At 38.2% G+C, this 72,089-nt stretch overlaps 1 long non-coding RNA gene across 1 annotated transcript; it reads left to right on the plus strand.

The window, feature by feature from the left end:
* The first annotated feature begins 5,974 nt into the window (after nucleotides 1–5,974).
* On the plus strand, nucleotides 5,975–53,320 carry LOC130158973 (uncharacterized). Its single transcript, XR_008825572.1, has 6 exons — nucleotides 5,975–6,121; nucleotides 19,144–19,306; nucleotides 36,063–36,175; nucleotides 42,531–42,612; nucleotides 44,464–44,525; nucleotides 53,196–53,320. It is a non-coding gene; the product is annotated as an uncharacterized LOC130158973 (long non-coding RNA).
* The last annotated feature ends 18,769 nt before the right edge of the window (nucleotides 53,321–72,089 follow it).

A 72,089-nucleotide genomic window follows, 5' to 3' on the forward strand; every position in this document is an offset into this window, starting at 1 on the left:
AGCATTGCCTTTGATATTGGTGGATGAAGCCTTGTTTATGTAGTGAATAACTGTTACGAGTGTCTCACTCTGCAATACCAGTTTAATCGTGTTTTCATAGGTGGAATGAGTCTGCTGTATACATTTTTTTTTCTTAGTTCCTGATGAAACTATATATTCACTGGTAATCATCATGTGCCGTTATGGGATCAGGTATATTTTCAGTACCAGAAATGATAGCCTTGGCAGGAAGCCTACAAATTAAGAAAGATCAGAGTTGCAATTGTTCAAGAGGGAATTGGTAGTGTGCCAATATACCACTGCTTTTTCTTGTAACTTTTTTCCCAAGATTGACAACGTACCACAAAGTGTTTGCGCTTCCTTGCTATGCCAGATTTTTGGTGAGGTGATACTTGTTGCTGAACTCTCTGGGAAGAGGCTTTGTAATCGCATATTTGTTCTGGTCACATGAGAAGTAATTGCATATGCCTTTGCCTAGCATAACTGTGTCTCTTGGTAAAAGAATCACAGAAATAGATTCAGTGATTTATTATTTAATAGAGATTATCAGCTACTTTAAGTCACTTAGGTCCACAAGTATTAATTCAAGTTCTGCTTAAGACTTATGATATTTTCCATTCCGTCTGTATCCATATGAGGACTGACCACTGAGGTTGGGGAGTTAAATATGGCACGTCTTATCACTACTCACACGCAGCACTTGTATATAGCTGGCTATAGAAACCGAGGCAGCTTTATCATACTGTCCTGGTGAGCTACCAGGGTCCATTGAGCTTTTTCTCATTTCTTTATTGATTCCCAACTGTCACATTTCCTTGGCCTTTAAAAACAGTCTTTCCTTCCCCTCCTTTCTAGCTTCTGAAACTAAATAAATCATTAGTAATTTCCTCAATTAGAACAGGAAGAGTAGATTAATTGTTTAATGATCCAGAAATTTTATGTAATAAAACTCACATACCAGAGAAACACAGCAAGGTTCACAGATTCCCTTTAATTGTCAATTTTTCCTGTTAAACCTGTAGAACCTTGCAAGCACTGCACCATATTGATGCTGAGATTCCATGGTACTTCATAACAAACCTAAGTAATAGGAGAAAAAAAATATTTTAAAAAAAGGAATTGTTTTTTACCAGCTAATGAAAAAAAATTTGCTGTCTAAATAGGCAATCTTTACTTATGTAAACTGTATAAAATAATAGTACTTAAGACTTGTAAGCAGTTGTGGGTAAGACCTGCATTCTTACCCAGTATTTCTGTCCCAGAAAATTTTGGGACCAACTTAGGGAACACTTTTCCTGTCAAGCTTTCAAAACATGTTTCAAAGAGGGGGGGGGGGGCGCGGAGTGGGGGTAAACTCTATGTAAATAGTGCCCATGATTGATGAAATGGCAAACTACTAACTTCAGGTCAGACCTAGCCCTGACTTCAACCTACTATTGAAATTCTTGCTATATCTAGTTTTCTGTCGTAGTCCCACTCTGTGATTATATGAAAACATCAGCTTTTTCTTTGAAGGTCCTAGCCCATATGCTTCTTGGAAGAATGTTGAAGGAATTCAGCTTTAGAGGGTAATGAAAGTAGCCTGCTTGATACTGTTTGTTAAAAATATGGGCGGATTAATTAATGATTATTTTTTTAATACAGTTATAATGTTGGGGTTTACTACATCACATAGTAACTTTATAAGTTACTTTCTTTTCCCACAAAAGTGACAGCAGATTTTATTTTTTTTTATCAGAGGAGGAAGGCAATGGGCAGAGAAAAAATGCAAGCATTTTGATTTCATTTGTGAATATTTAAGTTCCTGCAGAAATAGACCTAATTGTATTAATTTCCAAGGAACAGTAATTCACCCATCAATCTGGAAATGATCCATTTCTAGAAAGGAACATTCATCTTTATATATAAATGCGTGGCTATTCTCAAGAAAGTGGTGATCAATTTTGCAGCAACATGCTAGAGTGCATTTAATTACTTTATTTCAAGTTAGATGGAATTGCCACACAGTAATATACGAGTGCCCCTGAAATACTTGTAGTCACCTATACTGTGCTTTACAGAGGAAAACTGTTAAATCAGTATATGTGGAACACAGAATGAAATTCTTCTTAATGGCATCTGTGTAAATTTGAACAGCTCTGTAGATACCAGTTTAGTTACTTTGGATTTAAACTGTTACAACTGGTAACAAACTTTTTCCAAGAATCTGTCTGAAAGTGTACAGACTCCTAACTTTCACTGAAAATAATAGGCAGTAATGCCTGCCTGTCTCTTTAAGAGCTGCTTTACCGGATCTGAGAGGAATGGAGAATGAATCATCAGGTAATTTTCTTTACAGTATTCAGATGTTCATTACTGGTGTGTTTCACATATATACCCTGCATATACATTTTAATGTATCTTGATAAGAATTGGAAACATGCTGTTTCCTTACTATTTTATGCTTTGAAGACCATATATTGTTGAGCTTGCTGCTAGGGGAAGTGGGGGGGGGGGGGGGGGGGGAGGAGGAAGGGGGAATGGGGGAGCAGAGTTCTGCACCCTTGAAGTTAGAAGACTGTCCTAGAAGAATATACACTTGCATAGATTCGGTTTGTGATGCCATCTTTCTTCAAATGGTTTTAGCTGCCAGAGCACAGTATAGGAAGAGATGTTAACCAACTGTCAAGTCAGCATCTCAGCCTGGAATAACACATGCCCATACTGTCATTTACTACTTCTCCTCCCTTTAGGACTTGGACAATTTTGATAGTAAGATAATGGAGTTGTGCATCTCTAGTTATGTATAAATATAGCATCTGTAACAGTGAGGACTGATTTAAGTTGGGTTTTCCAGGTACTAATATAATTCAGACTGATAACATGAACAAACCCAATTTTCTAAAAAAAAAGCTTCCCTGTCTTGCAGTGAAAATTTTGTTTCAAGTTTTGACAAAGGGTTCGTTGATCCCAAAAGTGCCACAAATGTCAGTCATGAAAGTCTCCATATTGGACCCAAATCTAACATTTTTCTTTTCATAAAGCTATGTTGTAAAGAATCTGTTCAACCTTGACTGACATGCTGCTGCTCACGTAGAATAATTTTTATATCACTTGCAAGAATATTTATTTATACTTTCACTTAATGTGAGAATTATGTTCTCCAGGGTCCTTAATAAAACATAGTGTACTTCCTTTACAGTGAGATTGATCATATCTGGAATTAAAGTATACAATCACATGCCTATAAATAAAAAGAACATCTTGTGTTGCTGATGCACTGAACTTTGAGATATTCCTTGGTAATGGCGTAGAATATATAGAAAACTTTTCTTGAAGTATGATCTTTGCAAAGCAAATACCCTGTCACCTGTTGCTCTTGTAGACAGATACTTTTCTTACAGGAGGGAGCAGATATAACCTATATTTGAAATCCTGTAAAGGTCATTCATTGCATACTAATAATTCTTCAGTAATGCACCTCAAGAGTCTGTGGCCACTAAAGCACTGAATTTTTTATTTGAAATCATGACATGAAAATTTATTGGTGAAAAAGGAGAAATGCTAAAAGGACATGTGTATGAGAAGTCAAACGTGACTTGCTGTACCTTGCTATGCTTACTTCCCTAAAATATCACACATCAACAAAAGTTCATACACAAAACTAAACATACTGTTCAAGTCCTGAAGAAAAAGTTGATGGAGTTGTGCTTGTCAGTTCCAGTGAATAAGGATCATAACTGAAGGGTTTTGACCTACAGCTGTTTTGCAGTTAGCCTGTTTTCTTTCTCATTTGTCTTCAAGTTCAGGATGTTGATGGATCCGGTATGGTTGGGCTACATCAGAGCATGTAGCAGTAGCAGGTAATAACCTGGAAATCTGAAAGGGTGAACAAGAGTTTTCAGAAAGTTCAGGAGAAAAAAAAAAACATTTCTTCTTTTTCAAGGTTTGGAAATATACCTCATGTTTTTGCCAAAAGATTTCTACAGTCCTGCATACAGGTACTAAAACTGAAGTGTTTCCACAAAATCAAACAATAAAGTTAAGTGCTGTGGCTCTGGTGGCAGAGCTCCTCTTTCCAGCATAGGACAGTATACATCATACAACTGCATGCTGCAGAGTATCCATCATCAAGCCATATGTTCAAGCGCACTGGTGGTACAGTATATATTTTATTTTGCCAGAAAGATAAATGGAGAGGCAGACAGACATAGAATGTGCTGTGAGTTACAATTGTGTGTTAGTCCAAGGCTAATACTGTTGTGGCTAGTTTGGCTTTGCTACCTGGAAACTCGGATGAGAATTACCCAGATGAATTCTTTAAAGGGAAACTTGCTACATCTCCATGTTAAGATGGGAAGCAGATTATGCCTGTGTTATAGGAGCAACAAAAGACAAAATATTTGCTTAGAAGTCCTCAAAGGAAAACATTGCCTCAAAAAGAATACCAGTATTTAAATATACAACGATGTTTTTCCTTGAGAGAGAGAGAGAGAGGTTTCACATCATACCCCATCAAAAATGTTAACAATTCAATATTTTATGCTTCTGTTTTTCAGCCAAGAAAGCATCCTGACCATAATTTGAAATGTTAGACTTCTGCTTAAGGCAGAATGGTCATGATGAGCGCACTACTAAAGCATTTTTTTGATACTCTTCTCCTGGAGGAGAAAAGAATGCATAAGAGGGAAATTTCCTTTATCAGTAAGTAACTTATGAAATGTTTAGTTTATGCTCAAATGTGCATTATTGATTCAAAATTGTTTAGTGGGAAAGAACCATCCTGTAGTCGACTTCCTGAATTTTGAACACTAGCAAGTATTTAGAGTGTTCTGGTAAAATGGAATTCCTTAATAGAAATGTCAACGCTGCAACAAACTAGAAGTGGTCATAACAGTGTGCTCTTTGGTTTTGGAAGGGATAGCTGGTCAATCTTGCCTAAGTATTTCAGGATTTCTGCAGTATTGATGAAAAATTCTTCATGTTATAAACTTGTTTTTATGGAGACAGTTTATAAGCCATGCTATATGCAGTCTTTTGTGGAAACCGACATTATTTTCTTCCTAATAATGTCTGTACTAATTATTAGGTGCTTTTAATGAATAAACTCCTGTTCTGGAGGAAAACTTGCTACCACTGGGATCAAATGTTGATAGAGCTTTTAGTTAATAGTAATATATTGCTAAAAGAAAGCAGTAAGAAAGCTAAATCTTGACCAATTTTTGTCTTCATAATAGCTGATCATTTAAAAATGTATGCTTCATAGTACATAATATGCAACAGAAGAGCCTGAGCAAAATGAGTAAGACTTTATCATCTGCAAATGCCTCCCATTAGTACCAGGGTTTGAGTAGGAACCCCACAACATACGCATCCACATACCCAGGCCTTGTGCCATGAGATGTTGTAAAGCCATATTTTTCTCCTGTTTAGGGAATCAACATCGAATTTACTGCTTGCTATCGTAGTGCTAACCTACAGTAATTACATATGTGAAATCAGAAAACCAGATGAGTGTGGTAATGTATGTCTCCTCCTCCCTGGGCTGCTGTGTGATCTTGGGACTCCCTGTTAGGCGTTGGCCTCTGTGTAAGGAGTTGGGCAGATAAGTGTCCCTTGACTGTACGAGCAACTCTTGCAGAGCTGAGGTGGGAAAGTGCACTAGCTGTACCAGAAACATCCCTTATCTGAACACCATCACCACCTGCTAGCCTTGGAGTGTTCCTTCTGGACCGTAACATCCCTTAACAAGCCTGGGAACACTTTACTAGGACTCCGAGTGGTACAATAGCACAGTCATATTTGAAAAAAAAAAAAATAATCCACTAATTACTGACTCGGATTGCAGCCAGGATGGAAAATTACTGATGACTAAAGCCAATCATCTCTGAACCTGTAAGCAGCAGTCCTATGTGAGGCCCTCCGAGCTCTTCTGGACCGCAGAGCAGCATCTCCCTGACTGGGATGCCCCTCGGAGCCCGGGAACTCCCCAGTTTGTGATACTAGTGGGATTGTTGCTGAGAGCTGACAGTGGAGCCTGGGCTGATTTTCCTGCTTCTCTAGGCGCAACCTTTTGCCTGTTGAAAAATGCAAAAGCATTTGACATGAGTATTTCACTGAGCTCGAGTGGAACTTTTAGCAGGTATATATCTTTATACATATGTATCTCTATATTTCTGTTTCTATGTGTCTGTGTGCATGTGTGTGTGAATTAATTTAGTAACTTTCTAATAAGTATAGTATTACCATTTTGAATCCATAGTTAAACCACTTTAATAATTTAAGTAATTCTTATTTGATTCACTTTGTAAATGATAAATTGGTCAATGATTAAGTGCTGTTAAAATCCTATGATCAGCCTTAAACTGTGAATATTCCTTATATTCCTTTACATATAAACAGTTGACCAAGTCTGAGATTAAGATTGGATCTAGCTGCACCTAAGATCTATTAAAAGTTTAGAAAAGAAAATATTTTTTTTTTTATAAAAACTACTTCCTTTGACCAAACCTAATGAGAATTTAGAGCATCAGTTCTTCCACAGTAGTGTGGGTTTGGTTTTTTTGAGGTAATGAATTGTGGAATTTATGATAATTCCTTCTTTTGCTTTGGTTTAAACAGCCCTGCACCTATGGATTTCTTTATATAGGATGGCTTTTGACCAGTGCAGTAGTGTAATGAGAAGACTGCACATACTGGGTAAGAAACACTTATGCAAGTGAAAGGCAATGGCAATAAACATTCACTTTCTGGTGAAATGTGAGATATGAGTTTGCAGGCTACATGCCAGCTTATGAAGAAATGGAATAGTTATTTTTAAACAAGGTAAAAGCAAGCTGGAGTTGTCATCTTTTTGCAAGATAACTTTAATCCTGGAGTATTGTCACATGAAAATGCAAAAGAGGAAACACATCAATGAACTGGTGAACATTATCCAATTCAGATAGCTTTTTAACTCCCTAAAATGTTCACTGTTATGTGTTTATATGCATCTCACTGCTCTCTAGGAATTTTCTTTATTGAAGTGCAAGATTCTCGTATAGTTTGATTTTTATCTTTCAGGAAGGAGCAGTAAGGTTACTTGATGCTACAGCACCTCAACATGTTAATCTCAAAGTCTCACCTGTGAGGCTTAATTATCTATTTATAAACTCCCATACCTGGCTGGCAGAGAGGAACAAATTGATGCTAACCAGTGACTCAGCAGCAGTAATGGGCATGGGATTGCACTGTGACAGCAAGTCACTCTCTGGCTCCTCAGTTGGCCATGCCAGTAATACAGGACCTGTAACGAGTCTGTACAGAGAACAGAAAAACTTCACTTCTGACAGGCGTAAATCTACAGTTTGGCTAACATAATCGCCCAGTTTCTGCTAGTACGTGTAGAAGGGTGTGTGGTGTCTGTGGCTGCTAGTTTCCTTTTCCATCACCTACAGATAATCGTTTGTATAATGACACCCTAAGAGATTCTTCACATACAGAGATCCCTTTGCTAAGCACTTTATAAACCCAGAGTTGATCCTTGCACATCTGAATTTACAGTCAAGTTTTGTACTCCTCTGCACCATTGTACTGGGCACAATGTGCTTTGTGATTCTGATTCTCTCACTATATTGAGTAGCTCCTTCAAAACTAAATTTCACTTTTTTTCTTTCATTCTAATAATTTAATGTGAATGAACATCCACATCCATCACCATTAACAGTTCTTTTCTCAATTAAATTTAAACGTGTTCTACAACATTCCTCAGCTCTTGGGATAGAAGATATTATTGTTCTCACAGTATAATTTGTCACATCTGTTGTCTTAATTTTTGTGACAAGTGTTGGTGCAAGTAATTACACAATGCTTAACAATAGATACAAATATCGGAAAAAGGATACATTTGTTTTCCCATTTTCCCAAAAAGGTGGCTTTACTAATGGCCTGATACAGAACATACTGACATCTGTGGCAGTCTTTCCATTTGTCTTAAGTAGCCTTTGTTCTGGGTGCCAAAACAAGAGAACAATGCATCTTGTGAGGGAGAACTACAATGGCGTAATTAAGAAAAGACACTCATAGCCAGGTATATTACATTTCCATGAGCTAGTATAAATAGATCCTGTTAATTAAGCAAGGAAGTGAAAGAATGGGCTATCATGAGGAATAAGGCTAGATAATAAGGCTCTGTTGCTGTGTTCTAGATCTTTTTACAGTTTGCTGCATTTACACATTTGTCCTATTGTTATCTGAGTTCAGTATTTAGAGCGCTCATTGACTCTGACTAAGAACTAACTACTTTCAGCAAGGATTAATTCTGCCCGGTAGCAGGAAGTCAGGCAGGCCAGCTAAGGCTGCTTTATGCGCTTTTGCTTTGCCAGATTACCTATGGCAGAGCCAGTAACCTGTAATGGAGATATCAGTCCCCTGTGTCATGGTGATTACAGACTGGAACTCTTCAAAAGAACTTTAGGAATACATCGCATAAAATATGTATCAGAAACTTTACCATGAAGGATAAAACCAGCAAAATAATTACATTAAGTTTTTATTAGGTTATCTTCAATACTCTGTTAAATAATAAAATCCAGGTATGCTTTGAAGGAACAAAGGAGAATGTGAAAAAGTCTATCTCTGCAGCTTTACTTTGGGGAAGTCTAATTCAGGTTTGCTTAGGTTTACTATTAGAAAAAAGCTTGAAAATGAGGCAATCTTTGTTCCAGTAGTCCTGTTTAATCCATAAATGACTGGATTGAGATAAATCTTGTAGCTCATTGATTCTCTCTACCTCTCTGTACAGAGGATATGTAGCTGGATAATAAGTGCAAACTTGAAAAGTCACACTGAACTGGGGGGCCTCTTACATGTCACTGTCAGGAAGATTTTCAGTTTCATTCCATAAACTGCCTTCTATTTTCCACAAGGTTTGGGTAGGCGATGTTCACTGGGAAGTGGCACAATCACAGTCTTTATGCAAGTTGAGGGTGTGATAAATGTTGCCCACTATCTTGTTGTAATTTATTTATATCACATAATATTTACATTTTTATATCTCATTGCTTTGTATACAGCTTTCACGTACTGGATTTGCATGAGAAAAGTTACAGAGATCTCATTTCAATAACATCCCTGGGCCACCACTAGGATTCCAAGACTGACTTTAGAGAAGAGGGTAGGGATGGTTGTATTCCTGTTATTTTCCATTCCCAGCAGAAGAACTGGGTTTCTGTATTGCAGGGGTGAGAAAGATCCTCGGAGCCTCAAAGGGCAGGGTGGATGCCAAATCTGTCTTCATCCCTGCTGAGCACAGCAGGGGACTGGACCTACCAGGAGGTCACATATATAATGTGAAACCTTCTACCAGCAGTTCAGTGGTGAGTCAGGAGCAGAGACAGCGAGATTAGTACAGTAGTCAGGATTTTTTTTTCCTTCCTTTCTGTACCCTGGGTTTTCTCATCAGACACTTGTTTGGAAGCTGACCTTTTTAAGACCTTCAATATACAATCAAACTGTCTTGTTGGGAAGCAACTTTTGTGAGGAAAAAATCTTCCCACAGATGGAAATCAGGAATGCTTTGCTGGGCCAGCTTTCACTAGATCTGATATGAGAGACCTAACAGCTCTTTTAACAGAAGAATTAACAAATGTGGGCTTCCTTCTCATTTTACAAAAGGACAGGAGGGCTATTGTCACCTAATTTATTTTAGTCATTAATGTAAGAACAACCAAAAGTAAATGTCTCGGAAGTAAGCATGTATTTTTCTACCCTGATACTTACCTATACACATGACATAAAGCAGGAGGAGAGCTATATTTCTTTATTTTTGTGTGTCTGTTATTGTAACTTAGCCAAATTAAGGTGAAATCAGTAAATCAGGGTAGAAATTCTGACTCAACTTGCTTAGCAATATCTTTTCTGAAATAGCAAAAAGGAATAATATGTCTTTCTGCATAGTCTTTCACTAATTTAATTCTATCCACTGTTCCTGATTATTTTAAGCTCATAATGGACTTGGAAAACATGATAGAGAACTCTTGTTTTTTGACAGTGGTTACATTTATAGGGTGAAATGGTTTTGCTGAGCTCCCGTTTACCTTTACCATTTGCTCTGCTACTGCTTATCCTTTGTCTGGGCTTTCCTGATGCCCTCAGAATAAGCCTTTCCACTTCAGAAGTGGATAGATTCAGAGATTGTTCTTTATTAACTACATTCAGTTTCTTTTTGCTGCATTCACTTAGATTACTAGTAGTCATTAATTCCAATATATGTTTCTGTATATCATGGTCTAACCCCAGCTGGCAGCTAAACCCCACGCTCGCTTGCTCCCCCCGCAGTGGGATGGGGGAGAGAATTGGAAGGGTAAAAGTGAGAAAACTTGTGGGTTGAGATAAAGACAGTTTAACAGGTAAAGCAAAAGCCGTGCATGCAAAGAAAGCAAGACAAGGAATTCATTCACCACCTCCCATGGGCAGGCAGGTGTTTAGCTGTCCCCAGGAGAGCAGGGCTCCATCACACATAATGGTGACTCGAGAATAACTCTGAATGTGTTGCGTGTGTCCCCACCCCCCACCCCCCCTTCCTCCTTCTTCCCCCAGCTTCATATATTGAGCATAATCTCATATGGTATGGAATATGCCTTGGGTCAGCTGATGTTAACTGACCCAGCAGTGTCCCCTCCCAACTTCTTGTGCACCCCCAGCTTACCCACTGGTGGGGTAGTGTGAGGAGCCAGAAATGCCTTGGCTCTGTGCAAGCCCTGCTCAGCAATAACAAAAAAATAATAATCTCTGTATTATCAACCCTGTTTCCAGCACAAATCCAAACCATAGCACCATATGAGCTACTATGAAGAAAATTAACTCTATCCCAGCCAAGACCAGCACAGTGTAAGAAACGGGAAGCTCTTAGATGTCATTCTAGGAAATTCTTAAGAAACAAATCTTCTTTTTTACAACTTTTTTTTTTTTTTAATTAGATAGGCTTTGTCGAGGAAATCAGTATCTTAGATGTAGCTTTGAAAGTGGAGAGTATGACATGCAGGGAATTAGAGAAACACATGAAGAGTCAGCCTTCTCTTACCATTTTTCAAGCAGTAGCAGAATAAGAATTAAGATACATCCAGAGGGACCTTGACTGTTTTGAGAGGTGGACCTGTGCAAACGTCATGAAGCTCAACAAGGCCAAGTGCAAGGTCCTGCACATGGTTCAGGGCAACCTCTAGTATCGATACAGGCTGGGTGGAGAATGGATTGAGAGCAGCCCTGAGGAAAAGGACTTGGTGGTGGTGGATGAGAAGCTCAACATGGCCCAGCAATGTGCACTTGTAGCCCAGAAAGTTGACCAAATCTTGGGCTGCATGAAAAGAAGCATGGCCAGCTGGCTTTGCCTACTCCATTCTTGTGAGAACCGACCTGGAGTATGCAGTGTTCAGCTCTGGAGTTCCCAGCATAAAAAGGACACAGACCTGTTAAAGCAGGTCCAGAGGAGGGTCACAAAGATGACCAGAGGGCTGGAGCACCTCTCCTATGAACACAGTCTGAGAGACTTGGGCTGGTTCAGCCTGGAGAAGAGAAGGCTCCAGGAAGACCTTATAGCAGCCTTCCAGCACCTAAAGGGGCCAACAAGAAAGCTAGAGAGAGACTTTTTAGAAGGGCCTGTAGTGATAGGACAAGGGGGAATGGCTGCAAACTGAAAGGGTAAATTTGGGTGAGATATTAGGAAGAAATTCTTCACTGTGTTGGTAGTGAGGCACTGGAACAGGTTGCCCAGAGGAGCTGTGGATGCCTCATCCCTGGAAGTGCTCAAGGCCAGGTTGGATGGGCTTTGGACAGCCTGGTCTAGTAGAAGGCGTCCCTGCCCATGGCAGGTGGGTGGAACTAGGTGATGTTAAGGTCCCTTCCAACACAAACCATTTCATGATGTGGATATCCTTATTCTCAGTTCCTATTGAACTAGCCTCAAAATATTTCTACCTCAAAATTGAAGTAAACTCACCTTTATATCTCTTATTTTAAATACTGATCTATTTCTCCATAATTATTTTGGTTGCTTTGGCCTCTGTGGATACATGAAGGAATGTTAGATCTAAGTAAATTTTCTATCTGCCAGCGTTGGTAAAGAAAAAGAAATTTCATATTGTTTAGTGGGAAGAATAAAATTATGTGTTTTATAATGCTGCATTTGTTTTATTTTTCCAAGGTTATAGTCTGCAGCATTAGGTTATAAATATAGACAACAGTGAATAAGTTTTCTTGATTTTGAGATTCAATCTTAGAGGAAGGAAGCTGAAACTTTTCTTGCACAACAGAAGAAACACATATAAAACCCTGACATAGCATATGGTCCAGTGAACGAGAGGCATCAGAAAGATAAACTGTAAAAAGAAAAGGTATAATTATCCTAAAGGGAAAGAGGGAGTCTGGGTCAAATATGAGGTTTCCCTTTCCTTAGAAGACTGTGTCTTAAGACACTACTGTACGCTAATTATTTTACACCTAAGCACACGCTGAACTGTACAAGTGGGGAAGCGACCTTCATGGTGCCCTACAAAGACATTTCATGCTTGTTAAGCATACTGTGTATAGCAAAGTTATAGTCATGATGCTTAAGCAAGGGAGAAAGCATAATTAATGGAAACAAGTGCATTTATGATATGAGCAACAAATACTGATCAGCTCTCTTCTAAAAGGATTAACCTTTATTTTTACTTAGAAATGGAAGTGGCAGTTCTGCAGTGATTTGTCATGCAGAATTTTTGACATAACTTTAGCAAAAAAAGATAATTTATGAGTAGTTTATATTATATTCTCTACAACATAGGCAATGCTATGAACACATGTATTTTAAAGCTGGTTATCTTGATATCCATTAAAAAGTAATGTTTAAAAACAATTGCACATTATTTTTAAACAAAAAAATATTGTGTAAACATTTAGATTAGGAATGATTTTCCTCAGATTTAGAACTATGATCTTTTAGGGAGAGGAAAGAAAAAGTAGACAAAAGGATAAAAGTTTTGTTACAAACTATTTTTAGTGGAGTAATTTTGGAATAATTATGGAAAGTAATTTAATCTCAAACTCAAATCTCATCAATTAGAAAGACTGAGACTCCCATTATTCATGAAGATTTTTCTAGCAGCAGATCCATTTTTTGACACCCTAAACAGATATGGGACTGTATAAGCATGGTGTATTGCATCCTAAACTTTGCTAGAAATTATCAAAGAAAATACTAATCTTGTCTCAGTCCAAAATCAAAGTCACTCAGTGCACTCAGGAGTCAGTAATGCTACTAATAGCGACGGTAATGTTGTGAACACTTGGGAAGTAAAAACTGAGGGAAAATTAAACCAATTTGATGCTCTTATATCTTGTAATACCTCTGAATCTTATCTGGCTAATATTATCATAATCTTCTGGTAAGGAGGAATATTGATGATGTTCTCATTTTCCCTCTTTTTCCTGCAGTCTACAGTTTGAAAAGCTACAGATCTTATCTGCTTTATATCAGTTTGGATGTTTTGATATTCTGAATTTGATGATAAATTGCATTTATTAGGTGGCATGTCAAGTTTGAGGTTTACTAACTAAAAGCAAACAAACCAAAAATTAGTTTCCAGAGTTTAGCCTTATTTTGTTTGATCCTGTGGACTGTGGCATATCTTCTTCCTGACTTCCCTATAGAGTTATTTGATTATTTGGATATTTAAAGCAAAGAAAACTTTCCCCTTTTCCTACACACTAGATCTGATACTTGTTTCACTGAAACACATTGTTTCACACATGGTAATACCAATTGTTACGGTGAACGCATGAACTAGATGAAATGCAGACAGAGGGAAGTAAACACCAGTGGCTTTTCCTACATATGGTCAGATAGCGTTTCTACTAAGAAATATGGTAAACTAAGCATGTGAGTTGTATGAATGGCATTTGTTTATTTTTCAGGAGCTCGTGCTGATCTGGTTTCTCAGCCAGCATCTCATTTAGGAAGACTGGGGAATAGTAGGCAGAACTACTTCCTAGAATTTGTCCTCACAGTCTTGGAATAGGCTTATAGAGCAATTTAAAAAACAGATTGCAATGCATAAAGTCAGATTATAACTTGCTAAATTAGCTAGTACTTGTAGCAGTGCAGCCATGGCAACAAAGAATTTAAGGGACACTAGAAACCTGAACTTAGGCCGGTTTTGTGGCCTGCAATGCTGCCATAGCAACACTGCCGTCTGCCGCAAAGACAGCTAATTTAAAGTCAGCAACAGTATGTCTACATAAATTGTCATTATGCCTTTGAATTTCATAATAAACATCCTCTTAAAGATAGTGGATGTCCAATAGCCATGAGAAGCAAGTCTGGTGCCAGATCGTTCTGGTTTACTACAGCATTCATTAGATATATAACTGTGGTGCTTATCAGGATACAGAAAGGGAATTTAGCCGGTGTAGGTGTGTACAGAGATAATTTTGGCCAGACCAAATGCATATTCCATTTTTGTTGATGATTACTAGTTTTTACTTGGTGGAAAACACTGCTTGGATTGGCTGTTCCCCTTGAAGGGATTGTACTGAATCTACCGACTCACTTGGCAGCATTATCCTGTGATGAGGTAAATACACCACAAATACTCAAGCTACAGTTTTGCACTTGTAAACTCAGGCATTCATATATACTTTGCAGAATATCTGGGTTAAAAGACGGTTTAAGAAAAGTAAGAAAATTTGGTTCTGTAAATAAAAATGCCAAGGAGTAGCACTGGAATGTGTGTCCTGGAACCCACAAAACAACACAATTTTATTTGAAACACACCTGCAGTCTCTAGCGACTAGTGTGCTGCTCAAAATCTTAAAAGCACCGCAAAGGCAAATGGTGCAACTGTGGCAGATAATAGCTGTAAATTAAAATATTTAATTATGCTATTTTTGAGTTTGCAAGTTATAGAAATTGAAACCTGTGCTTTTGTTAGCCTCAGATGGGATGTCAGATACATTCATTGTAGTTGGAGATGTAGCGGCACCCACCTTGTTCTTCTTCTGAAGCCTATACTGTTGCATTGTGGTCTAGCTGGAAGGGATTCTCATGGCCTCTCAGCAGTTACAGCTCGTTCAAATTCAGAGTGTGTTATGATTTCCTTTTCCAGAGCCACTCCTACATCACAGTAACATTCTTTATCTTACATTCTCTGCTAATGTATTCCTGGGGTCATTCCAAAGTATTTAACACTCTGAATACAACACAGCCTGTGTACTTTATGCTAAACATATATTTCACCACATCAGCTGAATTCCAAGTGCTTGAAGGTTGGCCTTCATCATAAGGATTCTGGAACAGAGGAAGTTTTTATGATTACCATGTTTTGAGTTTGAGATTTGGAGAGGGAACGTTTTTTCTTCTGTATTTCCATATATTTCTTCTTCTGACGTGGGGATATCTACTGAATTTGAAACCCGAGTGGCTTATCAGCCTACGGCAAAGTTAGCCATGAAGAGAAAGAACTTCCATGCAAGGATCCAGAATCATGCCTAGCATCAAGCAGCTGAGGTCTTGTCCTCTGTTATGTAATTTTGTAATGTAATACATTACAAATTGATTACATGCCATTGAATCTAGCTGACCTAGCTGATAACTGGCCTTCAGTGCTCCAAACCAAACTTGGTCATAAATGCCACAGAAACATGCATTTTCTGTAAGTGAGGTCCTTCCAGGACAGGGGACAAAAGGAAATTAGTAAAGACATGACTCCTGAGAGAGCCTATCAAGAGGTTTTTGGAGAAGCAGAATACAATCTATATGTGCAATTATTCTTCTCTTTGAAGAGCTTTCTTCCTCTTTGGTTTTGCAGGTAGTCACAGAAAGTATCTTCAGCATGAAACAAAATTTAGATCAATATTATCTGCAAGTGGAAATAAAATACAGAAATTGTAATTTTTCAATAATAAAATTACTTTCAAAGATTAAAATAATGAGCTAGCAAAAATGTGTCATACACGACAGTTGTTTGTTATTGAAGTATGAATGACCAGATAGGAAATTAAGTAACATTTTAAAAAATGTTGTGCTCTGAGAACTGAATTAAAATGCTGTTGATTTTAAATGAAAGAAAAAAATAATATAAGGCTGTGTGTTAAAAACTGTTATGAAGTTTAGCGTAAATTGTGGTCCTCGAGGCCTGAGGGGCAAATTGACAATTAAAACATAAAAAGGACTAATTAGGAATTTATTATGGCAAACTTATTTTATATGACAGAGGTTTGAATTATCATCTGCTACTTCATGCCAAGAACAGATGTTTGAACATGATCAAAACCAGGTGAGAGCTGGTTAAAAAAAAGTAGCTAGGAATATTAAAGGATTTTCTGGCAGCTTTCGTTTCTGCTGCATGTAAACAATTTGTCTATGTGACGGTTATACTGTGTATCTTATTATTGCTTATAGCTCCAGCAGCATCCTTGTATTGCTTTTAACCCTGCTCTACTATACTGTAAAGTCTTTTCATTTGTACAGAAGAGAAGATGTGGAATCCTTTAATTTGTGTTCCTTTAGAAATGTTTTTAAGAGCATTCAGTCTACACATCATGTGTTTGATTTTAAGTGATGGCACTATGCCAAGAATACGCTGTTGTGTAGAATCTAAGGGAGAAAAATTAAACCTATATATTGTAGGCTATCTCTGTTATTTTGTAGAATTCTAGTTTTAAAAAGTTTCTAATTTTATTCATTATTTAGATATGCCACTTATGTGGCATATACATATATCTTATGTATATGTATACATATATCTTTACATATCTTATGTAAAAATTCTGTATTTCCTCAGTATATGAGGAGTGTAGGTGTTACAATATATATCTTTACACATTTTATATTTTTTTACATTTATTTCCACGATAATACTGCTTTGTCATTGTCATGTCAATTTGCAACATGAAAAAACTTCAAAATGGTTCCCAGGAACTTAACACCATTCCTTACTGCACAGATCTAGACTCAGGAGCTCTGCTGTATGACAGAGAAACTGAAAAGTGGATTAATTTAAATTTTAAGTGACTCACCTCAAATATAGAAAATCTAAAAAAAAATAATAAGGTATAACATTTCTTTTCATCTCAAGTGCATGATCTTCAGTTCAGGACAAACAGTTTACTTTCAGCATGCTTTCCTTAAAATAAGTCAGTCAACCTACTTTTCAGCATAATTAGAGAGTGGAATCATGGATCCATGAATTTCTTCTACCTGAAGATAGTACAAGTTAGCTAAACTATTTAACCTAAACAGTAGGATTTAATAGAATCATTTAAAATAGAAATTGTGACCATACCAATGACCTTTGGTACTTACCAGGTATGTGTTGAAATACACATAAAAGTCACTAGTGGAGATGTTTAAGCTGTCCACTGAATTTGTCTTAGGCAGTGCCCAAGGAACTTTTTAAAATGGCTACTTTGAAACAAGTAATTTCTATGTTGAATTTCATTTATTGTTTTCTCTTGTTAATCAAATCTATTATTTGGTGAAATTCTCAAATGGCTTGTTCTTTAGAATGGTTCAGTGCTCCACCAGAAACAAAAAAGGACACAAGAATATGAGTTTTCAAAATTAATGAGATCACTGGATTCTGCCAGGACAGGGAATGAAAGGAAATGAGTTGAGAAATGATTGTTGGGATAATTTTTTTCTGAAGACTTTACTGCTATTACTAAACATTGTTACCTGAATCTATGAAGCGGCACCAGAAGTAATAATAATGAAACCAGAATATCATGCAAAGTTACAGATCATGGATTTTTTCCAGATGGTGATGTTTTGTTTCCAGTTTGTAGTGAGATGAAATATGTAATTAGCACTTGAGGTTCAAATTTTAGAACTTCCAATTTAATACAAGATCAAATATGCGTTTGTATAACTGCTTGTAATCCATCTGTGCTTGGTGCTTTCCCAGTGTTTAATCACCTAAACCATAAGACAGATGTACAAAATCCATGTTACTTTGTCATGTCTTCACTGCAAATAAGTGCAAAATAATTATTACAAATAAAAATAAGGTTACATTTTTGCTAATAAGCTTGCTACTCTGTCTTGTGAATAACATCAGAGATTAATAATAGGGTCAATATATATCTGTGGTAATTATCACACCATTTTTTCCCTTTTCCTGTATTCTTCTCATGTTACTTTTTGGTGTGTTTCTGCTCAAGTTGATTCAATTTCTCAGTAGACAAAATGCATGAAACAGCACCGATTTGCTTTGGATCTACTTAAAAATAAACTGGAAACCTCAATTTTCAAGTCAGATTTTTTGAATCAGAAACACATGAGAAGAACAATAAATTAATTTTTAAAATGTCTTTATTTACAGACATATGATAAAATATACATTAAAAGGGAAAATTTAATGTGCCAGTAATACACTTGGCTTCATGTTGTTTTCTTTTTTACCAAGCACATACAAGCAGAGGAGGTTTTATCTGTGGCCACAATGGTACTAAAGAGATGCATTGAAAATGCACATTGAAAAAATGAAAAACCGGTGGGGCAACACAGGGAAGCTGCGTGGGGCTGTCTTTGCCTTCTCTCATAAATGAGAGCAGGTTCTTCATGCCTGTCTTTGAACGCATGCTTTGAATAATATGCTCCTTTTGTACACTGTTGCCTGGAAGAATTACTTTGACTGTAGAATTATGAGAAGATTTGAGATAGTAAGTTGGTTATAGGGATAGGAATAGTGTAAGCCTCTTCCTGCAGGCACTTTAACTTACAGTGCATCGCACTTGCAAACTGTTTTGCCGTGCTAGAACGTGCCTTTTTTCACTCACTGAGAAATGTAGTCTGGCTGGAAAATGGCAGCAGCCTCTAGAAAGGGCTTTGCCCTGCCAGTGAGTGGTACAGGCTATGTTCCAACCCAGGTCCTTTATGGATTTCAGTGGGCAATATTTGACAGTCTTTAAGTGGTAGGACGTGCAATTCAGATGTTTGCTGCTTTGTATTGCCTATAAGCTATAAACCTGCTTGTCTGGGAATGCTGTTCCTAAGACACAGGAAAAGCTGTTTTACTTCTAAATATTGAACGTTAAGAGCTGGAGCTGATTGAGGCTTTTTCTCAGTGGGGTTCTCCTGAAAAGTGTGCTGAATTTGGAGGATTATTATGGGACATATTGTTTGAACTGAAACCTTGTTTCTTACAGATCCGACAAGCAGGCTTGTCAGCTCTGGTTCCTGGCAGCCCGTTCTCCCTTGGAGGCTGTTCCTGTATTGCCTGTGGTAACTGCTCAGCTGCTGGTTCACGTTCACAGAGCCAAGATGCTCAAGCCACGTGCCCCGGTCTACACATAACAGTGGAAACTGAATGTAAGCAAGTCTTACTAAGCCTGAGCTTTCTGACTGGAGAGTTTGTTGCCTTGCACCTGATTATATCCAATGTACAGTCACTGTGAACTATCCAGGAAGCAGAGGAGCAAGCCAGACCCCTGAGTCAACATAAAAGCCAGAGCTGCTAATTGCCTATTTTCAATAAATCTGCAATCCCCTAAACTGTGTGAACAGCTGGATAAAAAAAAAAAAAAAAAAAAAAAAAGCTACCTGGAAGCATGATTTCATGATTTGCAAGGAACAAGTTGTAAAATTTCTCCCCAAAGTTGACTTGGTTTTTCTTTCTGAATTTTTGGGTAGTCACCTCATCTTCCTGGACCGAACTAAAGTATTTCCTTTTTCCTTTATCCCTTTCTATGGGGTAGTGTATTTTTCCAACTAGCAATTCTTGTGTCTCGTTCAGATACTCTGAAATGAAAAAAAGAATATCTGCTTAGTGCAAAGCATATGAACGACCCCTGCTGAATTGAATCTGGGCATCTGCTCAGCCTTTGCTAACGTGAGCAGCAGCCTCTAAAGCTCTCCACATGCTCTTTACTCAAGTCTTAAATTACACTATGATGAAACCCAAGGAACACAAAGAGCACAGGAAAAAACTTAAGTTGAGATTTATGCCTCATTGGTGCTTAACAAAGAAAAACTCCAGGGACTGTGCTGTGCTGAGATCTTCAGGTTAGGATTTTCCTTATTCGTTCATTAATTTCACATCAAATGTTCATAGCACTGCATTGTGGATCTACAGCATAAATTATGAGCTTTGAAGCCTAATTATGCCAAAGAAGAAAATATCAAACAAACTTCAGCTTCTGTTTATGTAATTTGAATGATTTAATCTTTTTTTTTTTTTTTTTTTGCTTTTAAGACCACAACAAAACTATAGTAAATATAGTCCTATGCCACTCAGCTCTGCCAGCAAGCTAATTAATTTCTATGTGGTCTGATTGCTGAGGTCAAGCATCCTTTAAAAAATTATTTCTACTTCTCCCTTCCACTAGGAAGAGTGACTGCACAACCTTGCAAATTGAAGAAGGGTTGTTTCTGAAAGAGTGTGTAGAGGTCAGATGTAAATATTTCTGCAAAAGGGCACAAGAGCAGAAAAAAGAAGGGGCAAGTGTAGTAGCTTATGACATGTCCAAACCTCAGCGCAGCACCTGAGGGACCATCAGCTCTCAGACTCTCATGGAGAGGAAAGCAAAATGGCAGTTTATTGAAAGACACAGGCACTTATATACTAGTAGCAGAGCCAGCTCCTTCATGGGCGGTTTTCTACTTAGTTCCTACGTTTCTGTCACAACACGTGATCTTCCACATCGCCACATCCCTATGTTACTACAGGGCAAGAAATTAGGAATCACTTCAATGGCAAATGATTGAGGTGGAAAAATCTTCATGAGTTAACTTCATGATCATGCTTGGGTCTGTGTGATTAAAAGTACTCAGCTACCAAAGAGCAATATAAAAGGTGTAAGGATCAGGTTAAAGAAGAGTGCATAGTTTAAGAAGAAGCATGGATGAGTTGCTGTATGTGATTTGTCCTTATGAGAATCTCACAAATATTGTTCAGAGTTTGGAAGAATCGATGCTATTATTGACAGAGGTAAAAAAAAAAAAAAAAAAAAAAAAAAAGATACTTCCCTCGTTACTATAACAGCTCTTCTACACAATTAGCAAGACCTATTCTATGTGAATATGCAGTGTTCAACTCTAGGGCCCCCAACATAAGGACACAGACCTGTTGGAGTCAGTCCAGAGGAGGGTCACAAAGATGATAAGAGGCTGGAGCACCTCTGCTGTGAAGACAGGCTGGGAGGGTTGGGGTTCAGCCTGGAGAAGGCTCCAGGGAGACCTTACAGCAGCCTGCCAGTACATAAAGGGGCCGACGAGAGCTGGGGAGGGACTTTCTACAAGGACATGCAGTGATAGGGCAAGGGGTAATGGCTTCAAACTGAAAGAGGGTAGATTTAGGAATAAATTCTATACTGTGAGGGTGGTGAGATACTAGTACAGATTGCCCAGAGCAGCTGTGGATGCCCCATCCCTGGCAGTGTTCAAGGCCAGGCTGGATGCGGCTGGGAGCAGCCTGGTCTAGTGGAAGGTGTCCCTGCCCATGGCAGGGGGGTGGGAACTTGGTGATGTTTAAGGTCCCTTCCAACCCAAACCATTTTATGATTCTATGCAATGGTTCTAAGATGAGATGGCTTAATTCCCTGGCACTTCAGCTTTTGGCCTGCTTGAAGTGGATTTGAAATGATAAGTGTGGGCTAATTAACTTTTTTCTATTTTTCCCAGGAGTGCAGCTATGCTTTTTAAACAAATGTTATAGAGGAAAATGCACTAAATCAGTCTGAAATATTTTCTGTCATCAGTTTGAGCTTTGTAGAACTAGTTTGACATTTCTGCTGTTTCAGACTCCTAGCTAATATTCATAATCAATTTGATTAAATACCTAACAACATGTATCACCAGTAATATGATTCTAATTTGAATTCTAAATTTAATTTTTTAACAAGGTCTGTTCTAACCAGGAAAAAAAGTGAATCAGGTTCACATAAGCAGTCTCTGTGGTTACAGGTAAACTACTCATTTGCAATCCAACATCTGCACAATAGTTTTCATGACTGAAAGTGAAACTTGCATTCTTATGAATGTCAACAAATCCACTTTTTGCATGTACTAGATTTGGGAGAGACCGAAGCCCCCAAACTCCTTCACAGAGTTGTATTTGAGCACCAGTGGTAGGATTTCAAACTTACTGAAACTGGGTGCCAAGTTTGCAGTCAATGAAAAGTGCAAGACTGTGAAATAAGATAAACTGGCTGAAACACTTCAGTATACTAGAGATGGAATGATTTACATAGCCTGGAATTTTCTGTTTGGTTGATAGTGTTCTCAGTATAACATAGCTTACCCAGCTAAGGTGGCTTTGTTTTGGGTTTCTGGTTTGTTTTTTGGTTGTTTTGGGGTTTTTCTTTTTCTTTTTTTCTTTTTTTTTTCTTTCTGCAGAGGAATATTTCAATATATGAAACTTCTAGCAGAAAACAATTCTACGTGAAAAATCAGAAATATTAGTAACAGCCATGACATTAACTAAGGTGATTTTGTCTGAATATCCATTATTATTGGTTTAGACAACAGGAAGAAGTGCAGAATTGTGAAGTTAACAATGTGTGAATAATTCATGTGATTTAAATTAACAATAAATAAATAAATAGAGGCCATATGTTGAACCAACCTGCCTTTAACATTTTGGAACATTTGTTTTCACCTCCACAGTTATGATCAAGAAGGCGTAACAGGGTATTTCAGCAATTGGGTTTGGGTTTGGTTTTTTTAGGGAAAAAAAGAGCACCCTCTGTTCCAAAGGATTTGTGTGATGTTCATCCTTTCTTAAATTTTACATATTTTGCACAATCTGTGGGTTAATTAATTACCAACTCCCATAGTAGATCATGCACCTTTATAATGAAGAGATAATTGGAAATTTCTGCTTGGGTATGGAATGACTGAAAAGGAGAGCAGACTTGGTTGGTCCATTGGAACTGTTTCTAGAAGATTCTACAGGTAGGATGGGGAGTGGATGAGGTGCACAGACTCCAATCTGGTGTAAAAAGAGTAGCCCGATAGTGATGGTTTTGCTTTTTCCTGGACACACTGGCAGAGGACATAAGTTCCTAAAGCAGACATCCGTATGAAAGATTTTGGTGATGATTCCGCTGAGGAAATAGAGGCAGAGTTACTGTACCACATCAGGGATGTTTGTGTTGGTCTGCTTGGTCTCAAGATCGTACTTGAGATCTAAGTAAATGCTGTAAATAATGAACAGCTGTGGGGTTGTTTTCCTTTGATTTAATAACGTACTTGGACCAAAATATATTTTTATTTTATCAGAGATTTTATATGAGAGCTTCATGGTTGATGAAAAGCTAAAAATGGGAGCAAAGATGCTATACTAAGGTTTATTAGTTTTTTCTCCATATTTTTCTAAGAAAAATGTTTCTGACAACCTAGGAAAGTATATTGCAAAGAAATGTGTTTAAGAGATTGTGGCCAGCCACAAAGGTTAATATCCAAGTTAAATAGTTGCAGAAAAGAGAAAATTAGAGCAGTTTAATGGATTGGAAATTGGTTGAAGGGAAGAAAAAAAAAAAAAAAGGAAAATAAAAGAGAGAGAGTAATCTTAAATGTAGCCTTGGACACAACTTGGTATTATGTGTTCAGTGCCAGCCCTGTTTCAGTAAAGAATGCATATGGTTGGATAGTTCAGTTTAGAGTGGGTAAAGGTGTACAGAAAACGCTGGAAAACATTTATGTGTTTTGGGTGTATATCTTTATTCAGAGGATGTTACAAAACACCAGATAAATATATTCAGAAGGGGGCTTTCAGAGAAACCACCTCGTGATTATGACTAGACTACTGTCATGATTCACGTAGTTCTTGGGGGAGGTTTATAGCCACATGCAGTTTCATAACGCTTAAGCTTGGAATTGATAAGGAAAAATCCTATTAACGTGCAGAGTCAGAGTAATCCTATTAATTATATAAGCACTAATTTAATTAATTTAGAAGTCCTCAAATCATTCCACTAACATTTTCACCAACCTTCACAGCATTGCCATTAGAGACCACTGATGCTCCATTTTAGCTTCCCAAGAGGGACACAATTAGTACAGTTATGACAGTGTTCTAAATGTTATACCCTGTGAAACCTAAAATGCTTCTTTTAGTTTACTATCCATTACCATTAGTTTACTATCTATCCTGACCATTTCCATCTTGTTAGTCTACATGCTACAGTGACAGTAGGTCAGTAGATACCATGAAAACCCACATGTTCTTCTGATACACCTACTTCTCTCCAATCTTAACTTGCCTCAGACTTAACAAGAATTAGGCAGAGCAACAACTAGTAGAACTGCATGGCACCACTTCTGATGGAGATTGCCAATCAAAGGCACAGTACTGGAGAAGGAGGGGAAAAATAGGATTGAACCTCTGAGCAGAGTTTTGCTGTCAGACCTTCCAGCCACTTAGTTGGGTAGCTGGGAGAAACAAACCTCACACATAGCTTTTTGATATCAAGACTTTTGGAGCTTTAAAGTTCAACACACTGTTACAATGCATGTGGATATAATGCTTCTGGGGTGTGTTAGTGATTCTTTACAGTGTGATGCAGGTATGCAGCTGCCTCTGAGCTAGCACGAGGACCTCTGGGGCAGTGTTGCGTTGTTCAGTCCAGAACTGTTAGGGAGCCCGGTAAGTCCGTGCCCCACAGCTGCTCACCTGACAGAAGGGTGGTGCCTCCATGGGAGCTAGAAGGTTACATTGCTCATGTAAGTCAGCCAGTGCGTATGCATCTGTCAGCACCTGTCAGTAATTTAATTTTGAAATTGTTGCTTTCACAGACTACTGTATAGTGGAAGCCCTTTTTGCTTTCCAGCACACCAGATAGCTGTGGATGGCCCTTGTGTTTGATGTGATGAATGGTACTATCATCCATGACCAGTTCAGGTGAATATTTTTCTGCTTTATAAAGGTCTGTGTAAATTTTAGATAGTTTGGCTGAAATCAAGCATTGCAATTACATTCAGAGGAAGATGATAATTGCTGTGGTGTATGGTAGAATACAGCACATTTGCTTTAATAATTCCTAGCATCTCTCAAACTGAGGGACATATTTAAAAAACGCTGCACAGTCCAAGAGTACTGTTGCTTGTTTGGCCATCTCTGTTGCTGCTTATATGTGCTAGAACAGCTGAAACTATTATTTATGTGCCTTACTCAGATGCTGCTTCCTGAGGGTGACTCCTCTATAACTGACCTGTAACTGTGTCTGAGAATTATGTCATTTTTTGACAAGTTGAACATGTTCAGTGCGTGTAACCATTCCTGCCTGTGTAAGTGGCTTCACTTTCCTGTTTCCACATGCTGTGATACTTCCCATTGCAGTCTCTTTGAGGCTGTTATTTCTGCTTTTACTAGCCATTGGTACTCCCAAGTCAAACAAGAAGTGTTTCAACTGTTGTACCTTTAATTTCAGTTGCTTTGAAGCAGCTATCTTTTATAGTGTTAATGATTTAGAGAAGTTTGTAGTTACCCAGTGTCAACATAACAGGTTCCTTTCCCTTGTCCCTTTCTCCTTGGAGGGGTGCATAATGTAAAAGCAACTCACAGGGTAACGATTTTAGTTCTTGGTCTGATATATCAGTATACAAGTGAAGTTGAGCAGATGTTTACATTAACATTTAATTGAATTTATAATGAGCTACCATGTTACATACATTAGTAATAAGCATTAACCAAAATAAAACAAAACATTATGCATGTGCCCTCAGTAGCAGCATGACATTAGAAAAAAATCCCTCTGCAGCTGAAATTGTTACTGTTGGTGGGACGAGAGGTATAAACTAGCTGTAGCTGTTCATGCTTTTTTTTCTTACTGTTCCAAATGGGAAGGGGATTTGGGCTGTCAGAGTTGACTTCAAGGCCTGCTTGGGCCCGTTACAGGAAATCTGAAGCCTTGGAAAGATGAAGGATAATCACGATGAGTCTCTGTTTTGGCACACTCAGTTCAGAACAAGCCTTTCTACAGACAGGGCTGCATCTGAAGGCTGTTGCATTCAACTGGAAATTTTCTACTGGTGTCACTAAGTTATGAATGGGGCCTCATTAGAGAAATATTTTTTGCCATTTAGGAGACACACAGACTACTATGGATGAGGAAAAGATCGCAGAGGTTCCCATGCTGCTAATAGCAATGGGGAGAACTGATTGTAGTGTCCTTTTTTAGTGCACTGGGGATGGTTTCCAGGCCATGGTTTTTCTCTTGCCTGTGTATCCAATATGTCCCATCTAAAATTTCTGCCTGTATGAAGCAATTCCTCATCTATTGGCTCATTTTTTATTTTTTTTTTTTGTAGTACTATACTGATAATTTGACAGCGGGTCTCTAAAAGATGGTGTTAAGCTTTTCTTGTTTCCTCTGTCTGTGTTGGAATGCTGTCTGTATACTCACTGACTATATTTTTTTGGCTTAAATCAGCTTTAGGCTTAGCATTTAGTAGGTCAAGGTACAGGCCAATTGATATATCTGACATCCCAAGGTTTGTTCAAGATTAATTCAGATCCCACATCCCACATTTTCCACTTCTGTCTTGTAAATTATCCAACTCTTTCTTTAAAATAGGGCTGTTTTCAAGTAAGATTCTGAATGAGTGTAACAAAATCCTAATGTCAGCCCATGAAATAAGATTAGAAATAAAAATGTCAGAACCCTGCAACCTCCTGTCTATACCTGTTAATGTTCTGGTTGCCCAGAGTGCTCTCAGAATGGCATCCATCTTGTTATTTAAAGTAACAAAATTTATCACATCAATAACGGTAGTGCTGTTATTTTAGCTAATATATTAATTTACCCTTACTCTCATGTTCATTTCTGTCAGTTTTCAATATAGACTTTCCTCTTTGTCACTTCTGAAGGCTGAAAATGAATGTTACTGAAGGCAAGAAGCAGCTGGTAATAAGAAAATTATTAGAATTATTGGTCTGTCCACAACAGCCATAAGGCCCATTTAACAGAATTATAGCTGTTTATGAGGAAACTCAGTAATGCTTCACCCTTTTGTCAGCTGAGTATTATCTATCTACAGGAAGGCATAAATACCTATCATGTTGGTAGCAAACCTGAAGAAGAGATTATGCTCAGAAATAAGTGGTGCTGGTGGTGCTGGTGGGGGTTTTAATGGAGGTAATTCTAGGAACTGTGAATCGCCCTTTTATCTCAGTGAATTGTTAAATCTCATATTTCAGCATCACATGCTGAGCACCAAAGCAGTAACTCAAGCATGCTGCAAACTGGTGAGAATTCTTCCCCCACCATATTTATTTATGTGTTCTAGTTGCCTGGGTTTCTTTCTGTATTTTGTTTGAGTTACCTTAGTGTCAGAACAGCTAAATTCACAAGCTGGCTAAAGAAATCTTTACACAAGTTATGAATTAACAAGATGCATTAATTACAAGAAATGTAATTAATTCACTACCAGCAAATTTAAAATGCATAATCCTTAACATTAGATAGGCTCAGCAGTATCTCACGGATACTACGATTATTGATGTGTGCATGACTGTTCGGTTTCACATCCTTTTGACTTTGAGAAACTGAAGTACTGAATGAGTATTTTACAGTCTGTCATATATTTTTGTCATTGTGAAGAATCCCTTAAAGCAGAACCTCAAAAAACAAACACTTTGTTCTGTGTCTGATGTTTGATGATGTTGATTTTAAAAATATCTGTTCCTGTTTATTAATTACCATGTTATTCTCTGTGCAGTTCCCCAATACAAAGAATGTGATGACCATAGGAGGCCCCTCTTATGAACATTTTTTTTAAAAAAAAAAGTTCCTGCAAAATGCTCATAAAGAATTAGTCAATGATTAAGGAGAATGTCAGATGATTAATGACAGTTGAGACTACATAATATTGGGAAATTGATATGCCTACGTAACGACGACATAAATTTGTTTGCCATCCGGTCTGCTCTTTGGAAATGGGTCATCTTGTATTGTGGTCTTATTGTGACAGAGGTTATAGCTTTATAGTTTTTAATAGTTTTACTTAGTAGGAATAAGATATACTTTACTGAAACCAAGGATCTAGTACTTGTTCCAAAAATGTATGCATTACTCTGATATGAAGTCATTCTATGATGTTTAACTGAAAAAGTCAGAAATATTCTTTAACGTTGGCATTGGGCTCTTATACAAGAAGTTATTAAGCTAAATGGAACTACTTGTGCTCAAACCTGAATCTGTCATGGTGCACGAGGTCATGAGTTAGACACCAGGATGAAGCTCTGACAATGTTATTGTTGGTTCTCTTCCATCCAGGAAAAAAAACCTTTCCATTAAATTGCTAAAAATAACGTGACATAGTTAGTACAGCCTTGGGAAAAGCAAGTTACTGGCTAGAAATTTCTTTGTCAGAAGCATTAACACTTTTTTGGGGGTAAAAAATATGTAAGATTACAGTAGAAATTCACATCTTCATTTTAGTATGTCTTTTTTATTTTAAATTTTATTCAACACACTCTCTACTTGCTAGAAAACAATCATTTTTCTGAAATAATTAAATATAGGTTTTGTTGATTTTGTATGGATTTAATAAAATTCCCTGAAATGAGGGTTTAGTGAAATGCAACAAAGTATTTCTTTCTCTGTCATTGTTTCCATTGTAAGCTATGTAGAATATTTCAATTTGTTTCTTTGCGACCTATATAATGATTTTCCTCTATTTCCCATTACTTATGTTATCCATATACAATTATTTTGTGGATTTCTTGCATGCAACTATGTCAGTCACATCTTTTAGAAGTCTTCATCAAGTTCTATTGAAGTGCAAACATTTTTATTTCTGTGTGTTTTCCAAGTTTTAAAAAAGCAGTAGAGCTACTGATTTACTTGCAATCCTCTGACATATTGCAAAGAAAAAAGATGAAATTAAGATCTGCAATGTAAGTCTTTGTTCAACAAAGCACAAGTTTTAAAAATAGAAATTTAGTATATTGATAAGTTTGCATATAACAGTGAAGAGACAGTGAAGAAGTAACACAGCTAAACTTGTTTATTCACTTAATAACAACCTGTACATGAAACGTATTCTAAGACCTAGAAAATGGACAACATTTTATGGACTTTGAATTGGGTGGACATCTGGAGAAATTATACCGTGTAATGAGATTTTTTGGCTATTTTTCTGGTTCTTGGTCTTATACCATACAAATGTTCACTTAATAATCATACATACATACAGTGTAATCACATTACTTATCTTTTCCTAGAGACTAAGTAATTCAACTGCATTTCTATGGCTTCTAATTATACCACTGGAATTAGAATTTAGACATGAGAGCTGATAACTTAAAAGAATACTTGTGTAGCAACAGTAGAACAAACAGTAGGAAAAATTAAATTGCTTACATTTTTCAATACTGCAATACTATGGCTAGGCACTGTTTCCCAAGCTTCTTATTTTTAATTTGAAAAGATAAATCAGCATCATTACATTCCATGATTTTTCTTTTCAAACAAAATGAATAAAATAGTTGCTGCTACTACTTACGTGACTAATTGAAGGCTGAAAATGACAAGCAGTTTCAGAGAATGAAACAAGATACAGAACATCAGAGAGAATGATAGGAGACAGGAAGAAGGTCTGATGTTTGTGTTAGAAAGAGTTACTGGGTGTAGAAAGGGAACTAAAATAAAAGGTAGTTGCCATATGTAGCAAACATCAGTGAATTCACAGGAGTTTAGAAAATAGAACTATTGAATCAGTGAAAGCTATACATTATTGTTCATTTTATTGGTTTGTTCTGAAGCTTCTTCTTTCTGCTGATATTTTGGTTTGAGGTAATTCCTACTTCGGCTCTACAAGGAAAGGCAGTTTGAGGTTCTAGGAACTCTTTCCTTTTTGTGTTGATGTAGATGCCTTGACTAACCACCAAGTACGCAGCAGCTTCCAGCTTGCTCTTGTCATCTCATCAAATGTAGATTCCTGGGTGAGGAGGTAAAGGTATCATTGCTCCTAGAATTCTCAGGTTGGTTTTGGGTTGTGGTTTTTTTTTTTTTTTTCCTTCTTTGTAACGAAAAAAGGCAAGAAACCTTGATGCATCTGAAAGAACAGGTCTGAGCTTCGTTCTCATGGGGAAAAAAGAGCTAGGGGACTGCAGACAGTTTAGGATCTGGTTAAGTTGCAAGGCAAATGTTCCTAGACTGGACTACTTCAGATACCATGGAAAGCCAATGTACAAGATGTATAAGGTAGATGGCTGTGTTAGGCTGCATGTTATATTATACAGGTGAATAAGAAAGTGAAACTTCTTTTAGAAGTGTAACAATAGGATGATTCCAGGACATACTGCAGAAAGAAACGTAGAAGTGCACCCAGTGAAAAAAAGAAGCTTATTATTGCAATGATTGATTTAATCTTCTGGTGAATAGAAATGTCAAAATAACCCAAAACCTAGACAAAGCCAACCACAAGGCTACAAGGGAGCAAATCGTAGAGTCCCTCAGGACCTGGAAATTGGCGTGTCAGTCACTGATGTGAAAGGGACAGGTTTGCTTGTAGGATTGATGCCATGTTACTATTCCATCTCAGTTCCTATGACAAAAAGTGGCAGTGTTTCTTTGCTCAGGAGACTTCCCTAAATTGGTCTTTCCTCTGAAAAAAAGCTGTCAAAGTCAATCATGTCAAGGAGATGACATACTTATTTTTAACATAATTTAGAAGCAAGTTTTCCCTATGTAACAGACACATAGTAATTCCTCCAAACACTTAGCAAGGTTAGTTTAACTATTAGATGACATAAAAGACTGTCTGACCAATTTGAAATTTTCAGGTCTGGCTGTTGGAGTTGTGTTTGTCCAGATCAATTTCGTGGGCTAAAATTACTGTGAAGTACCGATTTTCTGTCCCACATACTCCTGTCTGTTGCTTTCAAGGCAAATTTAAATGCTTTTGCTTTAATGTAAAATCCTGGTCTTCTGTTTCATTACAGATTCATTAACGAACTGTGTTTAATGATTTAGCAATAGAGAGGTAGTCTATTGCTTTCTGTGCTGTGCCAGTGATTTTTGAAAAGTCTTGAGCCTTTTGCTAAATGGCTATTGAGTATATATGTTGTCCACATCTGCATATGTTGCAATTCCACAGTACACTAGCTACGTTTCTCAGGTCTGCCAGCTACCCATCCCATACAGTACAAATTCTGTCTGCATTGGCACTGAAGGCTTAACTTGAGACTTCTAGAATTTATCACCATGTATTCAATCAATACATCAAAGTAAAAGGATTTAAAATTTCATTCTTGATCACAGGGTTCAATACGAAAAGGAAAAGCAGGTACCGAGGAAGCTCATGTCACTGTACTGCCTGTTACTGAGAGGGCAGCAGGGTCAACACTGTATCGCTCGTTTTAAATCGGGTATGTTTAGGGCTCATCCTATTTATAGTGGCATCTAAAGCATTGGATAGCAATAGCAGAAGATTCCCATGGTATTATGTGTAATAGAGGTATTTTATATATTTTTCTTGGCAGTGCGCTGTTCAGTTCATTCTTTTGCACCAGTGCTGTACCCTAGGTTAGATACACCATGACAATAGAAAATAACTTTTGTGTCATTGAGATGCCACACATTTAAATTATCAAGGAAAGGCTGATGACAATTTTTCCTGCATTGGTGAAATGTGTCTAGATGGAGTTTTCAGGTGTGATTAGTTTCAGTAATCGAGAGTAGTTTTAAGTTATCGGTGCATTTGTGTCTCAGAAATGATGGATGTTCCAACACTGCTTTATTACACTGACATATTTAAAACACCTATGGTTTAGTTTCTATTTGTGTTATTATGTGCAGTTCTCAGATTGATGTGGACATTTTTCTTGAGTCAGAAGCTACAGCTTGTAGATATAGATAAGGTAGATATTAAAATACCTGGTTTTATAAAATGCATAATGAAGCTAGCCTATTACTCAATATAAAATTAATTTCATATGTATTTTTAAAATGAGATAATAATGTTTCATTATGCACAGCACAGGAATTTCTTGATTTTAATCCATTTCTGATAACTGCTTGATGCACTGTACTTATCTTTTCTTACAATAAATGGAATAATCATGTATTTAGCGATTTACTTCCTGTACTTGGAGGGGAGAATTGTTAGACTTTGCTATGCAGTATTCCAAGGATTTTTTTTTTAATTAGAATTATTATCTAGATATGCCCAATATTTTCTGACTTGATAATTATTAGCCTCTGTGCAGATATACAGATGGCCCATAATAATAATATTTTGCTTAAAAAAACTAAATCTGTTCAGCTGAACAGTAGTTTTGATGGGTTTCTTTCCCACGTGTAAAAACAAAGCCAAAGAACACCTGGGGTGATGGATTAGGTTATAGCCTCCTTGTCTGCAAAGGAAGGATTCTATAAATCCCTCAAAAAGCACTATTTTACGAGACCTGTTGTCCCAAGTCTGCTATTGGACTGTGGGGACCCAGTAATGGTAAGCAAATGGTCCCCAGTGCCTGCGGATCGCCAGTCACAGAGCCCTGTACCATCAGTGAAGCCAGGCTACGGAGAGCTCAGCGCTGCAGCCATTGCTGGGCACAGCAGCAGGTCTGAGTGCACAGGGTCCGATCCTTGCTGCTGCTCTTCCTTGCTTCTGCAGCACTGTGACATAGTGGTGCTTGGAAAACTTCCATGACTGGCTGTGGAAGAAGAACACCACTTCTAGTGTTATGTTACCTGAAAAAAATAATCTCTACCGTCACTAACACTGCTGCTAGGACATTCCCAGCAAACATCTTAGGGATGCTGAGAAGCATATGGGATAATTCAGACGAGGCCACATGCAGAAAGTGAGGCAACCACATGTGCCCTCTGTGGGACATTGGGGAGAGATGGAAAAAGGAGTCCAACAACGATGACACACTTCTTTCATTGTCCCCCTGCTGTGGACAAGAGGGTAGGCAAGGTTGTGACTAAGCCAGTTAAACTGTGTTTGTCTGAAGATGTGTATCACGTATAAGGGAGTCTTGTTATGCTGCCTCAGCTGTAAGATTCATCTTCCCTCTCGGGTCAACTAGCTTTCAGAAATCCTACTCTTGGACTGAAAAACTTTCTGGAATTCATAACCTTATCAAATACCATGTGCATTTTAAATTAGCAGCTTCCTTTTCCTTCCGCTCTTCCCTCCTGATGACCAAAGCAACAATCCATCCTGGCATCATCATCTCCCAAAAAACAGAGGGTGTTAGTCCACTGTTTCCACTTGGTAATTGGTCTGATTTTGGCTGAACATCATAGTTCATTTCACCACATTTACTGAGGAGTCTGATAACTATTTTTCAAAGGTTTGTTTTCCTTCCAAAGAGAAAAGCTGTTCTCTTTTGATCATGACACTCAAGCTGGTGAAAATTGCTGGATTCACTACTGCTTGTACCAGCTGAAGCTATGACTCAGTACTCGCACTTTTAAATGCTATTGAGAAATACAGTTCATTTATAACATGACACAGAATGTCCATAAAGGATAATTATCAAAATGTAGTATTCTTTTATCCTTCAGCTATATTACTGATATAAAATATGTGAAAAATATTATCATTTTAAATCAGATATTACATAGAGAGTTATCTGATTACCAGCAGAAGTCTTTGCAGCAGATTTTAATTTAGCCTTATGCATTTTTAACATGACAGCTGGAGCACAGCGTGCATATGGCATACTAATAGAGAAGGAGGCTAATAGCCAGTTCTGTTTATCTGTTCTTGCAAAGAAAAGAAACAGGAAATAAGCAAAAATGTTTAAATTGCATGCTGCTGGATAAAAGCAACAGACACTGCATGGCAAACTGAAGTAGTATTCAGCGATTACTTCGTTATTCAATCTCCGGTTTGTTTTTCAGAGACTAGCTAGCTTTTTTTGGTTTGTTTTCAATTACACCACTGTAGTGTACATTGAGAGATCTATCATTTATTTATCAAATAGAAAGTTGTGCTGAAAATGCTGCCTCACTGTAAACTCCATTTTCAGTTGCTCCTCACTTTGCAAACAAGGAGCCCTCTTGAGTTGAAATTTCCTCTATTTGATCATGACATTTTGGTGCTTGTTTGTTTCTGCAAAACTGGGTCTTATTCAGCCTTTTTGAAGCTAGTGTTTTTAAAACAAACATGCACTAAGTGATTAAGAACATGAAAACAAATGTTTCATTTTGTTATTCGTTCATACTGGAAAAAGGAAGAAAATCAACATAGAGAGCTCACTTTTTTTAGAGAGAAAAAAGGAAAATAAGCTCACAAGCTTTAAAATATGTGTTCAGCTCCCCACTATCTCATTATATTGTCAGTGGGATTTTTCTGGTAGGTTTCTTTTATCAAACCAAATTTTTAAATGTATGGGTTTTATAGGTGATCTTCTACATGGTGGGGGTTTTTTTGTTTGTTTTGTTGGGTTTTTTTCAGCTATTCTGATGAATAGAGTGAATTCAAAATGAGCTCTCAAAACTCAATTCCATCAAAGATTATTTAACTTCAAAGAAATGTTAAAGACAACACTATAGCTAGTCTAAAACTATGAGAAAAATAATACAGTTTCTCATCGTTCTTCTCTTTTTAAAGGAAAAAGGAAACCTAATAAAAAATGCAAACAAAATGCTTAAGGAATTTCAGTAAACCAGGAATTTGAATTTGGGAATGCATGGTTAAGTTTAGTATTTTTTTATTAAATATTGTTTGCATGATGGTCTAAATTTAGCATTAATTTTCCTCTTCATTTTTATTATATCAAATAAGGAAAAGTGTGATTTGCAGAAACTTATTTTTCATTCAAAATCTGTGGTTATAGTTCTAAGAACCACAGCTACTCACTGGTTTGCTACCATGTTGCAATTATACATTCATCACTCATTTTGCCTCTATTAGTCTCCTCTTGGACAACTGAGCTTTTCTGACCCCATGCACTGGACCCACATTATGTTCCTGGTTTCAGTGCTAGTGAACTAGCCAGCTTTTGACAAGTTTCTTTTTTCTTACTAGAAATAATGATCCTGAACTGTATTTGTCAAGTGTCTTTGAAATACACAGATAACAAATGTTATATTGCATTAGATATGATTTATTTTGACTTGTAATAGAGTTCCTTTGCACCACTGTGGAAAACGAGGGGAAGGTAAGATTAAATAGATCTGTAGTGCAACATCCTCATGTATTAAACAAGCCAGCCTCCTGAAACATAAATACATTAAATACACATCACGGAACTGTTAAGGGGGATTAAAGAAGAGCAATAGTCTTCATCTTACCCTGAACAGCTGTTAACGGTCAATGTGACCTGGACTCAAATTGGGTACTCAATGGGTAAAGAGAAAATTTTCCCTTTATGGGCTCAAGTTGCCTACCTTAAAGTTAATGACCTCTAAATCAACACTTGATGGTTTAGCACATGAGAAATTCAGGAGGATGGAATACTTTAAACACCTATTGACATTCTGAAGCAGTTTGCTTTCTGACCTTTCATGACAGAATGAGTTCAGCCAGCAAACAAGAGAATGTCAGAATCTGCTGCAGAAACTGACTGCAATTATGAGACTAGCAAAGGAAACAAATGACTTAGGCAATATTTTTAGATTGGAGAATGGTGGGCAGGTTATGAATACAGTACTTAATAGTGAGGTGACATGCAGGTACCCTTTTAAAAGGTCATGCCTGCCTGAGCTGGGAGTGGTTTGGTTTGTAATGACGGCAGAGTCTCTATCTGAAGTGGTTTCCGTATGTGATGGGAAGCATTGCCTGTGTAATATTCCTGGAATATAGAGATCCAACAAATGGTATTTCTGGAAACTGGATTGTTCTTTGGTATGTCTGAGAAGATGTTAAATGTGGTTCATAAAATGATGGTATTTCCAATTTGATTTCTTAACTGACTCCACATGTTTTTTTTTTTAACTTGATCATCAAATGGTGCCAGTTGTTAGTTAATGTGAACCCATTCAATTTGAATCACCTTGTTTATACCTTGCAACACGTCATTTTAAATAGATGTGCCATACCTTCTAATGTACTTGTGCTCCCAGTAATTGAAAGAGTTTCATCAAAAAATGAAATGAAGATTTGCTGAAAATAATTGCACAAAGGTCGAGAAACTCCATTTGCTTTCTCTTCTCCATATTCTTAGGGCCTTGTCTAAGCCCTGGAGAAACTCAGTGAATTTGGGTCAGGCCTTTCACTGTCCTCTTTCAATGAGGGTGTTGCAGCTGCTTTGCTGATTTTGGAAAATCAGAAAACCAGGTGAGTGTTCTTTTCTAACTTCAGTGCTCCTTTTATTTGATTTGTGTTCTGAGAAAAAAAAAAAAAAAAAAAGCCTTATAAGAACTGTAAGAAATTTATCAGATGGATGTTGCATCCTTCATGATTCTTCAAGTGCTTTTTATCTTGGTGGTGGTTTAGCAATGTAATAGAAAATGATGGGGCTCTGACAGCAATTCTGTAGGAATTTTTGCATCAGACAATAAGAAATGTGTCCTCTTTGATTTAACTGATACTTACACAGTAGATTTGGGTCTGCCTACCATGTGATTAGAAGTCAAATTTTTTCTCTGCTCAGCCCTGGTATTGTAGGACAGTTAGGGTTACTCCTGACTGGGAGCTTCCCTGAAGGACAGTTCCATCGTGTGCAGCTGCTGTGCCACAGAAGTTCAGTTAAGCAGAATTTTTCACTAAAATAACTTGGGCATGCAGGACTGATCTTGCAAGAACAAGATTCACATACACAAAAATGATCCCTCATCTCCTTAACTTGCATCAAGTATGCTTTACAAAGTATTCCTCAAGGATATGAAAGGCAGACCACGGCACAGTATCTTCAGTTTCCAGACATAACTGTCAACTTCAGCAGTCATTCCACTGCAGTGACCTCCAACTTATTCACACAGGCAGCAGAAACATGCAGGGTTTTACAGTGTTTTGAATTTTTAAACAATGTTGGTTTAATGTAATCAACTAAACCGAATCCACAGTGCTACCCTAGTGATATGAATAATATCTGAAATGCAGGATAGAATATGTTCAGAATAGCTGAAATATTTTACTTTCCTGATTGGATTTTAATGATGTTATATGTATGGAATTGATCTCTGAAAAAGTTAGGCCTCTGGCTAACTGACCTTCAGTCCCATGTGACAACATACTTGAAGAATAGACTTAATCCTCTAAAAAAGTGCCATTTGTTGTGCCTAATGCTTTCAATATTACCTGCCTCTCTGTTTTTCACATCACAAGAAATTCATATGCTTGCTAGGAGGGATACATTTAACTCTTATTTTGCAGAATGACAATATAGTCACTATACCTACTGTAGTTATTTTTTGGTTCAGCACAATAGCGAGGATAGTGATTTTATGGCAGACAGAATGAAGGTAAGATAAGGTGAGGAACCAAGTTCTTGAGGTCAGAGGTATAATCTCCTTGGCTGCTGCTTTATGGTGCCAGAAGAACCACGAGCACCTGAAGGCAGTTCCCTTCCCTGCTGCACATGGGTGAGTCCCACTAAATTTGTGCAGACCAAATTGCCTCCTGGACAAGAGCTTTGACGCCAGTTCAGCCACTGTGGGAAATCATGGAGTGATATTTGGGTTGGAAGGCAAATGGCAGTGGAGTTTTTCTAACTAGAAAGTTTGCAATAGTAGATTCTTATTCACAAGGTCATTTTGCCTGCCTCTCTGTGACTCAAGTGCTGTATCAAGCCAGCTCAGGGGAGAGTAGGTGTCGGAGTTAAAGCTGAATTTCAGAGTCTGGAACACTAAGGCAGCGTATAATATTTGCTGGGGGACACTGGTGTTTTGATTTTCCATCACAGGAGGGTTATGCATGCTGGCAGCCTTGAGGGTTGTGCCACATATCTTCCCCAAAGGGGATCTGTGTGCAAAGATTCTGTAAAGGGAAGGATGGCTCCCCAGCTGCCTATGGACATTAGCCGATAGTTTTAAAGCATTCCTCCCCATCCAGAGTGCAGCAGTGCAGAACAGTGTATCACATCCTCTAGCACTGAAAAATCTCTGTCATTGGGGGGAAGCAAATACAGAAATGTGAAACCAAGTGAGCAGTATGAACAGCTGAACATTACCCGCTACTTCTTAATATCAAAGTGTGCAGGTTTCCCACCCCCACCCCCAGCCCAGCCCCCGTGTGTTTCTCCTGAGAAGAGTATCTGATGCAGAAGAGTATTTTTTTTTTAAATCAGATATCAAAATGCTGCAGTGAACAGCTAACTTGCACGTCTTAACGTCTAGAACAAGCACCAACAAACTTCTAGAGATATTCCTGCTTGTATTGCTGTCATCTTTATGTTGGTATTGCAATCAACAGGCTTGCTGTGTGCCATCAGCCTCTATAAGACTAAACCAATTTCGCTGAAGTATGACATATGCCAAATGATAATAGGCTAACAAAAGATAGTCTGTTTTTAAGTTTGAAAGGCGAGAAGGTGTTCTCAGGTACTGAATGGCTGCAACGAACAGCTCAGAAACACAATGAAAGGTTTTTCTGGCAGTTTGCCTTTGGGATAAGGGAGGAAGAACAGCTGGTTACGTTCTACAGGTTTGCTGGCTGATCAGGGCAGTCTGCACCGGCTCCCTGCTGCTGACCAGCTGAGGATCTTGGTAGAGACAACTGCAGCCCCAGAGAACAGCCCAGGTGCACAAAAGTGTTTAGAAGCACAACTGCCTTTGAAGCCAGTTTAGCTAAAATGAGTTAAAAGTCATAACACTGCTGAAGATGTTGGCTGTACATCTCTACACTTAAATAATTGAAACACGCTTTTCTCACTGTGGTCCAGGATTCTTTTGTCAGTGGCAGTCTGTTCTCACCTTAGCCCACCAGCTAAACATCCTTGCTCACATGTCGAACAGCAGCATACTAATTAAGAGTGGAAATAAAAATCTGTGGAGGATTAGAAAAGGGAACTTTAAATTAAAATTCTAACTTTATAAAAGATTGTCTGCACATGCAGAACTTCACAGATCATTGAGTTCAGATTCCTGACCTCTGATGTAGGGCAATCCTATGAGATGATAAGGTTGCTTCTAGCTGCTCTAAATGTTTCCACATTTTATCTAGCATTATTTGCTTTCTTTACAAGATGTGCTAAAAATATTTTATGCAATATGATTTTACTCTCTATATATAAAAAAAATAATGGCTAAGAGGTGGAGTGTTGCAGCATTCTTACATCTATTAATGCTACTTTATTAATGCATTTATAAGGACAAAGATTAAATATTTATAAGGTTTACTCTTACTTGGTGTGCTGATATTAATCACGTTGTCATGTGGTAAGATTGGAGCAGAAAACACATGTATCTATACACACACCACTCTCTAAAATTCTAATTTACTCTACCTAATTACTTAGTAAATAAATATAATACACTACATATGAAAAGCTGAAGTGGGAAAATATGGTAATTGGAAAATCAAAAAGCACAATTTTCTCCACCAAAGTTGTGCAAGAACCTTCTGCAGATAAGCAGCTGCATTGAACTGTTGTAGTGCCCTTAACCCTGGGGGACAGTGCTGGAATACTTCACTTCTGTTCTTATGAAGGTTGTGATTCACATTTATGCTTTCCTGTTATGACATTTGCATTTTCACTGTATAAGTCATTTTATATATGCTGGATACCACTTTTTTTTCCCCTCTTTGTTGTGTCCTAAAAACAGTTCTAGCCAACTCCCAGGGTTACATTCTTTTAGTAATTGACCATTTGTATTTAGATGCCGGAGGCCTTTGGCTTCATCCTGTCCCTTGTATTTCAAGGTCTCTAGTATCATCTAGTGCCTATACTCTCAGGAATGCCTGCTTTGAGGTGTAGAAAACGTGTCATCAGTCTTGAAATGCTGGTGGCTCTCTGCAGAGATTCAAGGTCCTGTTTTAGATGATATGCTAGGCTGATGCTCAGCTGGTATAAATCAACACAGCTGCACTGGATCTGTCAGGACTCAACTAACCTGAACTGAATATGTGGTCCTCTTTTTAGACATTACTCTCTCTCCCATCAGATTTGCAATCTGGTTAATTTTTTCTCTAAGAAGTAGTATAGTTTTGCATACTTGTACTCGCTGAATTTAGCACACCTGTTAGAATGAACAACCTCAATTCACTCACAATCCAACCTCAATATAGAGTAGCTACTGATCATATCCTATTTCTTCTGAGTTCCTTACTGCACTGCAAGCGTGAGATTCACAGTGTTGTATCCTGTCAGTGCTTCTGTCATACTTCTACAGTAATTTTTAATTTTCTGGCAATTATTTCATATTCCGTTTTGGTGGGTGTGCATAGTGAGAATAGTGATACGAACATCTGTGAAGACACGGTTTGAAGCGTACTTCCTTCTTTGGAGAAATAGTTGATGTCAGTTTGTTTTATGTAATAGGCCACGGAGTACCTAGTCAAAACTGCTGTTCTCATCCAGACTAGAAAGATACGGTGCACATTACTGAAAACCTCTTATCATTCTGACTTTGAAGATGGGGTTTTATGTTTTCCTTTGATCAGGAACATTTAATTATACTAAAGATCCAGTTCAGTTATAGTTAGATGAAAAGTCTTTATGTTGAAATTTTGACTTTTCTAAAAAAAAAGATCTTCACATTAATTCTCAAATAACCCTGTAAATTACTGTGCTAGATGGAGGAAGAGTTAAGGTTTGGACTTCTTGGAACACGGGTCTCCTAAAAAACATAGCCTTCAAATCAGTATTTTTTTAACATTCTTTCAAATTTATTTGTACGTCTCTAGGGATTGAATCATCTTGTCATCCTATCTTCCACCCAATTAATTCCTTTTGCTTGATTTTAGTGTCAACAAAATATTCCTAGATCCTGAAAACCCTACTCATCCCCAATGTCTTATATGTTTCTGATCTTTCGTTCATGTTTATGAACATAATTATAAAAATATATTTTAAGTAGGATACTGGGCAGTTACTGCAGTAGGTGTTGTCATGATATCTCCTGGCTGAATCCAGGCAAGATAGAGCTTTTTGTGTATTGAGTTAGGAAAAAAAGTTAACCTCAATTAGTTTAATCCGCACAACTGTTTGTGCTTGAGAATCAGCTCTGGTGTAGCAGTCCCTACTGCCAGTTGGTGACTGCTAAATCAGAGCTGTCCCCAACTCTGAACAGGGTATAAGGGCCCCTACAAGTGTACAGTGGCAGGCCAGCGTACCCAGTAAAGTAACCCTTTCCCATGTGCATTTAAACAGTAAATTTTACTCATCATTCATTTGGAAAGCAAAGCAAGTTTTAAAGTATGTTTTTCATCTCTGTTACTATGTGGTTTTAGAACTAACCTGCCTCAGACTAATGTTGTTCCATAAGTAGAGTCTTTTGGGATTTTCTCCTCAGTTTATAACCTTCCCCCTTTAGTGCACTTGTCAGAAATTTGGTATAGTTTATTGCACTCTTACACAGGCCTTGCTCCAGGCTTTGCCTCCAGATGGCTGCGGATCCCACCAGTGGGTCGCTTCTACTTCAGCAGCTTGGCTTTTCCTCCTGTTAATGAGCGTACCAACGCTGACACTGCTGTGAGATCGGCTGGAGGAAACTGAAGTGTTATTTAACAATGGAATGTTCCCTAATCTGATGTGCTACACACCTCTGCAAATCCGTCTGCATTATATCTTTCCTTCTGCACTCCAAATTTTTTCTACTGTTTGCATGACAATGAATCTGAGAGGATTGCGAGAAGCTACAAGTATCTCCTGACAGGCAACCATTGGTGCTGATCTGGAGTCCAGGCATGACACGAAGTCAGTGGACTTAAGTAGCCCTCTCCAAGAGAGAGGATCAGATACTAAAGGTGTATTTATTATCGCCCTGAAAGTTTCTTAATTCAATGGTTTATAACACAGACAGCTTGATATCACTTATCTCCAAAAAAGGATCTACCGCTTCTACAATGCCTGGCTTTGTCAAAACTCTTAAGCATGATGACGCAGAGACAACTCACAAGCTTAGGGCTAAGGATGTGCTCAAATGTCATGTTGGCTCCCTTCCTGAGTCCTCTTATTAGTCTTGGAATCAAGGAACGGTCACTACAGAGGGGTAGTATTTGTCCCCCAGTCTTTTGTCTATCTATATGTTCTTGTATTTCATTACCGTAAATATTCCTAGTAGCTCTACCTTCTGATGAAATAATATTTGTCTTATGATTGTCTGAGAATACGCAACTGTGTTATGTATAATGACATTTGGGAGAACGTAATTTGAGTTTAAGGGAGTTATTTTTTCCCACAGCAGATGTATAATTCAATTAACACTAATTTTAAATCTAGATATCACTTTACCTCTGCTGCACTGCACAGGTAATTACTTTCTGGTTAACTTAAATTACTTTGTAGTTGCAACAGTGGAGTTATTCTTAATGCATTTAGAGTACTAAGTCTTGTTTTTAGGACTAGTGAATCCTGTGTCTGATTCTGTACATTGTAGCATTGGACTGCTTGATGAAAATGATGTGATTCCCATTCCTGTAAGTACCCTGTTTAAAAACAGTGTTAAAATGAATTAATGAAAGCATTCAGAGTTAAGGAATTCTGGCTCAAAGTTGGAATATATGAACATTTTTTCCTGTCCCTAAACAGGATGTCTGTAACCAAACATAAGGAATCCACAGCTCTTTCGGGGAGTTACAGGAAGCTAAGAACAGGTGTGTCTTCAGACCAGGTTGGTGTGCATGGTAATCCCCAGACAACAATTAAAATCAAACATTTGATTTTTGTGCTATTATAGACTTTTAACTGGAATATGGCTGTATATGCCTTCATGTTATGGTACTGTGTGTTGGAGGGAAATAAAAGGTTTCCATGCACCAGTGAGCTCGGTAGGATGCTGTGAAGTGTCTCCACCTGCTCTGACAAAGGGGAAGGAGGGTTTGTGCCTTTGTTGTTAAAGCCCAAACTTTACATGAACTGTCATCTGCTTGTGCAGTGATTTAAACGAGATCTTCTTGGGCCTCTTCTTTGTTGAGATAACTTGTTAGTAGTATCTAATTCTGCTTGTTAGTTGAATCTAGCTCTTCTCAAGAGTTAATCTTTCAGCTGACAAGCTCTGCTGGAATGGTGTATTGACAAAAAGCCAGGGACTCTGGCTGAGTTTTTTTTTTTTTTTTTTTTTTTTCTGCAGTATTCTCAGAAGTGCTTTTGGAATGGAGGGCTTCTCTTAAAATACCAATTGATATGTAAAAGCCACAAAATATACACTTCAAGGTCTAAACCCAGTTTATTCTCTGATAAATGGTCCTTTGGGAAAAATCAATTACAGTGCCAGGAGATAGAGTTTAATCATGTCTTTTGAAAGGCCAGATGAAAATGAAAGGTCATACTCAAATTTATTCCTCCTCAGAGAATAAATGTTTAGTGTCTAGAACTATCTTGGCCCCATACCTATATATGTGTGTATATATATTTTTATACTCACATACACCTACTCCCCCGCCCCCCCCCCCAAATTGCCCTGTTCAGTGCATTCTGTCATAGAAAACTGATCTTCAGCTACTCAGATTTATGATTAATGGCACATAGAAGGATATATAGGTTTGTTCCTGTGAGGGCATAACAGGATGACAGATCTGGCGGTTGCTGCTATTTTTGCCTTAAAAAACACCCAAAATTCTCTTTAAGGAAGAGAAACAAGAATGAGGAGGGAAAGTAACCCCGGGGCAGCTTCTTAAAAATAATTACAAATAATGCAAAATAAGTTCATTAACTAAGTCTAGAAGACCTATGTTCATCTAAAATTGATTCTGAGAATCCTTATTTTCTATAACCCTGCATTGTATTTTGTTTGGAATTAGATTCTGATATCTCTTTCCTTTCCCATGTTATAGAACATAAGGTTGTTAATTATTGCTGTAGGGGTAGGTTTGCAGGTTTTCCTCTCAATTTGAAAGTTTATCTTTTCCCCCATGAAAAATGAAACCATGCTGAAAAATGTGGAGCCTTCACATTTCTTGGTATAAAAATCTCAGTATGAGAGCCTTGGTTTTAGTGTTTAAGGTCTCTAGCTTCAATATAAAGCAGAGAATTTTCTTTGGTGCAGGTGTGGCTAGGTGAAATGACATGGTCTCTTCAGAAGGAATTCAAATATAACCATAGTAGTTCCCTGTGGTCTTGAATTTATGAGTTCCTTAAAATCTATAGCACTGCATGGTCTTTGATGAATGTTTACCATGCTCACTGCTCCTGAAAGTTAATCCATTGGCAACTTTGTGCAGAATGGAGGGGGAAGTAGTGCAACCGATGGTATTCAGGCTCTTGTAGGTCTTCACTCAAAACCCAGATTTTTTCTAGACTGTCAATTTCTCAATTTTAGGTAGCATCTAAGAGTTTATATGTTACATGCCTATAATTCTGCATACTTTATTAATAATGACCTGCAACATGTTCACTTGCTTATTTTTAGTAGTGGATATCTGACCCATTACAGGTCTGTGCTCCCAAACTTTGTCCTCAGTGCCAGTGAGACTGACACGGGATTGAAGTCTAAGTGTGTATTTTTATGTGGGTTTCTTTACAGAGTTACTGCTTGTACTTGGGAAGAGCACAGACATCATTCTGAAGGTCGTGTGCTGTCCACAGGTGAGGCATACCGCTTGTGAATGTTGGGTTTATAAGCACATTTCTCACTCTGTGTGTCCTCGTAATTATTCATTTACACTGATTCTTAGACAGGAATGCAGAATGATTTAGATCCTGTTTTCTGGTGATTTTCTTCCCCTCGTGTCATTGTGCACCAAGATGAACTGGTCTAGGAAACATATTATAGTGGCACCTGTCAAATTGCATCATCCTGAGAGGAAGGTATGATGTGGTACATTTGGGGAGGTGAAAGAGATTCTTTTCAGTGAAACCTCTGAGCAAAATACTAAATTGCAGTTCAAATGTATAAAAACTCTTTTGCTTTGTAATAGCTTCAGTAGTAAATCCGTGAGTACTCAAACTTCGGAACAGGAAAGGCCTTGAACTTTTAGAAGAATCAGCAGGTCCTTTCTTTCTTCCTGGACTCTGATGATGGGTGAAGCTTCATAGGAGCAAAGCTAGTGTGGTAGGGAGTAGACTCTGAGGGGAATGGAAGGCTGATTTCTTTTATTACTAGATTATTTTATTTAACATAATTATTCCCTGACTAATCAGCAGATGATTAAGGCATCCGAGATCACCAAAAACTTTTGTCACCATTATAATTTGTGAAATCCAACTGGATATAATTTTACAGAGAAATCTTTTTTTATTCATATAAAAAAGAAGCAATAAAGAACTCATCAACTAATCCAGCTAACACTTCATATTTCACTCCTAGACTGCTCTAGTAATCAGTTATCATGCTGTGCTTCATTCTCATGTAACCTACCTCTGGGCAAAGAGAAATAATCCATTTCAATTTTAAAATCCTCCTGAAAGTAAGTGAACTTGATCCAAAGACTAGTGAAATAATTAAAAAGGTTTCCTTTAGCCTTGACATGGGTTTTGGATTAGACTGCTTTTTGACTAATAAAGTATTTAATCTGGTGAATAGACTCTCCTTTTTTTACAGCATAGAATGTAAGGTAGAACTGAAATAATTTAATAGCAATTCCTAAAGAACATAAAAGGTCAAGGTTTTCAAAAGTTTTGCTGGGCTAGATTTTCCATGGACAATTTTCAAAACTCTATTATTTTTGACACCTTTGTAAATATCCCCAGGTGGGCTATGCAATGTCACTTTTTTTTTAGTTCTCCCAGGTGTTGTTTACTATCTTTTCTCTCTTGCAGTAGCAATCAGAAATGCTAAGCGAAAGGTAAAGGTGGATGTTAAAAAGTTGGCCAGTGGCCAAGCTGAAGCAACATAGCACTTTGGGGAAATAGTGCATGTTGGACACTTTAGATGTGCATTAACTACATAAGAGGAATGTTGAGAGGTTAATTGCTATGAGTGAAACAAAACAGCAAAGATGTTGTCAAATTAGCCTACCTGACTATGCTTATGAGCGACTGAAACACTGATACAGACTGTAGAAAATAATGAAGTTTATAATCAGTTGCAGTAAATAATATGCTAATTATTTTAATTATTACATTTAACTCAATGGTATTCATTAGATACTTTTTAAAATTCAGTTTTATCACATGCTATGAGATTGAGAATCACAGTTTGGTGAATAAAAATGTTAGTTAAAATGTAAGCTCCACTTCAATACTCTGGCCAAGCCAGCAGTATGGCAACATCTATCCTGTTTTGTGCAGAGGAGACTAAGCCAGATCCACAAAGAGACTCTGGCAGAATCAGTGTATTTAATTCCAAAAACATGGCCCTGTACACTGTGGTGTAACTGACCCTGCAGATGCCTAAAGCACCTTTCCATTAAGTCCGTAATATGCCTACAGTCATGCCAAGAACTACTTCATATTTTTCGGGGCTGATTAGCCAGAAACTCAGACAGTGTCTTGCTCTAAATCCTCTTGGAGGTTTCCTGGTGGGCTTCTCAGAATGCTCCTAGTAAAGGATGGAAGACTTGAGCTCCTGCTGCTCATTCTTTAATTTGCACCCTAAGGAAGAACTGCTGCTCTTCTTCCATGTACTGGTGTAAGGGCTAGAGGATTTGTCCAACCAATGGGAGATTTGAATTTGTTTACCTTGTTTGTCTGGAATATTTAAAACTATGGCTTCTCAGGACAGATCTCTATTTAGTAAGGTTTGCTTGATGTTTTGAAAGAAAAATGTATGTTCTTGCCCATTGGGCAGGACAGGCAGAGCTTCCAAGGAGAAGGTACTATTTGTTGTAGCGCTGCATGAAGGCCTTATTCTCCTGTCTTACCCTCTGTCCAGTCACTTTTGTCAAGAGCCTTTCTTTATTTACTAAATTCCAACAACATCCAACTTTTGGATTTTGGATGCTTGAGGAGTTTAACTCTCCATGTGAAAGGTAACTCAGTGCCTAATGGAATTTGCTGCACCTCAGTCTGAGAACCTACAACAGACATAAAGCTGTGCCTAGCTCAGGTGACTTGAATTCATTATTATATCTGGCTTGCAGCAATTAGTAAAGGAGGAATTTTCTTAGCAAAGATGTCAGGTTGCTGCATACATAATGCAGATCCCAATGATTACAAGGAGCTTAGACGAGCTGTGCATGCTAGCCCCCAGCTGATCCTAGCCCCGGCTTCCTCTTGGTGATTTCACAACATGTATGCTAGAAATCACAGAACAAAGCTCTGCTTTTGCTCTGTATCTATCCTTTCTATAAGCCATAAGAGTTAGCTGACCTTTTCTATTCATGGGTGGCAGGCAGCCAGCTGTCCATCTCAGATGCATAGTTTGTTTTGTGTGACATAGGTAAATACATGCCAAAAGAATCTTAATCTCAGAGGATAAGTCTTTACTAACTGTTATCTCAACAAAAGCTTAGCAGGGACTAGAGATTTATAACTGAACTGCACTGCTGACTTTGTTAGAAAAGACGCATGAACCTCTTACAAGATTGTAATCTATGTGCAGTAAAACCAAGGCACTAAGAATTACTTTCCTATGTGGCAGAGCCTCAGAATATCATGATTACGGAAATCTATTTGATTAAAAGATTCAGGGAGCCTTAGCTGTTTATGAAAAATGAAGCAGATTAGGAAACTCCTTTTCAGAATCCAATAGCAAAATGGATGTGTAACAAAAAAGTCAGATGTTTCTTTGCCTAAATTGTAGTTCCCCTGATACATGCTTGGAGATTTACATGCAGGTCCTTAACTTCAAGCCATTCCATTCCTGCTGAGATGCAGCATATACTATCTCAGTGTTAGGTTGGTGGAACTATGGGCTTTTTGAAACATGAAGAGTGTTTGCTGTTATCTGCCTGAAGTGTACTCTGCAGACAGACTTACTTTGTGGCTAACCATTAAATAAAAAGCATTTTGTCCTGTCTATATAGTATTTTATATTTATAACTATTTCATCACTTGTTGAAAATAACTGTGGAATACCCCCCTCAAAGTTCTGTTTCTTGTCAGCCAGTGAAATCACTTAATTGTCTGATAATCTGAGACATTTTACCACATATATTTCCCCTTCATCAAGGTTTAGTTCTGTTGGCTCCACTTACACATTTCTGACTAATTGGACAGGATATCCTAGTAGACAAACTTCTGCAGAACTCAAGGTATAATTTAGGTGTGGAAAGAAGCTGCTTTATCTCAGTCTGATTCATTAAAACACAGGAATTTTGAAATTTGCTTAATATCTGCTTTAAACCTTTGCATCACATACAACAAAATTAATCAAAGAGGAGTTTTTTTCATATTGTTGTTAAGTTCATATAGAAAGATTCAGAGACACACTAGTGCAACTGTATATACCAAGTTAGTACGATCCATTCCAGACTCTCACAACAGAAGAGATGACGAGAGACAATAATTACACTAATTCACATGAATGTTAAAGTTCTGTGGAGTGAGGCTTTCTAGTCACTGGAGCTTCAGAAGTAGTTGAGTAAAGAGATTCACTGTGTTGCCTCTTCTGTGTCTTCAAGTCTTGCATCTTGCACATCCACTTGCACCGCCAAGATTTTGACATAGAAGTACCTTGGGCTTTTTATCCTGAGGCTGAAAGCAATGGAGAACTGCTGGAAATGCAACACAACTGAAAAACATTGCCAGATCATGTTGCAGTAGTGTGGTTCCAAGTGGGGGTGAAGACAAGAGAAAGAAGCTGTTAAGCTTACTATTGTACTTTTGCCTGAACAAATAAAACCAGCCTGTCTACTTCAAGCAGGGTAGTCAACACTGCAAGACCTGATGAAACATTTGTCTCGAATGAGGCATTCCAGGATGAGGTCACCGTTGGTTGTGGAGGAACTTAAGGAAAGGTTGGAAGTCATTTGCCCCAGACTTTCAAAGGTTTATAGATAGTTACTCTTGCCAGCTTCAGTGCAAGTGGAGCTCAATGCCCTTTGTGTCCTGTCAGTCCTGTGTGGCCGAAGGGACTGCTGGCATACCAAGTGCTCCGAGCTCACCCAGTTAGACATGTATGTACAAGTCAACTCACATGTTTGTGGCAGTGTGGAAATGGGAGCTGGCAGAATAAAAGGACCAAATAGGAAAGGCATTTCATTTGAGGAGCAGATAAGAATCTAGCATTGCCGTGTTTCACTGCTCAGCATGTAGAACATCTGTTTAATTCCTTTATGTCTTGGGTGTCCTTGTGGCTAAAGATTTGACATTCACAATTTTTTTTTGGACAAGTACATGCTACTGAAATGTTCCTTTTTAGTACCATATACTGTAATTCAGTGTTTCCATTTGTTTTAGAAGCTGGCATAATGTCCTCCAGTTGTCCTCTGCTGAAATCTAAGCTATCGTGCTGAGAGGCAGAATACAAAAGGTAATTTTCTGATAGATACATGTCAGGGAACCTTAGACAAAACTACTTTGGATGTAGAATATATGCTTGCCAGACTTGTAACCTCAAAACTTAGTTGTATTTTACAATGTGTAAATCAGTTATTTCTATTTGTGATGTATTGCTGTACACAAATACATAAAAAGTAATTTATAGAATATTGATCTTTTTCTAGGTAAAATGGAGACATTACTCCAACCTTCAGTATGCTGTGTATGTATATCTGCCTTTGTGTGTGTGTTTGTATATACATATCCACTCTCCCCACCCCACCCCCCATCCACATGCACAATGTGATTGTTCAGCCTGTAAATAAAGAAATGCAGATCTGCCATTTTGACATATGCATTGGTTTAATTTATTTGTAGCTGCCATTTCGTGTTCTGGCGTGATTTTGGAAATTAAAATGAAAAGTTAATGACATTTTATAAAATAATAAGGTATTTTTAAAATTTTTATTTTAGGAACAGGACAACATTACTGCTGGTAGTATTATAGAATGAAGGCCAAGCCATGAAAAATGTCGATTAGACAGCTTTGGAGACAGGGAGCCTTTGTTTTTCTAGAGATAAGATTATACTTCCCACATAACAGCCGTTTCACATTGCTGAAATCTGTTCTATCACCACAGATCAAATCAATAAAACAAGTCCATTTAACAGGATTCCTGGAAACAGGAAAATATGGATTATTTGACAAAACTACATTTCTGTTTTCTAGTTTATTACACAGAGCTTTTGTCTTTTTTGGTTTGTTAGATTTTTGGACTTTTTTTTGAAAGATCCATGTTGAAAAAGCCATTGTTTTTTCAATGAGCAGAATCTGAACAGATTAGATATCCTCATCTCTTTGTTTTTTAGAAAAAGAAATAGCTTTGAAATTTCAGATCCTAAATGGCACTGTGGCACTGAGAGATCGCATGTAGCTTCTGAAGTTACCAAAATAAAAGACAGAGCCAGGACATTCCCTGTGGTGCAAAAGAAGGGAACTCCTCTCTCTGGTGTGCCGAAGGTACCTCCAGTACGCAGCCTCAGAGCCTGGCCTCTCTTCACAAAAGTCTCAAGCAGGAGCGTAGTTTATACCCTACTCTGAATGTTCTTATAGCTTTCATGACTATACAGTGGATGCAAAATAGGCGAGGAAAGAGTTCAAAACCTTTCCTTTATTTGTTCCTGGTGTAGGAACTACCTGCTTTGACTTTTTCCTAGGATTAATGCAGCTAAACAGGATCGTTTTGCTGCCTGGTTCTCCATGTGATTTTGTGTATGAAGAGTCAAAGCTAATTTTTTTGATTTTTAAAAGAAGTGTACAGAATTTTTTTCTTTCTATGTAGTCTTTTACTTTGAGCTTTCATGATCAAGACCAGAAAAGATAGATAAGTGCATAGAAGACACATTACATACAGGATCAGAAGTATATGAAATTTGGAATAAACTTCTACCAAGAATTATTTAAACAAATTGTGTATAGCAGATACAGCTGAGTAAAAAGAGGTTGCTTGTAGAGGGGAATGCATGTGACTTCATTTTGAGTCCAATACTTTACAAAGGCATGCTGGAAGAAATGCTGCAAGCCACCCAAGGTGATGAATATATATTGTACAAAAGGACAAATGCCAGATATTTGAAGGGAAAACGTTTCCTAAGCACAAATAGAAGCAGGAAATATAAACTGGAAAATATGTACTGAATGAAGTATTCGCTGTGGAGTAACTGTCCAACGCTACTGTGACTGCTAGTTGTCTTTGATACTTTGGGTTATTTCTGCTCAGCCTGCAGATAGATATAGACAGTGTCTATGGGGCTGGCATACTCACTATCACATAAATTTTTCTCTAATGCAGTCTAAATGTCAACAAGATAAGCAGATTGAATTTACTTTCAGTTTTCATGTTTGATAAGGACAACCAAATCAAGAAAGCAACAGGGAAGCAGGTATGTAGATAAGTTTTTGTCTTAGCCCAAAAAGGTAAGAAGTGCAAAATACCAAAGGGAGAAAGGTTTGTGAGCATTTATCAGATGGTGAGGTCATGCTCATACTTCCCTCTTTTCACAAAATGCACTTTGGATGTCTCCATAAATTTGAGTCTGCCCTTGCAGAACAGACGGCTAAAAGAGGTATCACCAAAAGCTCTAGATTTATACTTACCAATTGCCGAACCCAGAAGCACTGAAAGATTTGCCACTGTAGTTTGACTTGAATGGTTATGTCAGTTCCCATCCACACAACTAATGTTTGTGCAGTGTGAGCTTTGGCATGAACAAGAATAAAGAACATTTATTGGGGATATCTGACAGCATTGTTGTGGAGCAGGCGAGAAAGAACAGCTGTTATCTTTCATAGAGAGCTTCTGTTACTGTGCATCCATGTAATGGGATAAGGAATTCCCCTGTATTTGTTTTCTTGAGCATAAGCAGTGGCACAGAGGCATGGGGCAATAGAAGAGTGCAGGAATGGGGGGATGAATGGGCAGGAACCTCAGCTCCATCTCTGCCAGACCATGGACAATCACAGGTGGGTGAAATCACCACTGTCTTGGCTGCTCTTCCCTTTCCAAATGGGGCATGTGGTGGGTTTGCATGAAGACAGGAAAAGGCAGAGGCATTTATCAGGCTGTATGGTAGCACCACGCTGTGGAAAGAAACACCCAAATGTGTTAGATGCTTATGGTATCTGCTGATGTGCACATCTGGATGTGATCCTTGTTTCTGTTCCATTGCACATGGATCAGATTAAAGTTGAGGCCCAATGAGTATGGAGTAAGAACTAACCAGCAGAGATAATCCAAGCTTAGTTAACTGGTCTGTTGTGTTCCCCCAGCCTCTGGTGATTAGGATGGTTTATTTTGGCTTTTGGATATTCTCTATCCTTAAAAGCCAGGCAGCCGTTCCCTGTAGTTACCCATCTGACTGCAGATTGCAGGGCCTGGCTCCGCGAAAGGCTCAGCAACCGCAGCTGAGTATGCCAGAGGACGAAGAGCTCTGTCGATATGAATTAAGATAACATTTACCACCTTACTGCTCACAGCTGAGTAAAATGAAATGTCTAGCAACAAATTTTAGCTGATTTTAAAAAGACACAGATACATTTTTCATCTGAATTGCTTTCACTGACTCTCTACCAGACTAGGCTTACTGATTCTTCACTGGCATTCACCCAATTAATCTGCAGAAATTAGAGACACATGAGAGACTGGCCTGGCTGTTATTCACAGAGCAACCTTTACTCCATGTGAGCAATGCTACAAGAGGTTCACGTGCAGCTGAACCAGCACATCCCAGTTGCAGCAATGTGGAAGTCCTAGGTAGCTACTCTGAGCTGTGCACAATACCTGGCCTTTGTGAAACACCCTTTTTAGTGGGCAAGTATGTTATAAATTTTTGGGAACTTACACAATATTTCCTGTAAATGGACAGTGGACCATGTAACTTTGTGGAAAGAGCACTGAATTGAATGATAGGGCAAACTTTGATTCAGTCCAAGGATTTGTCTCTGATATAAGTGGTGAACACAGGCAAGAGATCGTCCCCCATATGTCTTGGTGTACAAATGACAACTTCTCCTTTTGAATAGCTTTGAAAACCACTTAACTATGTAAGAAGTAGGTATGTCATATATCGTGAATAAGGCAAACACATGATGCTTTATATGATTTGAGCTACAGACAGTTTATTCCTCATTTCTAGGCTTTGGGTTTTTTTTTATTCTGGTGGCTAACATGTAAAAATGTAATTTCTTTTTTAACATTGATTATTTCCTTATGTATAGGTCACAGCTTAAAGATTTGTTGTTATTTTTCTGTCTATACTAGTTTAATTAATCAGAGACTAAACTCTAGAAAGATTTTCTCAGAGCGGAGTGATTAACTGCTTTGGATTTTTCAGATATGTGCTGCCCTTTAAAAGGAGTGCATACTGTCTTAATGAGACCAGGATGCCAGAACATACTATGAAGACTTTTTCCTCCCCACAGGCAAGTCCTTAATGCAAAAGTCTGAAGTCAATATACATCCAGGAGGTATGTTTTAGTGTAATTATTTCAAGCCTCATCTCTTTGTCAGAAAAAAAAAAAAATGGCACTTGCCTTTAGTTCCTTTAGTATGTTAATAACTTTACAGCTGCTTATAGAAAAAAATCAGTCTTCCACAATGACACCAGTTTGTATCTGCTGAAGCACCCCATCTGAGCAATAATAAATCAGTCATTTGAAATGGCACTAGTGGGTGGATTAATAGGTGTTGAAGAGTTCATATCCTTGCAGGTGTGAGCATTTATGAGGGATATGTTGTATATGCTTGCCCCACTCCTGTCCTCTTCCCTTACAATCTCAGTTAGCCACCGTTGGAGGCAAGGTACTGAGCTAAGTTAAACTGTGCTGTGACCTAGTGCTGCTCTCAGTCACATTGTTATGTTCCAGGTGTGACTACAGAGATGGTTATGGACAGATTCATGCTGCTTGTTAACATTGATTTGGGAGCCCACCAACTGCTGTGCATAGCACAGTACAGCGCTGTGTCTGAATTAATAAGCCATGCTAAATTCAGTGGGCAGAGAGCCACAATGATGTGGCTGCACGGTTTCCAGGCTGAAGCTGGGTCATGATCCACCAGGCTGAGCGCTGGCAGAGCTAACGTGGCATTGTCTGCATTGTTTGTCTCTTGGCAAACTGAGGAAGACAGTACTGGATCAGCAATGCTTGGGTTACATTTGGAATATTCTTTTTCCAAACATGACGTGTTGGAAATGTTTATTTCCTCTGTCTCCTCCCTTCCAAAGGGAAAACAACAACAAAAAAAAAAAAACAAAAAAAAAAAAAAAGAAAAAGAAAAAAGATGTTCTGCATAATCCTGAAAACTCATGTAAATATATCAAGTATTCTGCTGTTTATTCATTAGATGTCTGAGATGCCACATCAGTACAAAGGTAAACTATTATAACAGAGTTGTTTATGATGATCTAAGGGTAGAAAAGGGGTGCAAATAAAGGTACAAAGTAGCATGTAATGGGTTGAAAAAGGCTGGCCATCTTCTGGCACATAAGCCCTTCATCAGTTTGGATAGCTGTTTCTATTTCAGACCTGGCAATAATTCATGTGTCCAAAATGTGTCTGTGTTTCTGTGAAAATATCAGCTGGTCCAAGATGAAATCATAATATTTTTATTATTTTCAAAGTGTACCTGGGTCAGGGAAGACTTTAAGAATAACCTCTGTCTTCTGTCTCACTATCCATATGCCAACATGCAGTCCCTTTAAATGTAGTTCTGTTAGTTGAATGGATTCAACTTCCATTGAAATAATCTGTTATAAAGACAAAAGAAATTTTAGACTGTTGTTATTGTTATTCTAATTTACAAATTACAATATTTGTAATTACAAATTACAGCAGAAATCAATAGTCCTTTCACTGTTTCATAAAACTTCTGAAAGTCACTGTGTAAATTTTAAGGAGACAGCAATGCCTGTATTTTAAGAATATTCAAAACCTTTTGTGTGGAATAAGCCTGTCTCACATAACATAATATCAGCTGTTTTCACCTAAAATACAGCTGTCTGGGGTACTAGCCTTCCAGGGTAATTTGCATAAGCCAAACAAGGATATTTTGAATACTGGGAATGGAATTTGTTAGTTCATGCCACAAAATGAGTGAAGCATAACCCGCGGAAATGTTGCCTTTTTCCACCACTGCCTGGTGAAAGATAAACCAGTTTCATTCTAATCTGTAGATAATGACCAGTTGTATAGATTTAGGTGAGTACTTCTGTCTTGAATCTGCTGGCATTCCAATTTATTTGCTTCAGCTGGGTTCAGCTGTGTTCTTATAATCGCTTTATGTTCAATACTTCTGTTCACTGGATTTAATCACAGAAATATTGGTATTTTATAAAAGTTTTCAAGAAACAAATGGAACAGCTGCATTTGCACCCACCCTTGACAGAGACGTGGTGCATCATTTACGTGAACTGAGTCTGCACATTTCCTTTATTTTGCACCCTCCTCTGACATGATCTGACAGCATGAGTGAAGCCTGCTAATGACAACCAATGATCATATATCACTTCGCTATTTTACTGCATGTGGGTGGAAAGATACGTGTAATGAAACAGAACGGATAGGGTAATATTCGGGTAATATTCTTTACATTATTAGTTACCCATGGGATTGGTGTGAAAGAAACCTGCTGTCCCAAAGCAATGCCCTTTAGAGTTGGCTGATCTAAGAGATGTCACTGGGGTAAGTTCAACCTTGTTTAACTCCACTAATTCCTATATTTTATACAGATATGATGGTGGAAGGTCTGAGCAACACTTGCTTGTTTCTGCGATTTGGATCACTGAATTCTGTAGTCATTATACCTTTTTTTTTTCTTCTTAATTCATGTCTATTAGAAAAGGTGCAGGCTTTTCTGAAGCTGTCCTTATTGAACAGAGAATATATGTAGGTCAAATAATTCACGAACACAGATCACCATTAAATGAAATGATAGAAAAAGAGACTGCTTGTTTATTTTTAAGAGATTACTGTAGAGATTTCTTCTCAAGGAAAATTCCCCTTTTCACAGAAAGTATGAGTTATTATGGCCAGGAGTCTGACTGTTACAGAATTTTCATGTGTAATATGAAACTCTCAAATACAGGAGCAAAATGCCAGTAATTGCAGTCTTACATGGAATAACTGATGGATTCCATGGTGAAGCAGAATGTTTGGCTTCATAGTATGGCTATAATGTAGAGGCCTTTATAAATTCAAGGACACAGTGACATTCACGTATCTACCAGTAGGTGCTACCATGCAACTCATAGAATAAATACATTATGAAAAAATTAATAAACTGTCTCACAGGAAAGAGCATGTGGTAGAATTACCCCAAGGGACCTAAACATAGTGTTCTACCAGATGGACTGCTGGAGAAACACCATCTGATCAGAACAATGTAGGCTTTTCTGTATGACTTGCAGTGCAAGAACTTGTCTACGCTGGAATTTTTCTGCATATTTCCCAATAGCTTGTTTAGGAAAATCCTTCCTTATGTGTTGCTGTTTCCCTTCTTTGTTTCTTCAGAGCTCACCGCTTTGAAAAGCTTAGGGAGAGCTTCATTAAATTTAATAGAGCAGTTGCAACAGAGGGGAAAAGAAAAATCAACCACTGAAGTATGCTGGTTTGTTCTGTTTTGTTTTGTATTTTCTTTGTGATTAGTGTCACTGTCACATAAGATTGAATTTCTCAGATATAAATATTGGCATCCTTCGGGCTTTACTTTCTCTTCCAAAGCCCACTGGACAAACACTAGAGATTGATTATAGTCTTCTTCAAGGCAGCCTGAGAGCCTTGCTCAGAAGAGTTCAAATCTCTGTCCAAAACACACTGTGCAGACTACTCACAATTCTTTTTGTGGTAATGTTGTAACAAATATGTTTTAATTGAAGTGTTTAAATTTGCAACCTGCTGATCCTTGAATGTATTCTGCACTACACAAAACAAGTGCTGAAAATTACATACCTATTCTTACAATTAAATTTGACTCTGCGTAAGTTATTGGACTAAATGAGCTGGATTTAATCTAATCTTTTCAAGTTCCCAGAACTTCTGCTCAAAACATGAGAGTGTTTATCATGCATAATTGTTTCTCCTTTGTAGTGCCCTTCATTACCTCTGTTTTCGTTCTGCTATTACATGGTCTAAATTCCCTTTTAAGTATCAAAATTAATTCCAAGAAGGCAGGAAGGCAGCAGTAAGAAATATGTGTTTGTTTTGTGATACCTGTTTACACAAGTCTAAATTTCTTATGAAAATCTATCAGTGAAATCAATACAAGCCCTTGGTGTGCAGAAAATCAGGCACCCTAAACCCTTGTGTTGTTTTGAAGCCTTTTGTGTCTGCAAGACTAAAATTTTGTTTCCTCTGCTTGGATGCTTGTGGTCATTGAGAGCTCTCCTGTATTTTCTGGTCCAGCAATCATCCACCTCTGAACCTCCAGATAACTGCATTTGGCTTCAGTCAGAGCAGTCCCCTGAAGTGCTCCCCATGAAGCATGAGATTGCGGTACTCACTCGAACAGCCCAGGCAGGCAGTGGCGAGCGTGCAGCTCGTAGGGCTGCTGCAGGCACTGTGGTTTGCAGGCACCGTGGGTTACAGCCCCCTGCCAACCTGCTCGTGGTGATGATTGCTCTGCTTTAACGCTTTGGGTTTGGTTTGTTTTCAAACGCTTGAATGTTACATGGCTTGTTTTAATTAAAACACTTGCACAGCGAGGAAAATTCACCCTTTGGCACTAGATTACTCTCAGAGATACTATAAAAGTAAATACGCATTAATCTTCTCTAGTGAGGGGAGTTGTACAATCAACATCCTAAGAGCCAGAGCTGCAGAACTGGAGTCAACAGCAAGGAGTTCTGCACAGGTGAAGTTTGATACATATAACTGTTTTGTAGGAGGCTTTTCTTTAACTGCAAGAATTGGAGAGGGTTTTACTCAGCAGCAGGTTGTGGTGTCAGAGTTTTGGTCCTGAGGAGCAGAGAGCACTGCTGACACACTATGTTGCAGAGGAAAATGAAACCAGTCCTAAGCACACATACCCACCCCCAAGCCTGCAGCTGGGCTGCTGTTGCTCCAGTTGTCATTGCCACACTGTAATACTTTTTTCCTTTTGGAAGAAAATATTTTGGAGTTTGATTTGGACTTTCATTTAGCTATAGAACATAGACATATGCAGTCTGGATTCATATAGAGTCATAATAGACAATTTGTACTAATTTTTTCTTGAATAGACAAGAAGCTGCAAAATGAATCGTACTACTGTACATTACTACAACCATTACGTATTCTCTCAGAAGGAAAGGGGAAAAGGGTGATTGTCGAGTTGAATTCCAGCTTCTGACTGTTGATGTGATACTTGGGACTTCAGCACTCAGATGAATTGAGATATCTGGGACTTTAACACGAGTGCTCGATTCCTGCTGGAGCTAGTGGGAGCTGAATATGCTCATGTGCATAGTAGGCCTGATTATGCAAATGATAATGAGCTCTGGCCATGAAATTTATAACAGGCTTTGTTAAATTTGAAGTTGAGAAATAGAACGCATGTGTGGTTTGTGCATGGATCTGCAGGACTTTAAAGTCTATTTCTCTTTAATCCTCTGTGTCCTCACCCCTAAATTGAAAGGAGTGGTAAGCATTTGTCATCTCTGAAAAGTCTGGGAGATATCAGGCATAATGCCTTTGGGGTACACTGGTACAGTTCCGCTGAAGAGAAATATTCAAATCCAAACTAGTAGAAAATACATGGTATTCCAAAGACGACCTTACTGTGCCTTAATGTAAAGTTAGAATAGTTTCTTTCTGTCTTTTAAATAAGTGACATCTTTAGAGAGCTAAAAATCACTTTTCTTTTTGCCACTGATAAATACAGATACTTTTGTGGTGTTTTCTTTTGCTTATTTATTTATTTCTAAGACTTCTGAGTTTTTCTCCTTTCAAAAAAGTAGTATCATAACACTCTGGAGAGTTTTTTGGTTGTGCCTGGTTGTAAAACACAAAATCACAAGATGACTGCTTTGAATATATAATTCATCCAAGTTTTCTGATCTAGAGACGTTAATAGCTTACTACAAAAACAAAAAGAAATTTATAGCTGTGTGAATTTGTACATGAGAATTAACCTCCTTGACATAGAAGATGAAATATAAAATATGGTTAGAAAATTTTAAAATTAGCTGTAATATAATAAAGAACACTTGTGGCTCTTTTATAGAATCAAATTTTTTAAAAATTAATTTCACATTGAAAGTATGATTATCTCCCCGACATTGTTATTTTATATGTGGTATGGCTTAAGAAACTTCTACATGCATCAGTTTTTGGATTTGTGACCATCTGTGGTGCACTATTGTAACAAGGCTGATTTTGAGTATGCTCTGGGAGCTTGTCTAAGGTCTTGCCTGCCTTCCTTAAAATAAGTAGCTTCTGTGAACTTGGATTCTGTGAAAAACTCCGTTCTAGTGCTTAGCTAAAGTAGTCTATGCTTGATAGAAATCCTGTAGAAACGTATGAGCTATCAACTGCCTTCTATGGAATGAAAATCAATTTCTGGGATAATTTGGCTTATATTTTCCATTTGTTGGGTTGCTTCACAAAAGCTATAGATACTTAAAAAAAAAAAAAAAAAGTAAGTGGAAAAAAGATTACCTGAATTTTGGCCAAAGTTTTGCTTACAAATACCCTAACTAGCCTTTTGTATACCACGTCTGGAACAAGAACAGGTCCTGAACTTCATTTAACTAGGCACTGTTCAGCTATCCAACAGTGATTTACTTCTAGCTCAGGTCCTGAACTTCATTTAACTAGGCACTGTTCAGCTATCCAACAGTGATTTACTTCTAGCTCATGAGATAATTGATCCGAATTAGGAATGTTCTTGTTGATTTTCAATTCCTCTTGACCTATGTAAAATCCCGATCAGTCTAGGTGAGAGGTTCCTTAGCTAGTTAGAATGGCACATTGACATCAGTCAATTAGTATGAGGACCTTTGACCAGGTCACTGTGAAGGTTAATATAATGAATACTCGTGAGTATCAATATAAATCTAACCCTGCAAAGCATGGGTAGGAAGACCCTTAAAGGAGTTGCAGTCAGCTGTATCATCCATCATTTTTTAGATCAATGTTATGTGGATCACAGTTTAATTCATTGCTATTCTCTGTCCTGTCTCTCAAAGTCTTCAGTTACAGATACCTACAGATAGATTGGACTCCTCCTGCGATAATTAATTTTTCTTTTAAGGATCATGTGTCACCCTTCAGGTTTAAATAGTGTGAAGATGGCTGCAATCCCTCTAATGTCTGATATCAAGCTACTCACGGTTGCAGTGGCTTAATAAAGAGTAATATGAGCAAATATAAACCATAGTTATAGCCAGTGAGTGTATTACAAGCTCACCTTCAAGCAATCAACAGGGTACTACGGGAAAAATATTCGCTAGACTATACCCTAAGCTCATCTAGGCAGGCTTCCCTTAATTTTTCTGTCGTAGCTTATTCTGCTGTGTATGTCCTTTGACTAACAAAAGCAGCGTAAGGGAGGAGAGGAAGTGTCTACCACAATTCCCTTGTGAAGTTCTTCATGGATCAGTTTGCCAGAATAACAAAGTCCAGGCAGAGTGTGGGCTTTTCTGCAAATGAGGAGTTTAAAAAAAGCATCTGTAGGATTTCCATTGAGATAGATGTCGCAAGTTGCCTGATGGAATTTAATCTGCTTGATAATTGATAATTGTACCTGTGAGGCAATTTGTAAGCTCCTGTGGTGGCAGATAAGAAAGAGTTAATGGCATGACCATTTTTTCCTTCCACTTTCACTGCTTCTCTGACTGTGATTACAAAGCTCATTTTAGTGGCAGCTCTCCTAAAAGACTGCAGCCCAGCCACAAAGGGACAGCCTGGCACTTGGCCAGGGAAATATCTCAGGCAGGAGAAGATTGGATCCACATATTATCGTTTGAGAGATGGTGAGAGCCAGAGAAATTAAGAGCAGCTTTTGGCTGCCTGTCCCAGACCCCTTAGACTTGCCCCTGCAGAGAAGCCCAGGGTTGGATTCTCTCTTTCTCCCCCAGAGGTGGACACAACGATCCCAACACAAAGTAAAAATCACATGGGAAAGGACCTAGAACCTGTGCATGGATGTAGAGGCTAGAGGCTTTTGTGATTTTTTTTTTTTTTTAACCCATTGCCAGGGAGATCAGAGAAAACTGCAGAGATGATATTTTATTTCGCGATGCTGGTATGGGAGATGTGGACACCAGGGGGCGCAATGGCCACTGTCTGCAGCGCTGAGGGCTCCAGGATGCAATCCCATCCTCTCTATGTAGGTTAAACGGAGGAGAGATCATTCTGAGGAAACACTCTCTGTGATAATACACTTATGAAACTTTTTTTGATGATGATGATGATGATGTAACTTCAAGCATACTCTTCTGAGTATCTGGCAACATGAGTGGGACTGAAAAGCCAGGAGAGGTGAGAGACGTTCTGAAACGCTAGTCAATCCCTACACCTAAATTGTTTGCAGCATCGTCTCTGTAATTGTTCATGGCAGAGCTAAGCTATGCAGTGGAACTGCTGAAAACGTGCATGATGACAGAACAAAACTAATTATAAAAGGTTCTTAAATATATTGTAGTATTAAATATTACAGGATTATTCTCCAGTCTGGTGGTAATTTTGCTGAAGTAAGAAATCCTTTCACATTATTGTCAGGATGCAGCTTTCCATGCAAAATCAATTCTGATGATAACACTAGCACTTAGCTGATCTCAGAAGGCTGTTCCATTGTGTTTATGAAGTCAATCCCTTATTACTTATCTATAGAAATTCATATAAGATGTTTTGAAAAGCTCGCAGATAAATAGCTCAGTGTACATCATTGCATCTCTTATTATGGAAATCACTGTGATCATTTAGATGTAATAGATTTGGGAGTTTTTAGTTAGCAACAGAGTTTCTGCAGAATAAATGAAAAAATATTGATAGGTAAACGTGGTTCAGCAAAAGGAGAAGAATAATGTAAAACATTTATGATAAAGCAAGGCTGTTCAATTAAAAAGCTAATAGTAAAGGGCATATCTATTTGTGGAAAAAGCCACAAAACAAACAGAAGGGAATTTCAACAGTAAATGCTGACAGACAAATTAAGTAATAAATGGGTTGAAAGGATTTGTGTTACTTATCTTGATCTAAAGAAGCAAGTACATAATTGTAATTGACCAGTTTAACCCATTGGCAGTTCACTGTTCAGTGAACATTTTAAAGATATGTAATTTCAGTTGCAAAAGTAAAATGGGATAAATGTGATATGGCTTGCCTTAGTGATATCTGAAGCATAAAATGTCTGTCTTCAACCTATAACCTCTTAAAAATAGAGCTAATATAAGTGAACATGGTGCCATTCATTAGCATGTCAATGGTGATTCTCTAACACGGTGCCATTAAATTACTGTGGTGATAATTGAGACATTAAAAAAAGACAGATGCTAGGTCTGTTTCTAGGCTCTTATAACCCTTTAGCAATTAAATTTCAATGAGGTAACATAACACAGCTATAGCAAAAATTAACAATTGGAAATATCTTTCCATAAAATTGCCTTTCTCTAACCGAATTAATATTTTTAAAGGGCCAAATTTTCAGCACAGACTCTGCTTGGTTGATGTGATTTCAGTACTGCTAAATGGGCCAAAGTCTGGCCTAAAGGGGCTCATCAGGATTCTTGTAGTGGGGATAATGGGACATGGATGGGGGAGGTTGTTATATGCTGTAGATTCACTGGATTCTCTGCCTGAAAAGCATGGGAAGTGAGAGAATGTGCCAGGGTTAAACCTGCAGTTAAGCAGAAGGTCCAGCCAAAAGCAGGCAGAAACAGAGTGAGAGGTAGAGACAGGGGCATGGGAAGGAACAGAGGTTTTCAGTTTGTGTCACTGTAGAGTAAAAGTGATGTTGAGGTGGTGTGGACCCTGCTCCTGTCAGTCGCATTCTCTGGCAGTAACGACAGCCTGCCCACCCCAGTAATGCACCCATGGGTGCCAGACCAGAGCTGGCTGGAGGGATCCTTGCTTGGGAAAAGCTGCTCCATCACATTCTGCACATGTGGGAGCAGGGCAGGACTAATGAACAAAAATCCCATAGCAAAAACAAAACAAGCAGATGTGAATCCCATTGACCCTCTGGAATCTGAAAGTTTTGTCTGAATAATTTCATAAATTCTTATTTTCATCATGCATTTAGAGGATTATTTTTCTTTTCCACTTCTGGCCTTCGACACCATGACCAGTCAAAATTTTCCATATTTAGTAACATGAAGGACAGGGGCTACTAAGTACCAACTGGAATGCCTTGTTTTCTTAGCTAGATCAGTGTCTCCCCTTTGCCTTGTAATGAGCCAATTTGATGCATTGTTACAGAGCCTTTGATGCTGTAGTGCAAATATATTGTGTAGTTAGAAGCACTGGCTGCTAGCTAAAACCACCTGCTGTCAATGCTTCTGGCCGCAGGCATCTCTACTGGTTTCCAAATTCTTTCCCAAATGGTGCTGGGAATCTATATGCTGGGTATGATGTTCAGGTAGCGGAAAACCATGCGACACAGTGTGCAGTGCAACACATCACTGTGTTCCCAAGACAACTTCTCATGTAAGTCTCACGCCACTGTCAAATCTTGTGGCATATACATCAGTTTATAGGCAAACTGTGTCTGAATAGCAAAGAAAATTGTAGAGAATGTCCTGTTCCTTTCTCAGTTATGTTTGATTGTGGAGCACCAGCTGTACTTGCTAAGGTCTAAACCAATGTGGATAAACTCTTGCATCGCTGTGACCTTGCAGAATCTTGAGGCTGGTAAATTCCAGGAACTTTCCAGGGAAATGGACAGGGCAGGACTGGAGGAAAAGTCAGCAGGATCTCTTCCCCAGTCCCCTTTACACCCAAGGAATTTGCTAAATGCTGGAATTTGCTTATTAGAGACTACTAATGGCATCATATATAAGGGCTAGTTACAATCTGCACATTGGGAAAAGCTAGGATTTCTTTCCCTTCACTGGAATGTTTGCTTTATCATACAAGGCACGCTGAATAAAGCTGATATTTCCTGGGTCACTCAGAAGTGGCAGTGGTGTATCAGATGTCTGTGCAGTGTGTTGTGATGCCTTCCAGTGTATCCAGTATTAGAAATTGCTTATAGCACATTTTATACAGAATTGCCCTGTAGCTAGGGGCTCCCTCTTGTAGTTAGATGAAACTTCAGGTGATAAGAGCAGCCACTTCCACAGGTTAATAATTTTGTATTCATCAGGAATAAATTTCAGTGTAAAAGACCTACTTGCAGACTATGGGTCATATTAATGCAAATCATCTTATTCTTATCGGTTTCCTTGGAGTTACGCCTATTTATACCAATCTGAATAGCTGGCCTTATGTATACAACAGTGATAGCATATGGCTTTTAAAAACTTCATGCTATTTTGCCTTAAATCAGAGTGATCATTAGCATCTCAAAAAGCATCATAGCATGGATTGAATTATCTGTAATAGCTTCAATAAGGTAACACCTGGTTCAACAGGTGCCTGAAGTCACAGCAGGCCATCTGTTAGTGGTCCAGTTGGATGCTTTCTAAATCCATCTAGCAAGAAAGCAAGGACACTGGGGAATAGTGCTGGAGAGAGGGAATCCAGCAACCTGCGCGCAGAATGCCAGGTACAGAAGCAAAGGCGGAATGTATATTGTAAGTAAGGCTTTTCATTCTGTGTTTCAGTCTGCTGGGAAGATTGGAGGCACTGTGAAATTTTTAAATAAAAGCTAGATATAAACTTGGAGACAATCACCAGCTGTTCAATTCTCTTCTGCAGTGTTTGGAGGAACAAAGGCACATTAAAGACTGACAAAAGGATTGAAACAGCATAGAGCAGCATCTGTGTGGCACGATTCCCACTACCACAGGGGCTTCTGTCTTTACAGATGATTTCACAGCAGTGATAAGAAACAACTGGGTAATGTTATTGGCCAGTGTTAAAGATCTGTCTGGTATATAAGTCCTTGTGTATGTCTATACTAAGCCACGCACTGCTCTGATCATATGTGACTATATCCAGTCGGATGGCTAGCTCTCTGCTGCAATAGGACTATGCTGCAGGTCTATGAGAAATAAACCTTCACTCAAGCAACGCTGGCTGTAAATCATCTAATGCATAAAAGCTGTTGCTTGTAGTGTTAAAACTTTGTCGTCTTTGCCGAATTCTTGTGGATTAGCAGCATGGCCCCTGGCACGCAGTAGTGTGCCAATTAAACTTACTGTGCTGGCAAAGGAAGAACCCAGACAGAATACAGAGCACCAGAAATCTCAAGGTCCTGAACGGCCGTTAGTATTGATATAAGTAGATCTGGCAGACACCACCCATTCTGTTTGTTTCTATTGCTAGGGTTTTTTTTTTGGTGTTTGTTCATTTGTTTGTTGGTTTGGTTTTTAAGGCAGAAGACCGCAGAGGGAGGATAGTCCAGCGTGCCTCACCTGGATTTATTCAGCACACTGGTTCAGACCATATCTTCAAGATGATGTCTTCCGCAAATGTGCATCGCACATAGGAGATATTCTGGTGCACACAACACAACTTGTGTGGAACTGATTCGCTCAGCACAGACCCTGTAGTGGAGAGGCAAACTAGGATACTGTTGACAAGAGTCAGAAGCAGACATGCTGCCAGGCCCCGGAGGGTAGGAAGGAAAGAGTTTTTTTATAGGGATCCTGTGATATCGCACAAAGCTGGTGTCTCCAGAGGTGGCACAGAAAGCTGCTTGATCTAAGAGCAGGCCTGGAGGAGGTTTGCCCAGTGAGGACATGAGTAGAGGGACTGGTTTTATCTTTTCCTCTCTGAGCTGTTAGGTCAAAGCTTTTGCTATATTCAAAGTTTGTTTAGTTTATGTTCTAATGAAATATTAGAGCAGAGATTCAGAGCTTTCTTCGGCTGAGCTTCTGCACCACCTGGCATCAGCAAGAGATTCAGCTCCTGTATGTCATTTAGTGAGTAGTCTTCCCTTTTCTAGCAAGTTCAGCTCCAGAGAGCACTAATTTGGTTTCACAGAGAGCAGAACAAAAGCGATATCCATCTCCCTGCCTGTAGGAGAGCTGGGCTTGGAGGGATGAGCCTGCTACCTTTTCTGTCCTTGCAGTGTTCCTGCTGGTTTCAGTTCCTCAAGCAATGACACTGTGGCATGTTGGCTGGAAAGTGATTTGGTCTGTTACTTTTGGCTTCGCAGTGGTTTAAGTGAATTGTTCACAGTCAGTAAGTTTCAAGAACCTGTTTCTCTGTCATGTAATGCCGTAGGGAGTGGACATTTTTAATCCAGAAAATAGTTTCTTAGTTATGTTCTCAAATGCCCTTAATAATATAGACACAGTAAAGCCATCCTGAACATGATTGTTTCATATATGTTCTCTTCATATAAAATGAATGCAGTAATGCCAATTTTATTATCCTTAGCAAAGGCTAAATTGTAGGACTCTCTATGCATTAATGTCTGTGATCTGTATGTAAAAGTCCCCCTTACTAGTGTTTGAAAGGAGTTTCAATCCTGCTTCTCCATGTATGAACACGCATGTCCAATTTTGCCATATGTATGTTGTCCACAGTGAAACAAGAACATAAATGTTCTTAGTACATGAGTCCAGTTCATTTCATACAGCTATAATTCGGATGAAAAACAATAGAAGTACTGCCTACTGCATTAAATAATGGAAAGTACATTCTTACATATGAATGTTCTGATTGCTTTGTTGAGGATTACGTAGCCTCATCACCAGCAGAATATGCACTGCTTGATCTGCTCAGGCTTTTCTGCCAAATGTGCAGCTAGCAGGAACAGGTGGAACCGAGAGCCTTTACACCAGCAGATTTCCTCAGTGTGCCAGTGTTGTATAATGATGGTTAGCTTTGTGGTTAGTTGAGACATTAAGAGTGTAAAAGGTGAAAACTTAACCTATACCTTACAACCAAAGCAGAAAAGAAATGGGCTTTTTTTGCTTGCATTTTTGTTGGCCTACATGCTAGCACGATCCAAGCTTCTGAGCCTTGCATTTTCATTTAGTAAAAGCTTTCAGGTCACATCCTCTAGCCTAGAAATCCTCTAGAAATGAGATCTCTCCTGGTGACATCCCCTCCTCTAAAACACAGAAGGGACTGAACAGCAGCTGTCTCTGCAGGCAGAGCTCATCTTTGCACTCTAGAAGGTGGCAAACACTGACTACAGAGGTTCCGGGTTTGGCAGCCCCCTTCCTGCATTAAGTATCCCTGAATATAGGTTGTATGCATGGGCAAAGACCTCTCATTCATTTCAATATTCTCCCTTCTTTGCTGCAGAGATCCTAACATTCATGTATGTTTACCAAATGTATAAAAAAATACTGTTATGATATTGCATTGGAAACCATTCTCTTCAGTGAGGAAGGAAAAGGGAACCACATGTAAAAAACTGGCAGGACAGCTTAGCATTTGTCTATCCTATATTAACAGGTCTTGATAAGGATTTTAATTTTTGTTCTAAGATATTTCAGATGGTAGTCATGTCAGTCTTGTGTTTTGAATGCTAATCTTGTACTAAAACATTACACAGGATGTTACGCTGCCTTGGTGTGGGGTGTAGTAAACACATACCTACATTATTTTTAATGAATATGAAAAATGTAAGGGCATCAAACCGCTAGTGTTCATAACCTTTGTTACCTGCTCTCTATGGAACACAAAGATCATTCTTGTGGTCCTTTGGTATCTTATATGAGAAATTCCTGAGTTTCAGAATCTAATAAAAATATTTAGGTAATAGTTGATAGATTAATGTTTGGTTGGTTTTGTTGTTTTTTTTTTCACTGTGAGGAATCGACAAAAAGGAAATATTCAGTATGGCAAATTTTAAATGTAAGTAAAATCTGTGGATTCAGTTTTGATCAAGAGATTGCAAGAAATATTTCCGTAAAGGCTAGGGTTGATCTGCATGCCTCTACAAAACCCATGGAAGCCAGTTTTTATTTGAACGTGTGTGGGGCTTCACGTCAAGGATGTTTCAGGCCTGAAAGTACTTTTCTTATTCGTTGTGTGAGAAAGCACACGATTTGATGATAGGTTAAAGGTCTCCATCTACCAGAGACCTATGTAGTCTCTCTTACCCAGCAATGTTAGCCTCTATACTCAAAACAGTCACCTTGAAAAATTATAAATCCTTAGTGGACTGTGAACAGATAGCACACAAGTCTCTCCAGTTGGACAAATGCAAAGAACAGTTTCATGGGGTAGGTCTCCTGGGCTGGTACAGCCTAACCATGTCTTTACTCAAGTTTCATTTTTATGGAAAACTCTCTTGAAACCATGATAACCAAGTCACCTTTTGTGAAAACACTGCTACTTCAGCTATTTGTCAAAGATTTGTTACAGGAGAAAGTGACAAACATTGGTAAGATGTCAAGCATGTGTAAAGTCATCTTGTCAGCTTCTGCGTGTGAAGATCATAAGGAAGCAAAACTGTTACTCACATGTGTCTTATTCCATTTGACCTGCCCCTGCATGGTCTGAGGAAAAAAAATCCTCTATATTTAAGGCTATAGTTGGCTTTGATGAAGAAAATATGGGGTTTCCCTTCTCGATATTTATATTTTGGAAATAAAATACAGCTTTTAGATTATATTTAAGGCTGATTATCATTTAAACCTGTGTTTTGTATTGTCCTGAACTTCATATTATCCTTTATGCTCTCCTGAACATGTGCATTCTGTTATCATTGCAGTCCAAAAGCAGTTCCACTTCCTTAATGAAGCATTAATGTGGGAGGCAGTAAAAGATGCCTTCAATACTTGCTTAATTAGCTTTTTCTTTGCCACCACTTCCCTGCTACTTAAGGCAGCTGTAACCTGGAAAAGAGATTTATTGACATTTTCATTAAAATATTTCTAATAACTTGAGAAGAGCATCCCAATGTACTATCCAGAGGTACCCATACTCCACAGTGTGGGAGTGATTGTCACTGCACTCTCAGCACAGATAGTGACTGTGATAACTTCATTTCATTCCCCAGGAGTGCCAAAGTCATTGATTTGGAAGCTAAGCTTATTGCAATGAATACCTAAGTGGGAGTGAAGTTGGATATCCAAGCTCGTCTCCTTCGACTTCAGTAATTCAGGTAAAAATGAACCCAGATTGAAACCACGTTGCTTTCTGGGGGAGGAGGGGGTAAAATCTTGCAGCCGACTGACACAGTTTTGCGGTGACTGGAGATTTACGTGTTTCGTAGTGGAGATGAGAAGTCAGATGCAGCCAGAGGCAGAAAGGAGCATGAGTAGCAGGTTAATCTGTTGTGCTGAGAAACACAGCTGCTGGCTTGACAAGGGTCAAGAGAGCAGCATTAAGGATGTTGTGCCCCCTAGATTGCTTGAATGACAGGAGTCGTGAGTTTTAGAGTGCAGCCACTTGAGTGACAGCTGGAGATTGGGGATTTGAACTTTGGCTGAGAGGAAGAGTCTGCTTTCCTGATAAAGAAAGCGTAACACAGCTTTGGTTACAGTGAGAGAAGTTTGAAAACACTGAAACAGAAGGAGTTTTATGGTTTGGAATCAGATTAAACATGCATTCATATAAAAGCCAGAGTAATGTAGAGGAAAGGAACAGTTGAATATTTGGGGTTTGGTGATGTTTGATGAGTGTTTGTATTGTGGTAGCTTGTAGGTGATTGCTTGTTCAAATTAATAGGAAAATGCTAGCTGGGAGGGGCAGCAGGGAGGAACAAAACCAAAAAATGAACGCCATCATAAAATCACGGTATTTGAGTTCCTCCTGGAAAGATACTGAGTAATTGTTCCTCCTTTTCTGGCTTGAGTTTAAAGCTATGTGTCAAATCTCAAATGGGAAAGAGGCAGACCGGAATGAAAATTAAGGAGAAGAATATAAAAAGAGTCCTCTAATTTTTGTAGATATTGGTATAGAACAGCTTCTTTGTACCTCTGTGTTAGTAAGACTGAAGGAGCCCATCGTGAGCCTGCTGGAATACGTGCACTCCACAGTTTTTTTTCACTGGAGAGTATTTTTTCAAGTAGAAGTGCCGGGAGGAGGAGAATGGTAACAATTTCTTGCTTTATCTTTCCCTCTAGTTGATTGAAAACTGTTGTGTGCTGTGCAAAGAGAAATGCATTGAATTGCACTCCAACTGGGAAGAACACTGGCATAAATACATGATGTAATTAATAGTTGTTCATTCAGTATCTGCTGGGGAGAGCAAACACCAGGGCCTCAAAATAAATATTTTTGGCTCTGAATGGGCAGCTGATTTTGTGTCAACCTTGGCATGGATTATATATAGTTGGGGGCTTCTTAATCAATGTTAGTAGCTTACAATATCCTGAGACAAATGCTATCTGAAGATTGCTAGAATATTGTGCTGCCTTTCAATGACAGGCGAGAGACCCCCACACGGGAAGTATGATTTTCTGCTCCATCTGCTCTGGATAAGGTTGAAATTGGAAAGTAACTTTAATGGTAGTTTGTTTCATGGGTGGGTGTTGGTTTTTTTTTTCACTTATGGTCCCTGTAGCATTGCTAAGGTATAAGGAAACGTTCTTTTGTAGGGTTCTCAGTCTAAAATAACAAAGTAGGTACAAGTTTTTAATAAGAAGTAGCGGATTTATGTATATCCATGTGTGTGTACTCATCTTGAAGGTTTAGTATTAAATATTTTATGTTTCCTCTTCTTGTCTCTAGTGTATTCAAGTGTATACTAGAGGCATAGTAATTATAGAGAACAGAAGAAAGAACATATGCCAACAAGGAAGAGAACTTCAGTAGGCTTTTGTAGTTGGTCTGCACCAGCATGAAGGATAATTCTTAAATTATCTGCAGAACGAAGTCTAAGTCATTTCGTTATATAGGACCACTAATGGTTACAGTGATAATTAAGGAATATTCTTTATTACAGATTTTCAACAAGGCTGTCTATGCACTGGGCACTCTTCAGTTAAAACAAGTACCTTCCTAAACTTTTAAGTAAGTCTGCCTTTTTTATTCCATCCTCAATGTTTTTAGTGAGTTATTCCATAAAAATAACACAGTATCACTCATGCTGAAAACCAGTTATTTAATATTGTATACTTATATAGAGGTCTATTCAAATAACTGCTCATTAGTGGCTGTAAATTAAAATATATTTTGATAAATATATGTTATGACTGTCCTTATGCATAATCTAGTGCCGACAAGAAATCAGGATTTTTCCCTTCTCCGTCTAATAATTAAAAGCAAATGATGATATTGTGTTTAAACATGCTGCAGCTTTATGCCACTGCATATGTAGTGTTACCATAATTCTTTCATTTGCGTCTCTTAAGTATGAAATCTGTGGAAAATGGGTATTTATTGTCCTCGTTGGTGAAAGAAGACTGGTTTTAAGATTCTTAAAATGTAAGGAATAATCCCCGCTCTGAGTGGGTGATGGCAGCGTTCTCATCCGCATGTTTCTGTGTTTGTAAAACTACTACTGAAACAAGTTGAAATCTTCAGGAATCCTAAACTACTGGATAATCCACTGCACTCTCAACAGGCAATTAGGCTGGAGGCAACACTATCTTTACTAGTGCTTATTGAAGCCAGTAGGACACTTCCTACTTGTTTCAGTAGGTTTTGAAGTAGACCCAAGTAGCTTCTGAAACCAATATATACTTTATGTTTTCTGGGAAACCGAACTGGTATCCAGGATTCTTCTCACTTGAGCTGTTTCACATTCACAAACACATTAAAAAAGCCTATATCTCATTGACAGGGATATAGTCACCTAAATGGTTTGTGATTCTAGGTCATAGATACTAAGGACTTTATCTTGCCTTTCTCTTCTTAGTAAATCAGTACAACAGAACAGATAAAACCACAGTTACCAACATGCTGGGACTGCACTGTTCCTTTTCCACGCGCATTTTTGCTGTAATGCAAAAATACTTGGCTTCAGGGCCTGAATGCTCATGTCACCTAATTTGACGCTATTACAGTTTGACACTAATAGGCTGCTCTTACAAAGAGCATGGGAAGCACAACTTGAAAAAACCTTTGCTAAGAATTGCAACATATAAATTAATGAATAGCCTGGGTAAAATTTAGGTTCCAGGCTTTTCCCTTGACTTCAAGAAAGCCATTGCTCCACCTGCCTTTCTCTCATAGTTTCCCATCAAGCTTATGAAAGACAAGGCATTAGCAAACAATAAAGTATTCTTCCCATTACC

Source organism: Falco biarmicus, chromosome 14 (genome assembly GCF_023638135.1).
Source record: "Falco biarmicus isolate bFalBia1 chromosome 14, bFalBia1.pri, whole genome shotgun sequence".
Classification (NCBI taxonomy): domain Eukaryota; kingdom Metazoa; phylum Chordata; class Aves; order Falconiformes; family Falconidae; genus Falco; species Falco biarmicus.